General features: G+C 29.4%; 5 protein-coding genes across 11 annotated transcripts; 4 read left to right on the forward strand and 1 right to left on the reverse strand.

Annotated features, from left to right (window-relative positions):
* The first annotated feature begins 14501 nt into the window (after positions 1 to 14501).
* LOC107895738 (phosphoinositide phosphatase SAC2) lies at positions 14502 to 22735 on the forward strand. Of its 3 annotated transcripts, none has more exons than XM_016820970.2 (16): positions 14502 to 15078; positions 16118 to 16322; positions 16405 to 16570; positions 17227 to 17449; positions 17802 to 17878; positions 18147 to 18334; positions 18435 to 18532; positions 18636 to 18769; positions 18867 to 18992; positions 19343 to 19691; positions 19946 to 20067; positions 20251 to 20364; positions 20687 to 20842; positions 21080 to 21247; positions 21716 to 21812; positions 22084 to 22735. In XM_016820970.2, the coding sequence occupies exons 1-16, from the start codon at positions 14995 to 14997 to the stop codon at positions 22204 to 22206; spliced, it is 2430 nt and encodes an 809-aa protein (XP_016676459.2). In that variant the 5' UTR covers positions 14502 to 14994; the 3' UTR covers positions 22207 to 22735. The 3 variants fall into 3 exon arrangements, with proteins under 3 accessions (XP_016676459.2, XP_040935604.1, XP_040935605.1); XM_041079670.1 differs by having other exon boundaries at positions 14605 to 15078; positions 21722 to 21812; XM_041079671.1 differs by lacking the exons at positions 16118 to 16322; positions 16405 to 16570 and having other exon boundaries at positions 14611 to 15078.
* A 1627-nt stretch (positions 22736 to 24362) lies between these two features.
* On the reverse strand, positions 24363 to 26553 carry LOC107897454 (40S ribosomal protein SA). The gene is made up of 5 exons (XM_016822923.2): positions 26215 to 26553; positions 25347 to 25609; positions 25037 to 25234; positions 24742 to 24955; positions 24363 to 24648 (listed from the first exon to the last, which is right to left on the reverse strand). The coding sequence occupies exons 1-5, from the start codon at positions 26360 to 26362 to the stop codon at positions 24542 to 24544; spliced, it is 930 nt and encodes a 309-aa protein (XP_016678412.1). The 5' UTR covers positions 26363 to 26553; the 3' UTR covers positions 24363 to 24541.
* Positions 26554 to 27300: 747 nt separating this feature from the next.
* Positions 27301 to 35564, forward strand: LOC107897453 (CCAAT/enhancer-binding protein zeta). 2 transcript variants are annotated; one of them, XM_016822921.2, is made up of 16 exons: positions 27301 to 28124; positions 28593 to 28668; positions 29021 to 29140; positions 29785 to 29860; positions 30241 to 30309; positions 30425 to 30505; positions 30869 to 30940; positions 31416 to 31508; positions 31685 to 31837; positions 31933 to 32016; positions 32145 to 32288; positions 32588 to 32677; positions 33225 to 33307; positions 33400 to 33768; positions 34080 to 34302; positions 34475 to 35564. In XM_016822921.2, exons 1-16 carry the CDS (start codon positions 27440 to 27442, stop codon positions 35135 to 35137), a joined length of 3081 nt encoding a protein of 1026 aa, XP_016678410.1. In that variant the 5' UTR covers positions 27301 to 27439; the 3' UTR covers positions 35138 to 35564. The 2 variants fall into 2 exon arrangements, with proteins under 2 accessions (XP_016678410.1, XP_016678411.1); XM_016822922.2 differs by having other exon boundaries at positions 31416 to 31487.
* Positions 35565 to 39491: 3927 nt separating this feature from the next.
* LOC107896117 (auxin-responsive protein SAUR78) lies at positions 39492 to 40332 on the forward strand. The gene has a single exon (XM_016821252.2). The coding sequence runs from the start codon at positions 39663 to 39665 to the stop codon at positions 40020 to 40022; it is 360 nt and encodes a 119-aa protein (XP_016676741.1). The 5' UTR covers positions 39492 to 39662; the 3' UTR covers positions 40023 to 40332.
* Positions 40333 to 54732: 14400 nt separating this feature from the next.
* LOC107897452 (dnaJ homolog subfamily B member 6) lies at positions 54733 to 57926 on the forward strand. Of its 4 annotated transcripts, none has more exons than XM_016822920.2 (6): positions 54733 to 55867; positions 56177 to 56270; positions 56386 to 56453; positions 56548 to 56604; positions 57139 to 57381; positions 57518 to 57926. In XM_016822920.2, the coding sequence occupies exons 1-6, from the start codon at positions 55763 to 55765 to the stop codon at positions 57590 to 57592; spliced, it is 642 nt and encodes a 213-aa protein (XP_016678409.1). In that variant the 5' UTR covers positions 54733 to 55762; the 3' UTR covers positions 57593 to 57926. The 4 variants fall into 4 exon arrangements, with proteins under 4 accessions (XP_016678409.1, XP_016678408.1, XP_040935607.1 ...); XM_016822919.2 differs by having other exon boundaries at positions 55351 to 55867; positions 57522 to 57926; XM_041079673.1 differs by having other exon boundaries at positions 55353 to 55867; positions 56545 to 56604.
* Positions 57927 to 72089: the final 14163 nt, after the last annotated feature.

A 72089-nucleotide genomic window follows, 5' to 3' on the forward strand; every position in this document is an offset into this window, starting at 1 on the left:
GATTCATGCTTTAAATATGGAAGGTTTGTTTAACCTTGATAGAGGTTTTATTGTTACGACAAGTATGTAAGCAATGGCTCATGTAGTGCCAACGATAGTAGCCACTAAGGTTAACATGGCGATAGGCAACATAATTTGTTGTTTTTTGAGTTAGCAATAAGTTCAACAATATCATACGGGTAAACGACTTGTGGATGTGTGTTGGCTCATATTTGAATATTCTTATTGTGAAGTGACAATTTTTAAGAATGGATCAATCCAAATCAAGGCAAATTGAATCCATTGTTTTATAAAGATTAGCTTAATTGGTTTGAAAACTTATATAAAAAAATCTTTGATTTATTTTGGACTTTATGGGGATATTTATAAAGCATTTTTAATGGAATCTTGGTTGTAATTGATCTTTATCTTAATAGGGCTCAAACTCTTATGTCTTAAATGTCTTTGGAAGTTAAAATGGTGTAGTTTTTATAACACTTACTTGTTTATTGAAGAACATATATTTGAGAGTGTAAAGTAATAGGCCTCAAACTCTTATATCTTAGATGTCTTTGGAAGTTAAAATGGTGTAGTTTTTATAGCACTTACCTGTTCATTGAATAACATGTATTTGAGAGTGTAAAGTAAATTGATATCAACAACACATTTCTTAATGGGGATTTGGTGAAAGAAGTCTACATGCTTCAACTACCAATATTTGAACAATCAGGTGATAATGGTGAATGTTTAATTTGCAAGGTTCATAAGGCTTTTGATGGACTTATGCAAGCCCCTAGAGCTTGGTTTTGATGGAAAAAATCCAATTTCAAAAATGATATTCAGTCACAGTGGAAGTTTAATTTTTTTTAAAACCACGTCGATTTGTAATATTTATAGCAATTGACTTTTCTTGAAAAGTATTTGTGCTTTATTCGAGATTCTATCCTTTTCGGCTTTCAACCAAATTGTCTTCTTCGCTATTTTCATACCCCGAATTGCATCAAATATGGGCTCAAGCAACACGAACCAAACATAGAACTAGAAAGGATTTAAGTAATTCTCTCAAATAGAAACCAATAGAAATTGTAATTCCTAGAAAATATAATTTATTATTAGAAAAATAAATTCTCACTACTTTCTGGCAAAATAACAATATATGAAACTTGTTTGTTAAAAACTTATTTTAATAGCTCTACCATATCATCTATTTATAAGGAGAGATAAAATAATTTTGGTTGAATAAATATAACACAAATAATATTTATATAATTTTAATTATGTTCTAATCTAATAAGAAGAGGGGGTGACACATATTAAATAAAAACACTAGGATTGTCGCCCCACACATGTAAAATGAGGAGAATTGAGCCTCTCATATACTAGGTCTAATTATATGTGTTTATTGGAATTTAGACCCAACATATTATAATTTAATCCAACCCAATATTTATTTTTTATTCCCAAAATAAATATTAATTAATTAAATTAACTAAATTGATTTCCTAATTAAATAATTCTCTCAACTCAATTATAATTTCGTTAAAGTCGATACGACTTTACCGTAAAATAATCTATGAGAAAATATATTTAATTTCTATATTCAATAGATTTATAATGACTATTTAATTTAAATTTTCAAAATTCAATTATTTAATTACAATTAATAAAATAATAATTCAAAAGTCTTAAATTAATTCTCAAGTCATTTCAATTCTTAGCGAGAAAACACATTTATTTATGAATACAACTTATTTTTCTAACTTTATCTTTTCGATTTATTTTTATTTATTTTGTTCTACATGCAATTCATTTCTGGTTTCGATGAGTTAATGGAGGGACCGATTGAACATATGTAATTAGGGCTCAAATAATTTATAATTAAGTTGCAACTTTTTCCTCATAGTATCATGATCGAGCTATCTCTAATTACGTATTATTACAAAAGCTACTCAATTAGTGTCCATTCAATGATCTTATCATAAGTGTATTACCCTATAGGATATTATTAATCTCATTGAGATAAATTTGTTCTCCCAATATAATCTTATTTTATCTTATGATGACGATTACATATTCATTCATGAAGACTCCATTTTGTTTCACTGAAAATAGCTTCCGGAAAATGATTTGTGGGATGACTTATTTTTCTGGAAAAAAAACTAATATTTTTTGGTGTTTGGATGAATCTGTGTAAAATATTTTCGGTTATTTGACAGATTTTCTGAAAATACTTCATAAAAATTGTTTTTAATGAAACATACATTTGAGATTTTTTTTTATCTTTTCATTATTTAATTGAGTTTATTTTATATCTATAAATTTATATTTTACACTATTCTTTGTAAAACAAAAAACTGCATAAATATATTTGTTATAAAATATTATAGTGCAATTTCCTTTTTAACAATCAAAATTTATTTTATAATAATAAAATATTTTGTAATAATCAATGTCATATGTAAACTTAATAATAAATAATGCTTAATTAAAACTTAATTTAAATTACATATATGATAGTATATATCGGCACATTAGAGTTGTAAGGGATAAATGAATCTAAGCATTATTTAAAAAATAAGAAGAAGCATATTTATATAATTAAAATATTCATATTTTTATACTAGGTTAAAATATGTCATAAGTCCTTTTACTTTTCGTAAATTTGAAATTTAATCCATGTACTTTTATTTTTGGGTTAGTCTTACCTTTTAGATATCAAAATTCAGGTTCAACTGTTAGTATTATTAAAAAATATTTTGTTAAATTCATGTTCATTATAACATCATTATTTAGTTATATGAATACTAAATTTTTTTTATTTAAAACTAAATTTTTTTTATTTAAAAACGTAACATTAACAAAATTGACAAAAATTTAACAATATTAACAATTGGACTTATTTTCAAATCTGAAAAGTATACAGAGACTAAATTCTAAATTTGTGAAAAGTATATAGACTTATGACATATTTTAACATTTATACTACAAAATATTTTTATTAAAATATTAATATTGATTATTTTTCAATAATATATGAAGAATATTAAATTATTATTAAAATAAAATTGAATTATTAAATTATTATTAAAATAAAATTGAAATATTAAATATTTTTTAAAAAATAATAATTTATATTAATAATTTATTATATAATTAGATATAGATAATTAAATATGTGCGTTTAATAATATTGAAAATTATAATATTTTATTAATTCTAAATATTTTTTAAAAATAAAAAATTCTTGATATAATAATATTAAGCTTGACTTAAGTTAATTTTTATATAAAAAAAATCACCTATAAATGAGCTCTCTTTTCAAAATGGTAAGTCATTTTACAAGAAAATAAGGGCTTATTTTTCATTGTCTTGTAAGTCATTTTCCATTGACTAAGTTGTTTTCCATGAAACAAACACAGGAAAATGTAGAAAACATTTTTTAGAAGCCATTTTCAGTTAAATAAACGGAGTCAAAAAGTCAATTACTATCAAATAGTAATTAAGTCATTTATCACAAAGATAAACAACTCGTGGCCACGTTTACTTTTCATTTATAATATAATGAAAATGAGAGGATATCATTTACCAATTAGTTGAGCTATGAATTCCAATATAGTCAATAATGATACATACCGCAAAAGTCTTATGCCTGAAGTGTCAGCTTTCGGTTCATTATCTATTTGAACTCAGGTTTTTACTTACATCAAAGTATTCGATACACATATACATAGTTATCATCTACTCAAAATTAAAGTATGTCACACTATGAATGTCACAAGTGAATCAATCCATAAATGGATCTAAGGTCTATTCTACTTGGGTTTTATCTGATGTACTATTAGTCCAGTCAATCACATCTATGTCTCTATCTTTTAAAAGTCATTCGCTCCGATGCTCAAGATAAAACATCTCTCCGATCAGACTTGATAGACGACATATTATTCTTTCAATTGATCTGCTCATTTCTGATTAGGCTAAAGGCATATTTAAGTTTATCTACTAATACGAGCAGTTTTTCCGTATTACGATTCGATCACATAATACCTCATAATATTAGTTAAACATTAGATAACTAATTAGCCATTATTTGCTTCCATTTTGTTTTGCGTCTAAAAATATTGAGGACAATATACAAAGAGTATTAATGTAATTAATGGATGTTATTATTAAACCAATTTGTTCAAAAAAATACAAGTATGAAAAATAAATATACTATACTTAAGGCACCAGATCCAACATGGTTCACAAACTGAAGGAGTTTTTAGTCACTAAACTCAAGTTAACCACTTTAATTGCTAACAGATCGCTGTTTACAAATAGAACTAATACTTCGTGGATGATTTGCCTTGTACATGCTAATGACATAATACTCACTAGAGATACTCCTAATGACATTGACATGTTATTCAACAATTGAATCACAAGTTTTCTCTCCAGGATCTTGGTTAGTTGAAGTATTTCATTAGTGTTAAGATTCATCATTTTGATGGTATGATTCATTTGTCTCGAAAATAGTATATCATCGACTTGCTGCACAAAGCTGATATGTTAAGTTCCACTTATGTTCCCACACTTATGATTACATCTCCGTTATTATCAACTTCAGATGGAGATATTTTGACTGCAGATTATGATGTTAAGTATCGAAGTATTATTAGGGGGATTGTAGCACATTTTCTTAACTCGTATTGGCGTTTACCTTTTCTAGTTAATAATGTGGAATTGGATGTTCATTTTGTTCAGGAGAAAGTTGCAAAAGGTCAAGTACAAATCAATCATGTTTCAACCCAAGAACAAGTTGTCGAATTTCCACTAAGCCCTATATGAATTGTTCCTTATTTGTTTGAGATATAGTCTTGGAAGTGTTATTTATTTGTTTGAGATATAATCTTGGTATGTGTGCTATGGATGATAGTACATTTTGCGAGCAACAACAAAAGAAAATAGAAAGTATATTAGAGTATATTGATATGTGATATATATGTTTTCTAAGTTTGTCAACTGTTGATTTGTGTTAACAATATTCTGTTAAGTTGTTGTTAATAGTTGTTAAAGTTATTAGTAAATGCTACTCAGTTAATTAGTCATGTATATAAGTTGGTGTACATTGCTATTGGCGATTAAGCAAATGAATTTTATCTCTCTCATATATTCTTATTCTTCTTCTTTCTAATTTATCCATTTCATTCCATAGATTAGTTTTAAACCTTCTTCATTGTTTATTGATTTTCCAGCAAGCACCAAACGAATCGAATGTCAAAATATATGTTGGTGCTGCCTTCAATGTCAATGACTCGGATGTGGGTTTGAGCACAATAGCAAGGAATGGAGATGCCATGGTTTTGGGAGGCCAGGCATGTAGTGAGGTTTTGAATATAACATGCACTAAAGCTTGCATAGTGACAATGGACTTGGAGTTGGCACACAACATGAAGTCTTAGAAACATTGTGCTTGAGTTTTATAATGTTGCTGAAATTTCTAAGTTAAAACATGTTGCTTTAGTTTTATCTCTTTCATGCCCGTTTTACAATTTATATTTAAGGTTTGTTGTTGCTTTTTCAACGATGTCATCTCCAAAGGTTGAACCTAGGTTCTTCTCTTAGGAGTGCAATGTACCTTACCAATATACCTAACACTTGTGGGTGGAAACCTTTTTAATAAGACCTACAGGTTATTAGCTTGTTTTGATCATGTATTTAATTATGTATTGAGGGTAGCAATGGTGGATCTCATGACTAAGTTTTGGGGCCTAATTAAGATTCCTAAAATATTTAGGAGTTTATTGAGTTCTAATTAATTTTTTTAAAAATTTTATGAAATTGATAAATATTTTTAATATTTTAGGAAATTTTTATTTAAAAAAAATAAAGATATAATAAATATTTCAAAACATTTAAGAGCTCTAATTAAAATTTTAGAAAAAAAGATTTAGCACAATAAGTTATGAATGATAAAACTTTTTAATACTATAGGTGTATACAAATAGCGCAACACAATAATGATGAAATTTTGAGCTACATTGTTTGAAGTAACAATGGCAATACAGCTAAATGGACAGGAAGAGAGTTTATAAGGTGTTATGGGTTTAATTAAAAAACTCAACAAAAAGGGGTGATATTCTAATTTTGGATTAAGATATAATTAAAAGTAATTGACATAAAAAAGAAGTGATAACATAAATATTATTTAAGTACCACAATCTCTTTTTGGAAACAACAACTCACTCTTTAAGTTTACTAATTTGCTTGTTAATCAAAACCAAACCATACAATGTGTTAAGTTATATATCACATCACATCCATTCATACCAAACACACCACAAAAGTCATAAATAGCATATGATGTTTATTTAGAAATTTTCCTTGTTATGCTTTGAGAAATTAAATAAAAAATTTGAATATAGTATTTATATCGATATATGTTACAATTATTTAAGTTTCGGGTAAATAGATTTAGAACTAAAGAGAATGGATTGTATGAAATTGTGATTCCACATCATTCCTATCTATTTCTAATAGGAGAATGACAAATCAGATTTTTTCTCCTGAAAAAATTCAAATAAGAATGACGTAAAATCATAGTTTCATACCATCATTTCTATAGAACAAAATTTACATTATATAGACAAATCATTTCGCAAATAAAATTAATCGAAAATATATCATAAAAATAACATTAAATATTAATGATTTAACCCATATCATGAAAGTGATACGAAAAATAAAATATAGATATATTTAAGTGGTAAAAACATTTTTTTAGGTAAAATAAAAAAAATTATTTAAATAAATTAAAACAAAACGATAGTATAATGCAATATTAACATTGACAAAGCTACACATAAACGAAGGTAGTAAATTAAAATTTTAAAGAAAACTTGTGTTATTGTCTTTTTCTGGCAACAACATCAACATACTGATTATCCTCTCAAAAGATGTGAACAAGACGACTATGCTCAAATTGCGTTTGACGGGTTTACATAAACTATCACAATGCAAATCAAAGAATTTTTTCACTACGCCCCCAAAAATATTTAATTTACAAAAATGACCCCCAAGTATAAAATCATTCACAACGGTCATTTCATCGTCAGCACCACCCTCCATCATTCCCTAATCATGTCTTAATGATTGTCCCGTCAAATAAAAAATAATTTCTTTGTGTCGATACTATAATTGTCTATAAGTATTTTTTTGAAATACCTTTTAAAAATATGGGTACTCGATGACTTAAAAAAAAGAATTTTTTTTGTATTTTTAAAATACGACTATTTTTAAGGTGTATTTGAAAAAATAAACATTGATGTCGATGATTATAGTTTATACACTAAACAATAATCTGACAATCATTACAAGATGATGGAAGGTGATATTAACACTAATATATACTATAAATTTTAGAAATTTTCGAAATAAATTTTATACATAGACTATTTTTATAAATAATCAATTTCTTTTAGATCAGCTAAAAAATTTAAAATCAAAATAATCATACATTTATCTTGATACAGTGATTGTTTTTGTTTTTTGATAAAGCTTTTATATAATTAATTCAACATAAAAGGAAAACTTTCATACAATGATTAGGCGTGAAGGTAATGATTAAAGGGAAAAAAAATGTTGTTCTAGATTGCATTTTGTTTTTTTTAGTAAAATATAGATAAATTAATTATTATACGTTAGATTAAAGAGTAAATTAATTTTTTAGTTAAAAATTTATATCTTTGATCTATATTTTACTACAAAAAAACTAGTATGATTGATGGAATAACCGGGCCATTATACGTGACGTGTCACGTGTATCTCATTCTACCATAAAAAGATTAATTTTGTTTCTTTTACTAAAATATGAATAAATCAATCATTGCATATTAGACTAAAGAGTAAACTAATACTTTCAGTTAAAATTTTTTATTTATTTCTACTGTAAAAAGTTAGTATGACTGATAAAATAATCGAGTCATTATACATGATGTGTCACGTGTATTTCATTCTAGACTAATTTTTAGCACTAAAAATAAATAATTTTTTAATAGAATGATTAAATTATTCTTTGATCAAATATTTAAAAATTAATTTATTTTTTCAATAAAAAATAAGATAGAATTTAACTTCTACCAGTCATGGTACTTTAAAAAATATATAGCCATCTAAATAATCCAAATACATAAAATTGAAAGCATAATGGGACTAAAGCAATAAAAGCAAGAACGAGCTTTTGAGTGAGTCTTAGTAAATTATTGCTGCTTTGCAATGATTAGTCGGCTCATGGGAAAAACGAAGTCGCACCAATTTTTTCCACCACCACCACTAATCAGTTTTGTACACCTGTCTACTAATTATATTGTTACATCAAAGTATGAAATTTCGCCAACGTGTATTTAAAAGCTTTACGTAAGAATCCAATGTAATAACATGATAATTAAAGTGTTTATTGTTTTAGTTGTGATTTGAATTTGAGTTACATTAATTATTTAAGCTTTACATGTTATTATAGTTTACCAACAAAAAAAAAACTCGACATAAACAAAATAAAAATATTGTTTAAACATAAATCTTCAACATTTAACATTCCAATCATATCAAAATTAATTTGTTTTATTACATTATAATTTGTATTATATAGAAAAAAAAACTCTTTAGTCCCTCTTAATTTTGAAATTAAGTAAATTGATTTCTCTATAAAAATTAGAGTAATTTAATCATGTCAATTTAGAATGTGAACAACTAAGGACAATTGATTATAAATTTAATTTTTTGTGTCAATTGTACATAGTTTTGATTAATGTGATAACAAATTTAGCCCTCGATGTGTAATATTTAATTGGTAATATTTAGCCACTGAGGTAATGTGTGTGAGAAAATATAAGTTTAAGTACCAACAAATATTTTTGAACAAGTTCAGGGGTAAACTACATATTAACCTTTTGAAAAAAAAAGTCTTATTTTCTATAAGAATTATTACTAATCTTTATTATTTCGAGTTTAAATTTGTAGTAAATATTTTTTATTTTATATCTAACTGTCATAATAAATATGTGTTATGACATTTGTAGTCGAATGAGACATTAAAATTAAAAAACCAAAAAAAAATTAATCATTTTTAGTAAAAACAATAAAAACAACTCCTTGTTGTTTTCTAGTATCACATATTTTCATTTTTCGAAATTTGATAAAAACAATGTTTAAACTTGAAATATATATATATATATTGTAATTGAATATTATGATTTCACTTATGTTTTGTAATCTCTTAAAATAAACATTAAAAAAAAGGAAAAATAGAAGAAGCAATTTTCTCAATAATTGCTCTGACCTCCAGTTATGTCCAAATAACTACAAGTTTGTCTAATGCTAATTGCAAAGTCCAAAGTTAGTAAACCACTCAATTCCCCATCTTCTACATTCGTTTGTCAATGCTACTTTCACATCAACTTTTCTTTTATTTAATTTAATCTTCAAAAAACATGAGATTTTTGTTGGATATATATTTCATTAGTTTATATAGTTGTTTCAATCAACCTAAATTTAATTTCATTTAATCTGATTTATAATAAAATTTTAATAATTTAATTTAAATTATTCTATCTTAAATAACTCTAATTCAAAATCACTTCAATAAATACTCTAAAATGATTAAAATATAAAATAAATATTTCCCAAATACGAAATTGAATGTAATCAAAATACCTAGACACGTGGCGTCTTTGTTGGCTCATGAAAACAAAATCCTATTGCAAATTTGTAATTAATTCACACTATTAGAATAAAACTGAACATATTTCTTTAAGTGCCTGGTAAGTAGGATGAAACGCCCACGTTTTAACACGTCATCTTGTACACTGTCTCTAATTACGAAAAAATATTGTATGAAACAGTGTTATCACATCATCTGTATCCCTTTTTCAACAGATTAATGTCATATCAATATTTTTATCTTGAAAAAAATTAAATCTAAATAAAAATTGTGATATATCATTAAACTATTAAAAAAAAGATAATATCTATATTTCATACAATCATTTCTCTTCCAACTATAATAGAGATCTTTTGCCACGTTGAAATGATCATCCAATGTATTTTATTTTTATCTCATGCTTTTCTTTCTTTTCTTTTTTTCCCTCTCTCTATTGATGGTAAACTTAAATGTGAGAAAAGAGAATTGTGTTAACTCTAGTTAATATCCATCCAATATAACATGTTTAAAAAAACATGTAAATTAAATTATAAAAATATGTCTATTTATTGCATAAATAATTTTGATATGATATGTTTAAAAAAAATTTCCTAAAGTTTACTAACTTTTTTTAAACAGGTTCGATCGAAATTGACATTTAACATTTAATTGACGATTAAGTTAACAAAAAGATCTATTCGATATAATCCTATTACTTCGAGTACATGGTCATATTTGATAATTCGTTGGGTTTAAACCTATATTATTTGGGTGCAAGACGAGAGTCTTAATTATTATTCAACCAAGTCTCAACAATTTTTTAGTGATTAATTTTTTTAAACATGTTTGATAATTAATAAAAAAATATGAAAATTTTATTAAAAACGTGAAAAATTATAAATAATGAGCTACTTATCATTGAATATACAACTTATTCAATTATTTTAATTTTATCTTATTTTGTTAGATCCATAAAAATCATATATGATATAAACTTAAAACCATAAGTCAGGATCTGTCAATCAAATCATCAAAAACAAAATTAGATGTGGAAGCATACTGAATTCATGGATTTCTTGAAATCTTCTGATCATATGGTTTTGATCTTCCAAATTAGTATGCAAGTAATTTTGAGAAGATGGCTCTCTCTCCTAAAGATGGATATTAGAAAAGTTACGTATGTGTAATTTGAAGACCATAACCCTAATCTATAATATTTACACATTAACCTTAATTTCTAATCAGCCCAACATCAATTAGAAATTAGTTATTAGAGTATTTATACATATTTGACCCATACTTTATTTAATAACTAAAAATCAATAAACCTTAACTAAATTAAATCACTTTTAATTTGAGCTAACATTTTATGATAATAAATAATAACATATAATTACTCTTATTATATATGTGATGTTCATGTTTTCAAACATATTTATTTTAACATTATCCTTTAGATGTTTTTTTCTTTAAAATTTTAAATAATATACAAAAAGATTACATAACTTAAATTTAATACTTAATTTTATAACATATAAATTTTTAATTTATCAAACAATATTTTAATTAAAATATTTTAAAATTTATTGATGAATCTGGATTTTAAATTATAATTTAAGGATTATTGGTAAAATTAACGAAAAGAAAATTTATTAAAGATGCGGTGTTAGATGGGGGGACTGAAAATAACATTCGTGTTATGTGGGGAAAAAGAAGAAGAAAAATGAAAAGGTGTGGTTGGAAGAGTGGTGAAGGAGGGAACAGGTAACCCCGCATTATGGGGTCTTTTGTTTTCAGTTCATGCAAGATCACGAGCCATTTGCTTCTGCTCGGTGGGTGGCTTGTTGTTCATACATGTCATTTTCACATTCATTTTAATATTTTTTGGTTTTATACCATATATTTTTTAATCCTTCAAAATTATAAAAAAAAAACATGACTTATTATAATAAATAATACATTAATTGTAGTTCACTAAATTATAGTACGGAGTAATGACATTTTGTAAGGGTTACGATTATATTGATATGTTTAGGTCCATTCTAAGATTTATGTTTAAAGTTTGTGATTGTTTTTTTTAATAATATCGTATTTAATGTTTAAATTCATATATTTCTTCAGGAATATAATATAGATTATCATTACTCCAACTAATTATTTTATAGTTGAATTTAAACGGTAAAATACCAAATTTAACTATTTCTATTTTATATATTTAAGATATCCTCTATACTTCAAAATTTCCAGACAAAATTTAATATATTTACTTTTTAATGTCATTAATTATTCTAAATAGTTGATATAGATAATTATTATAGTTCAAATACTAATGTAAATTTTACTAATAAATATTGAGTGTAACGATAAAACACATTGTACTTCTTAAAAAAAATGTAAGTTCAAACATTTAAAATAATATTATTGAGAGCAAAAGTCACGATCCTGAATATGAATTATAAAATAAAATAAAACTGATATAATTTAAAAAAACTGAATCAAAATATATACTTTTAAGAAATATTTTAATAAAAAACAATTAACTAAATGAACTTATAGAAACAAAATAATTAAATTATAAATACCAAATTTACAAAAAAAAAAAGCAAATAGGAAAAAGAAGAAGAAAATAGAATGTGGAAATGTGTGGAAATTCCAATATTTGAAAAAAAGTATATTATATTATAGAAAATAAAGTATCAAGTTGATTAAGGAATGGTATATTAGTATATTCTAATTCACGATTATGATGCTATTTTTATTTATAATAAAACCATAATTGAAATTGGACCACTCAGTGAAAAACTTAAAATATAAGTAATTAAGTAAACCAATCCACCAAGAAATTATTTTGAAAAAGAAAGTTATCATTTCTAAACATCTGAGTTGATTCAGAACTAATTCGAGTCATTATTAACAAGGCCACAGGATGGGTTCACGTGGAATGATACACTACATTAAACCGCTATGTAATTAAACTGTTCCCTTCTGTATCTGAACCGTTAAAAACTAACAACTAAATTTCAAATTTTGATAATCAACAAAAGAATGAAATTCAATAAAATAAAATGGTTTTCATTTTTTATTAAATAATGAATAAATTTTTAATATTTATTTATTAAACCAACCGAACCCTCAATAAATTTTCTCTTGTATTTATTTTTTCCTCAATTTTTTAACTGCGAGACACAAAATAATTAAGGTGTACATTAGGAGATCTTAAAAATTAAAGTTTTTAGGCACCAATAAATTTTTTTCGTATCATCAAATTTTAAAGATATGAAATTATTGTTATACACTCATCCATAGATAAATTTTTTATGGATATTTCCCACCACATTATTTATTATCCCTTTCAAACTATTTAATAATATTTCAACAAAATTTTCCATGTCATTGACATATAATTTTGTTAAATTTTTTTTACCAAAAAACTTGAATCTAGAATCTCAGACCTTACACCCAAAATCTAATCTTAAACTCTAAACTCTTGAACCTAAACCCTGAACCTCAAGGTTTGAGATAGAGGTTTAAGGTTCAAGTTCAAGGTAAAAAAAAACTAAAATTATGTGTTAATGACATGGAAAAATTGCACAAAAATTACTAATTTTTCTTAAAAAATTGGTTGCACAAAAATAAAAAATATTAACATATGAAAAAAAACAAAATGATTAAAATCTGTAAAAGAAGAAAAGATGTTTTTTTATAATTTTAAAAATTAATTATTTTAATTACTTTAATTAAAGTTAAATTAAGTTGGAAAAGATATTAGATATAGATGAGTGTATAATAATACTTTGTTATCTTTAAAATTTAATGACATGACATTATTTTATTAGTGCCTATGCTTTTTAGGACCATTTAGGTGTTGTTTAATACAACTAAAAATCAAGTATTAAAATATATTAAGTATGTTACTTAATATTAAGTATTAAATAAAATTAAACTTTTCGATAAATATAAATTTAAATTATAACATTTTTATCCTTAATTTTAATTCATTCACTTAATTTTAAATCCAATTAAATTTTAAAAGACACATATGAAATATTTAGTGTCAAATTATAATATAATATTAAAGACATCGAAATTACTTATGTAGTTCGGAAAACATTTTACATTTGAAAAAATAAATTAGTGTCAAATTATAATATAATATTAAAGACATCAAAATTAATTACATAGTTCGAAAAAACATTCTACGTTTGAATAAATAATATAGTGTCAATTTATAATATAATATGTAAAATTAATAGCTGAATTATTTGTACTCAATTTATATTTGAAAAGATAAATTATTAAAAAAAACACGTCAATTTATTAATTTTTTTCTTAATGTTAATAGTATAAAATAATATTTTATGTTATTTTTCATAAGTTTTGGACTAAGGTTAAATATGATAATTTAAATATATATTTTTTAAAAAATAATTTATTTCAAATATAAATTTATTTTTAAAAGAAAATCAATTTAAGAATTTCAACATTAAGTACTAAAAAAACTAATCTAATCTAATCACCAAACATGTTTAAGAATAGATTTATAAGAAAAAGCTAATTTATTAATAAGATTAAATAACTAATTTAATTTTGTAATAAAAATAAAAAATAAACTACTTTTATCATGCTAATTTATTTTTAGAATAATTAAAAACCTGGTGATCTGAAGATCTTAACTTTGAATCAGTAGGCTGGCATACACCAGATTCATCCACGCGAGCGGTTCAACCGAGTCAAAACGACCATATGTCCGAGTCATATACATCCGAGTCAAACCAATCATTAGCGGAAAAAAAAAACAATATCACATTCAAAACGCAAGTTACTGTGGACGATTGCTATATTGAAAAAAATTAATTAGAAAGTTAAAACAGCACTTACCTCGAAATTTATATTTTTTTATATTTAGAAAAAAATATTTATTTAGAGTTGCACATTATATTATTATTTTTTGGTTTTATTTTTGTGGTCTCCCATTCTCCATTAGCTGTACGTTTCTCTTCTGCTTCTTCTTCTGCTCTATCTCTCCCTCCTCCTCTTCAACAAGACGCGCCGTTTTCTCGCAGATTCATACTATCTTTATTTCTTATTTATTTAGTTTTTTTTTCCATAGCTGTTTTTTTGTTGTTCAGGTTGGACTGTGAATTGTGAATTTGTGACGCTTATTTTTATTTATAATTTTCTACGCTTTTACCGGCATATATTATATATATAGATAGATTAATTTTTGTAAATCGAGAGAGGTTTTTTTTTTTTTTTTTCCCTTCCGTCGTTCTTCGGTGATCTGTATCTTGAGTGAACCCGAGCTTTGAGGCTCGGGGAACACGGGATCCGAAAAGCTAATGGCAGCCGAGAATTGCAGTGATGGTGGACAAGATCCGAATCCTTGTTATTTGCAGAAATTCAGACTCTACGAGACTCGCTCGGTATTTTTCCTCTGCCTGTCGTATATACATACTCGTTTTGCTTCATATATTCGTATGCTTGTGTATACGGGCTGTTGGTTTAAGGATTTGAATTTCATCATTGTAGTTGCTTATATGTTTATCACGCTATGATTTTTTTTTCTTTTGCTTTTTTTTCCCTGCGGCTGTTTAATCTTTTTGGCGATTTTTTAACTAAATCGTCATATATGTAATTTGAGTGTATTTGATTTTCAGCTTTAACTGGTAGCTGCTCTGTGATTTGCTCTGTTTTTCTCAATGGTTAGCTTGGTGTTGGGATGGTTGATTTTTTTTCTTTCTCTTTTTTTAAAGTTTGATTGTATTTATCTATGGGTTTTGATTGTATTTATCTATGGGTTTATTATTTCTTTTGTGAGTTTGGTTATAATTGCCGAGATCTTGATTTACTTGTTCTTTAAATTGTATTTGTTAGTTTGACTGAGATTTTTTTTTGGCTTTTGAATGCGTATTGAACTGGTAATTGGCAATAGGAAGTCTGATTGCGGTTTAGCTTCTGTTGTCAACCTCTTTTTTTGGCTTGTTATTCTAAGGAGCGATTTGGTTGAATTTGCATTTCAAAATTCTTTTTATATTCAACACGTATCACTCAAAGCTTTTAGTATTCTGAATTCAGCTTAGCAGGAGAAAGTCTTTACGTAATGAATAGGTTCATAATATTCTCTTTAAATGGATTCAACTCTGATGAAGTGTTACTGTTTCTTTTTTCTTGGTTTTAATCTCATAAAGCGGTTCATTACTCCTGAGATCATGGGCAGTGACTGTTTATGTGCTTGGAGCTACTTCTGTAGAAATAGTCCTTATGCTTGGAGCAAGTTCTACATTTATAAGATATATATTTTCCTGTTTCCCTCTATGATGCTGATAGGAGTGTTGTTGCTGCTGCTTTTGTTTTAAGTTTCTTTTCACTCTCCCGCCCCCAAATTCTTTGAGCTATTATTACGCGGTTTCCATCTCCATTACATAATATTAAAGGAACATTTGTATATTCCTGGTATAACAGAACTTCTATATGGTTGGAAGAGACAAGGGCGGAACTCTTTGTAGGATATTAAAGATTGATCGATTAGATCCTTCTGAACTAACTGTTCTTCAAGATTCCACCACATACCCAGAAATTGAATGCTATGATCTGTTAAGACGGATACATGAAGGAAACAGGTCCACAGGCGGACTTAAATTTGTTACAGCTTGTTATGGAATCATTGGTACGTAATATCACTCAGGTTCTCCACCTTCCCCTCTCTGTCATTTTCAGTATGACCTAATGATTTTCTCTCATTAATTTAGGGTTTGTAAAATTTTTGGGACCTCATTACATGCTGCTGATTACAAAACGAAGGAAGATTGGTGCAATTTGTGGCCATACCATCTATGCCATTTCCAAGACCCAGATGATAACGATTGGCAGTTCTCCTGTCCAGTCAAATATGGCTTATTCTAAGAATGAAAAAAGGTCTTTTGTCAATTCTGCGTCTATATGTAATCTGTCCTCAGTACTTATAAGGAAATATATGAGATTAGCGCCTCAAGTTTTCATTGTCCATTTGTATTTAAATGGAATTGTGTTATGTTGTGGTTATTTTATCTTCTCAATTATTTATGTTCTTTGGGACAACAATTTGATTTCTGTAATTATCTTTTAAAGTAGAAGAGTTCCATGGTTTGGAGGTAATCTCTGTGCCATTTTGGTGATACACCCTTCTTGTCTTATTATTGATGTGGCCCATGCAATTTGAACTTATTTAATCACTTCTCTGGTTCAATACCTTCTTTCTTTTATGCTTACTTTTCTTGGTTGAACCAATTAAGTCAGCTTGTACCAGTTTAATCTAGCATCTTAGTTAATACTATTTGTAGAGGCTATTGCCAGTTCATTTCCTGCATGCGTACAGGGGCTAACTTCATTGCCGTGTGATATTAGTATTACATGTTGACTGAGACAAGGTATCATCAGGGTTTCTGGGGGAAAATTACTATCTTTCTATTTAATTTCCTGGTTAAATTGTAGCTTATGCAGTGTTATCATTGTTAGTAATTCATCTAATAACTAAACATGTGTTAACGTGGATTGCCTTTTTCTTTCTTTCTTCTTTGCCATTGTTGAAATAGATACAAGAAGCTCCTGTGCTCAGTGGATCTTACAAAGGACTTCTTTTTCAGCTACTCATACAATGTCATGCATAGCCTTCAAAGAAATTTATGCAAGAACGAGACAGGACTATTAAACTATGAAACAATGTTTGTCTGGAATGAGTTCTTAACTCGAGGAATTCGGAATAATCTCAAGAATACTCTGTGGACTGTTGCACTGGTGTATGGCTTTTTCAAGCAGGTATAATGCACTAAAGGTTCTTCCTATTCATTAATCTGATATGTTAAGTTGAAGTAGCTACTTTATTTTGTTTCAGATTCTGTATTTCGTTTAGGCTTAAAACATGTTTTGCAACAATCTAGATAAGCTTGGATCTTTTTTAGCATTTTCAATAGTTGTGGAGCTTTTTGGTGTGGGACATTCAGATTCATAATTTCTTTGGTTCTATTTTATTGAGTGAAATTCTTTTGTCAATGATCTTGAGGATCATAAATAAGCAAAACTAACCCATAAGGCTTTTGCTAAATGTGTTAAACTGAAGTAACTAAAGCAGTTAAAGGTTTGATCTAACCCCTGTTCCCTTGCTTTCCAGGTCAAGCTTTCTGTATCTGGCAGGGATGTTAAGTTAACTCTCATTGCTAGGCGTTCTCGACATTATGCTGGAACAAGGTTTAGATACTTGACAAGCTATTGATTGAAATATCTGCTGCATTTGTTATAACTACCCTTAACCATTTTTATTTTGGTCCACAAGTCATTAGGAAAATCAGCTTCATGCTAATTTCCATTGTTAGATGCTTTGTGATTTGACCAATATTTTCAATTTCTGGTCTGTTTTGCTCTTATCATATTATGGATGAACTTTTCTTTCACCTACTTTTGTTGCTGATCTTGGTTCAGACATGTCTCATTTTCTGATTTTGTTTCTGCTGCATAGATATTTAAAACGTGGTGTGAATGAGAAAGGTAGAGTAGCAAATGATGTTGAGACGGAACAAATTGTGTTTGAAGATGTTCCCGAAGGATGCCCCACACAAATAAGTTCTGTCGTGCAGAATAGAGGCTCCATCCCACTTTTCTGGTCCCAAGAAACTTCTCGCTTGAATTTGAAACCTGACATCATATGTATGAATACTTTCTTATTGAATAACATAATGAGAGCCATAATCTTTAGTTTTACGTGGTAATTACTGTGCATTTTCTTAATTTCACCTCTTGTTTCCAGTATCAAAGAAGGATCCAACTTATGAGGCCACAAAACTACATTTTGAAAATCTTGCAAGGAGATATGGAAATCCAATAATCATATTGAATTTGATAAAGGTAGGCCTTGGCTGACTGTTCATAAGTTTCCATAAAGTTTGTGATGTTATTCTATTTGCAATGTTGCCTGATTCATTCTGCTTTCTCTTCTGGTGATTAACAGAGATGTGAGAAGAAACCTCGGGAAACTATTCTTCGTTCAGAGTTTGCTAATGCCATCAGATATATCAATAAAAGTTTAACCAAGGAGAACCGTCTGAGGTTTCTTCACTGGGACATAAACAGACACTCCAGAAAGTACTTCTTTGTCCCTACTTCACTTGCATATACAAAATTCTTGCTTATGAATCTTTTAAAAGATGGTTGACTTAATAGAGCTTTATCATTTTTGCAGAGCTACAAATGTGTTGGAACTTCTAGGCAGAGTAGCTGATTATGCATTAAACTTGACGGGTATCTTTTACTGTCAAGTAACACCAATTTGTAGACCGGAGGGGTTGTTGGATTTAACTTGCGTACTGTAAGTAATATAGGATTTGATCATATTTTTATGATGCTGTATTCTGTCTTTGTAATAAGTCTAATATAAACTTGTAAACTTCCTAATCTCTTTTTCTACTAGTTATTTGATGAAAGAATATCTTTTTGATCTGCCCACTCTTTCATGACTAATTATTGCTAGAATGCACATCATATTTGCACATGTAACTAATGATGCTATTTGTTTTCTCTTGCATTTACTTTTTCCTTGAACAATATAGCCGTTTGTTGATAAAATATTATCTGTTCTGGTTGATTTGTTTTACTGAAACTTTTTCCAATTATTTGCGTTTAACTACTTATACTACTTTGTTTGTAAATCTTTTGCAGGCAAAATGATGAGCACTTTGCTCAGATCCCTTGTGACAAAAGTGATGATGGTGAGAAGTTGGAAATAGATGTTGGTAGTGATAATCAGAGTTCTACTGAGAATGTAAAGCTCCCCATGTTCCAGACTGGAGTCCTTAGAACCAACTGCATCGACTGTCTAGATCGTACTAATGTTGCCCAATATGCCTATGGATTGATGGCTCTTGGGCGCCAGCTCCATGCTATGGGGTTCACAGAATCCCAAACTATTGACCAAAGTAGTCCTTTGGCCGAAGATTTAATGGGAGTTTATGAAAAAATGGGTGACACACTTGCTCTACAATATGGTGGCTCTGCAGCACACAACAAGGTAATCCTCTTGAGAGATTTAGGGAGCTTCAATAATTATCTCAAAAGAAATTAATGAAAATAATAATAATAAATTTCTTTATCAAATTTAATAAATGGCATAGTCAACCTTGAAACCTTGTGGTAGTAACATGGAGTTGCTTGCTCAGTATCATGACGAGAGAGCTTACTAGTATCTGCCCTTCCATGTACTAAAACCTTAAAGTATTAGGTCCCGAGTACATTTCATTAATCTGTATTGGTCATATCAAACAGATATTTTGTCAAAGAAGAGGTCAATGGCAAGCAGCAACTCAGTCGCAGGAGTTATTTAGAACTTTGCAACGTTACTATAGCAACGCATACATGGATGCAGAGAAGCAAAGTGCAATTAATTTGTAAGTTAAAAACAAGTTACTATAGCTTATGACAGGAAATGCTTGTAGTTTTGTGCAAATTGCAGTTGTCACATTTATGATAATGTGCTTGGTAGCAGGGAGGGTCCAGTGCAATGAGGACTCTCTCCCATGCCACTAACCCACCTTAATAACACTCCTAGAATTTGGCATTATCCTATTCAGGTTCTTGGGTCACTTTCAGCCACAACAGGGTAAACCAGCACTATGGGAGTTGGATTCAGACCAACACTACAGCGTTGGAAGGCATGGCCCTAATCTTCTTAACGAGGATGCAAGGTATATCGAGTGTCCAAATTGCTTATATATTTTATACCAAATTTCTAGTTCCATTGGTTTTTCTGAGACTACATATTGTCAAAGTTCAAGATATGATATGCATATGCTAAGCACTGTTTATGGTTGATTGTGAATGAACAAATTTTTTGGATTTTAACCAATCAGGAAGAGAAAGTTGTTCTTGAATAGCAATATCATACTCTCATTTCTTTGTTTTAGGATAGGTAATAAATTTTTTTGACCTGTTGTTTACTGATCCCATGTTAACATGGTAAATCAAACTTTTCTTGCAATAACCACAGTCACATTCAAATATCTGTAGGGCATCTATTAAAAGATCAATGTCTGATGGCAACATCCTTTGTGGAACTGACTCTCCCATGAGTGCTTCAAATGTTAGACAGGAGTCTGAAAATAGAGGCGAAGCTATTTCAGAGTCCACTCATGAAATGCCAGCTTATGGCATTTCTTATTCCAGGTGGGTACTAACTGTTTCTTGTTTTCCAAGTTTTCAAATTACTGTTGTGGGTATAGCCCCTTCTAGAGGTTTATAGCAAGGTTGGCTCTTAAAGATGCCAACATCTTAAGATTTTTAAATCTGTAAGTGTTTGTATTGTGGAGCTTTGATAACAGATCATTTTCATTTGAATTATTTAAAACTGATTCAGAGACTTCATCTGCTGACTCACATGCCTAAAATTTACTGGTTTTCTAGGTTTACTCCAAGAATGTCTTGTAGGCAACTTTTTGGAGAGATTGAGGACCAGTTTCTTGGAAGTAATCGCATATGTTACGAAAACGGAGGTGAATGTAATTGTACCAATTTTGATATGGACTGGCTTTCTTCATCAGGAAATTCATGTGATGATGATGTGTATGACAGGTAGCTAAAAGTCACCTTCAGTAAACTTTACTTTAAAAAGCACTCTGAAATCATTGATCCTTTTGCCACTAATAATTATGTTTCCTTTTTAAGTTCTCAGTTAGTACTGTCATCCCAAAAATTGATTTGATCACAGCCTTCTACTACTTGCGTCCCAGTTAGCATTGATATTGGTACAACTTTTTGAGATTAAAAGTTGTGTTAATTTGATTACAGCCTTCAACTACTTGCGTCACAGTTAGTATTGATTTTGGTACAACTTTTGAGATTAAAACAATGCTAAACGAGTAAAACAATTTAGCTTTTCAATGAAGATCCATACCAAAAGAGTTGGGATTTTAGTGTTTCTGGGGTTGAAAATTGACTTTGATATAAACGACTTTTCTTTTCACCACAACATTTGTTTCGCAGCAATGCTAGATTCTGAAAATTCTGAAATAACAATTTTCTCACCCAATTTGCTTGTAGCTGCAGGTCTGCCGCTGGCCTATCCTCTGAAAATATCGGTGCTGAACTAAAAACTGGCATGACCACATCTCCAAGTGAGTCTGGTTCAAACATAAAGGTTAGTACTTTGTTGTTGAAACAAATTATTGCACCCTATCAGTTATGTCTAAGAGGTTCATCATCCTTATATATATATTCCCAACTCCATCCTCCCCTCTGACCACCAAGAGATCATTCATTCCTTGAATTTGGCGCACACGTCCAGGCAGGCAGTAAATACAAATAGTTAACTAGGGTTAGAGTTGCTAATTTTTGAGTTTCTTTCATCCATTTTATTTTTCCCAAATCCTAATAGTCGAAAACAATTTTTTGTTTCTTGTTTTGCTTAGGTAGGAGAGCGAAGTGCGTCTGAAGTGACTTGTAATGGTCTTATGGATGAATATTCGGAGAGCTTTGTGAATTGGGTAACGCATGGAGATTTGCTTATTCCAGTAAAGTTTACTTGCCAGTAGTTGTAGTTCCATGAGTAGAATTTATTTAAACTGCAATTACAGCCAAATTGAATCCATCCGAAGGATGTGAGTTGATTTCAAAATCAAAATAAGTGGCTGAAGATTTACAAGAGGTAAGTGGGGGTACCTGATATCACACCGTATGGGAGGGGGAAAAAGCAATTAAATTTTAGCTGTTGTAAATGGGTACCAATACCGTAGCTGCTAATTCATTTTTGGAGCTCTCTGACGGCCTCAATCTACAAAGAAAAGGATTAAAAAAAGCACCCAATATAGGCTTCCAAGTTCTTAAGGTTGTATATATTTCAGAAATAGATAGAATGCCCGTCTGGTCTGATTGAGAGCTTCAACATTTTGTTATGCCTGTATTTCCTTATTACTCTTTTCAACTTTTTTTTCAAAGTACATGATGCACATTCACAAATGTATCTTCATTTTTTTTGACCTATTGGGAGACAATAGCTCGATTAGAATAATTTCAATTTCAGTTGTTAGGATCTGCTAGACTTCACTGGCAGCCTTTAATTGAGATCATTTTTGAGAGGATTAAAAATATAGTTTGCTAGTACATATTCTAATAATACAATGTACAATTAACCTTATATATAGCACGATAGATGAACAGAAAATAATCGGATAAAATTCTTACATAATACATGTATAAGATGGGACGAAGATCCACTTATCTTAATTATGCTTCAATTTCGAGTCTCAAGGACTCAAATCTTAATCAACAATTCAACACCTCATTTGTATATAACAATTCAAGACCAAAATAAATAAAATAAAAGTTATCCATTATTAAATTCGCTACATAATTTATAGTATAACAATACAATTAATTGAAGGTAGTTTCTGCAACCATACAAGTTACCGGATATCTCATTTGTTTCACTAAATATGACTTTTTAAAAATAATTTTTAGAAAATAATTAGCTTTTCAGGAAAAAAATTAATATTTTTTCGTGTTTAGAACTTTAGATGGATCAGTATAAAATATTTTCTATTATTTGGTAAATTTTTTGAAAATATTTTATAAAAGTTATTTTTAATGAAACAAACATACATTTGAGATTTATGATAAGTAGTGAATTGATTACAAAGTGACCTCAAGGAGAAATTATAGTTAATAATTAACTTTCATAATGTTAAGGATTAAATTGTAATTTTTTTGAAATTTATAATTTAAACAAGAGAAATGATATACATGAAAATTTGTGAAATAAAATATTATAAAAATATTTTATTAAAGTGCTTATATGGTAAAAAATAGATTACATGACAATAGGGACTAAATTGGAAAAAATACAAAAATTGTGAAAAAATTTAATATGTGAACAAGGAACTTATGATAAAAGTTTAATGAATGTGTTATCAGATATGAAATACGCATAAAGTGTTGTAAAAGTGAAATTATGGAAAAATATAAAATTTTTATGATAATGACTAAATTGTTAAACTTGAAAAAATATGTGAATGAAATACATAGAAATTTAATATGTGAATCAATATACTGAAATAAATTATATAATTAAAGTGTAACAAAAACGAAAATTAACTTAACATAATTAATTAGTGAATATTAAACTTGATATGAAAAAATTAAATTGAAAATTTATAAAAATTTATAAAAAATATTTAATAAATAAATAATGTAATAGAAAATAATTTAACCTGATGTTCACGTCAAGTATGCAAATATAACAGTGAACAGAAAAAACTAAATATTTAATAAGACATTTTACAAAAATAAAATAGTAAAAATACATTGAATCCAATTTTACATAGAAACAAACTGAATAGTTATCGTAAAAAATTAAATAAAATAACAAATTTCAGATGTTAGCCAATTTAGCTAGACATTTAAGCATAATTGAAAATTTGAGAAAAAATAACACTTTAAGAGGGAAAACTGATATTCAAGTTTGAACATAGCTGGGACTAATATTCAATTTCATTGGCTTTTATAATTGAAAGTACATAAACAATATTACAATAAACATTAAATACTTAAATTTAACTCTATTTGACCAAAATAATATACTTACGAAAACAGATAACTATAATTTTTTAAAAAATTCCCACGAGAAGACTAACTTATGCAGTAGGAAGAAACGCAAAGCATATTTCTGATATCAAGAAACCATTGCCGCATATAACAATAAATTCATCACTTTTGATTCCAAAACAAAAATAACAAAAATCCCTAAATAATGTCTATAAAAAAAAACTATTTAACTAAATCGTGCCAGAACACACAATTCCATTGTTCGACATAGCTCATATTTTAAAAGCAAACCAAAACATTTTTTGTCAAAATCATAATAAATCCCTCTCATTCCCAGCCAGTAGCAGCAGGGGCCGACACATCGATAGGAGCACCAGGGGTTTGTGCTGGAGGAGCTGCAGCATCCCACACATCGGAAGTAACGGCAACTGCAACTGCATTTGAAATTCCAAAGTTAATTAAGTAAAGGCAACAATCAACAACATGTAAATTAAATAATATGTACAAAGAATTCTTCAACAACTTGCCTTGATCACCCCAGTTACCAGCAGGGACACCAGAGATAGGTGCCTGAACCATATCAGCAGACCATTGATCACCTATTTGTGCGGGCCATTGGTCAGCTGCTAAAGCACCCATTCCATAATCAGCAGCAGGGAGTCCATAATCAGGAGCAGCGATTGCTTCCTCCTCTTCTTGCTGTTTAGCTTCCTCAGGCTCCCTGTAGAAGAATAGATCAACCTGCATACATGCAAATCACGCATAAGAATGTGCAAATCTCAGAAACATCAAAATCACAACATAATGGTGGTGCTCTTTTACCATGACATCCCATTTCTGTCCAGGAGCAATCGTTCCACGCATCTGAAGAACCATTCTAGCTAACAGCCAGAAAAGGCAACCAATGCTGTGCTTTCCCTTGTTATTGGCAGGGATACCAATGTCAACATATCGCATTGGTGAGTCAGTATCACAAAAAGCAATGGTTGGAATGTTTCCAAGAGCTGCTTCCTTGATGGGCTACAAGATAAATACACTCAAGTGTTAGCTAAATCCAAAACCATTTTCATTAACTTATTGTTTATTGGAACACCATAAAATTCAGCACAGTTCAACCATATAGTAAAATTACCTGGTGGTCAGTCCTGGGATCTGTGAGGATAAGAAGACGAGGTTCACTGAACGATGTCTGGAGCTGGTTAGTGAAGGTACCAGGAGTGTGCCTTCCAGCAATTGCATGACAACCAGTGTACTGTGCAAACTTCAGTACAGCTCTCTGACCATAGGGCCTTGCAGATTGGACAATGATGTCCTGAGGGTTCTCAATAGCAACAATAACACGAGCAGCAAGTTGAAGTTTCTCCCAGGTCTTGCCAAGGTTGATGATGTAGATTCCTATCAATGACAAAAACAGAGATAATTTACTCGTTAAAAACAGATTAAAACATACATAACTTTTAGCTTATAACCAAATAGATTAAGATAATTCATGGTGTTATTAAGATCCTTCTCTGAAGTCAATTAATCTGAACCATCGTGTCATCAATAGCAAAAATAAACTACTAGGAAAACCGGCATATAATGAACAAATTACTATTTATATAAGCAAAAAATAGTCTAAATACAAAAAAGCCAAATAAAAAGCTATGTTATCATCAATAACCTCGTGTTCCAATCAATTGTACATATTATTCTACGGAGTACGAAACGTGACAAGCTAAATTTCATCAGAAAAGCTAAATAAAGTTGCAGGTGTAAGATATATTCCGTAAACATACAAGATATTTTAACATATAAATTGAGAACATGAAAAAACTAAAAGCAACGCATTCAACAGATCTCAGATCTCTATAAATATACATACTATACTAATCAGATAAAACAAAGAACATCAAAACTCATAACACCAAATAAGAAAACAAATCAAATCCAAAAAGCAGGAAAAAAAACCCAACATTGAAACAGATAAAGGAAAAGGAAAAAAAAAGGGGAAAATTTACCGTCATTGCGACGCTTGAAGACGTAACGCTCCATTTGGAAGTCACAGTTTTTGGTACCGAGATGGACTTCGGCGGCCAACATCATTTGGATGTCGGCTTCTTTAGGAGAAAGCTGCCTTACGGCGGCGGGGACAGTGGCGGTCGCCATACTTTTGTTTTTCTCTTTTTAACTGCTAAACCCTAAAGGAGGGGGATGGGTTCTCCACAGAGGAAAATATGGAGAAGAAAGAGAAGAAAGCAAAAGAGGCAATGGTGAGAGGGCTGAATACCTGTTTTGAAGTTATTTATAAAGTAGAGTTTCGAAGTAACCCTAGTTATGTGCAATGACACTACTGTCCTAGTTGTTTCTTCCTATTTTTCCAATAAATAGGACTCAAAGCCCAATAATGCCGAAATGAAAAACTCGAAGAAAGGCCCAATTCAATTAAAATTCTATTTATAACTTAATTCAATTAAATATCAAATTCCACTCAATTAAAAGCTATTTTAATTGATTAATAAACCCAATTCTATTTATAACTTAATTCAATTCAATATCAAATCCCCACTCGTAAATATATATTATAATTTCAATTGATTAATAAACCCAATTCAATTAAAATTCTATTTATAACTTAATTCAATGAAATATCAAGTATCGAGTAATAGACCTATCTGTGGACTAAGTTACCCATTTCGTCATGAAGGCCTACTTGAAAAGTGAGAGTATTTGAGTAAAAATATAAGTTTTAAAAATAAATTTAGATAAAAAAAATAAGGCTCGTTTAAAAAATAGGCTAACACTTGAGTAAGTCTTTTTCGGTCCTAGCCAGGTCCAACCCTATTATGCAAAAAAATTACTATTTTTTTCTTTTATTTTTTCTTGTTGTTTTTTCACTATTTTACTACTAATTCACTATTATATTACTACTATTTTATTGTTATTATTTAAATATTATATATTTATTATTAATTTACAGATATTTATTTATTAAATTGTACCTATATTAAGTTGCACCATTTTTAGGGCTGAATCCAACACCTCTATAAAAATTCGTGACAAACTCGATAAATACATTGTTAGTGGCTGCATATTACTAATAATACAATTGCAATATTTCAACCCGCAACCCGACCCGCCCGAGAACAAGTCTTTAATTGATTTTCCATCTTCTCCATTGTTTTAAACCCTAAACCCCTGTATATCCTAGATTCTCTTTTCACTGTTAGAAGCCGTAAAGCAAAGATGTCGAACTCGAAAACCGCACAGGACGTAGAGCTACTGAAATCTGATATAGCCTCATTTGCTTCCTCTCTTGGCTTCTCCGCCGATTCTTCTCTCCCTTATTCCGGCTTCAACGATGTCGATTTTAGGAAAGCTGGTCCCCTTAAACCTCCAAAGCCCCCCAAAACCCCAAAACAGAACTCACAACTTGAAAAGAAACCTAGCAATAACCAGACCCCCAAAACTGATAAAAACACGAAAAACAACCAAAGACCAAAGCCCAACAAGCCTCCCGTTTTGTCACTTGATGACAGCAATAAGAGGAATAGGTTTTCTAGAGATCCTGATAAGTTTAAGAATTTTCCAGCTTTGCCATTGGTGAAAGCGAGTGCTTTAAGTTTATGGTACGAGGATGAGTCGGAGCTGGAGAAGAAATTGTTTGGAGAGGAGGGGAAGGGGAAAAAGGCTGTAAATGTTAGAAATGTGGAGGAATTGAAGAGATTGGTGGAGAAGAAGATGGAACTTGGGGAAAGATTGATGTGGCAGTACGCGAAAGATTACGAATTATCGAAAGGGAAGTCTGGGGATATGAAGATGGTGTTGGCTAGTCAGAGGTCAGGGACGGCTGCTGATAAAGTTTCTGCTTTTTCATTTGTGGTTGCGGATAATCCTGTTGCTAATTTGAAGTCACTTGATGGGCTATTGGGTATGATTATTTTCCTTTTTTTTTTCCTGTTGTTATTAAGTTTTTTAGTAGTTGGGAAACTATTGATTGTTGACTTTATGGTTCTAATGCGTTTAATTTATGTTTGTAGCCATTTCCGAATTTATGCTTATATAATGAAGTTTTGGTTGCGTTTGCTTGCAAAATGAGGAATGTTCTTAGGCTTTTGCTTGCTGTTGAAAGCTAAATATTGTACTACTTTTTGCACGAGCCTTTTTTTATGACTATGTTTGCTAATTCAGTTTTTCATTGAATTTGATTTGTGGCAATGGGTTTAGTTTTACATGTTGAATGTTGCAAGTTCAGAAATCTTTTGATTAGTTTGAGTAATGTACAATTTGCAAAATGTGTTGCTCTGCATAAATATTGTTACATGCATTTGATTCACCCTGGATAGTTCCCCCATTTTCTGAAATGCTATTGTTCAAATGGACTTCTTTGCTGTTGCAGGGTTAGTAACATCAAAAGTAGGAAAACGATATGCATTTACTGGATTTGAAGCTTTGAAAGAACTTTTTATTTCAAAGTGAGCATTCTCTATCCCCTCCCTGCCCATGCATGCCTAATCCTCTTTCTTTCTCCTTGAGTTTCTTTTCAATCATACATCCATGTAGTTCATGTGCTTTAGGATAGAGTGAATATTATCGGTAAGGAGGTATAAGAGCTTTTATGTGCTAAGTTGTGCCCAAGATTAGTGACCTCCTTCTGTGGTAGCTATTCTTTAATAGGCTTCCGAGATAATGACATTACAGACATGAATCATGGGTCATGCACTTGTGGAAGATGTGAAGATTTTAGGAGGTCACTGCAGATTTGATGGTTCTTGTAAATTTCATGTACTTTCCCAATTTACTCATTACTCACTTAAATTATTTCAGGTTATTGCCTGATCGAAAGCTGAAAACACTTATACAGCGTCCTGTTGATGAGCTTCCAGAGACAAAAGATGGCTATTCCCTTCTACTTTTCTGGTATTGGGAAGACTGCTTGAAGCAGAGGTATTTTAACTTTTTTTTTTAATACCTTGTTGCAGTTGTATGGTCCTTGAAACTGAGAATTCAATAAATTAATTTAGGCATATACATGGTTTATGATTCCTATCAGTAGGCTTCCAGTCTGGCCATGCAAGCATTAGTTGATTAAGGTTTATTTTTGTATGTGCACAGCTTGCCTGCACTTGTTAATAACAGAAGATGTGAGAAAAAACTTACTGCTCTTTCAGTCCAGAATGGTTAAAACTAACTCAAAACCCCAAAATTTGCTCAGCCCATTCTAAATTGAAACCTAATCTAATGTAATTTGACCATAATTAAGTTAACAACTTAAATTGTACCATGAATCCGAGTTAACTTGTCAAAATGATCCAAAATGAGCTATCCAAAGTCTACCTCAAAATTATTAACTAATTTGATTTTCTAACTCAACAAATTGTACTAATGACTGAGACAAACATAATAATTAGAGTGTGAAACCAAAAAGGCCTGACCTGAAATGGTCTGAACTCAAGATAATCCAAAGGTAAAACAACTCAAATTTTCTTCAAATCAGAATGATACAACCTGAAGTGACTTGATCTGCTTGATTGACACCTCTACTTTAGTCAAATAAATTCATCTCTTACACGTTTGAATAACTTTTTTAGGTATGAACGTTTTGTCGTTGCACTCGAAGAGGCATCAAGAGATATGTTACCGGCTCTGAAAGACAAGGCACTAAAGGTTTTTCTTATCTGCTAAATCTATGCATTTCTTGTGATCATAAGCAGATCTCTCTTTTTGTGGATGATTGACTAAAATGAGTTTTCCTGTGTAACTTGTGCAATCCTCGAAGCTTTTTGACCTTTTGTTGATTGCTTTTTGTTGGAATTCCTATTTTACATGGTAGTTTAAGTTGATCGGATGCATTTGAACTTCGTTGAATTGAAAATAGATCATAGATCAGTCTAGAGCATCTTGATTTGAGTTTTGCTTGGTCAAGGTTTTGCTTCAGGGAATGAAATCCAATATCCTAATATGAGTAGTTGGAAATGTTTATTCTCTTTGCATTCTTGTTTCCATCAGGTTAAAATACAAATGTCTCAACCTTTTTTTATTTGCAGACCATGTATGTACTGCTAAAGAGCAAACCAGAGCAAGAACGCAAGCTTCTATCTTCGTTAGTAAACAAAGTAAGTTGATACTAAATTACTTGAACACTAAAACTTTCCTTTATTGAAGCCTATACAGTGTACCAGCTTTTTAAGCGGTAATAATTTTGTTTCATCATGTTTTGGTTATCTACAGCTTGGAGATCCTCAAAATAACGGTGCATCAAATGCTGACTATTATTTATCAAACCTGCTATCAGATCACCCTAATATGAAGGTATAAGCTCTGTTAACTTTGTGTTTTTGGTCATCTGTACTGTATTTCATTGTTTCATTATCCATACCAAGTTATAGGTGAGAGTTTTGCTTTGAAGTGGGAGATATTTCAAAACTAGCTAATTTTTATCTTATCATTGATATTGCGGTCTATGAGAGCAATTGCCTTGCCTCTTGTCTAGAGAAGTAACGGCAGATGTAATTGTAGGACCAAAATTTTTGAACTTGTTGAAATGAAAGCACTGGAATTATCAATTGTGTTATTTCCTGTACAGGGATCTGAAGAAAATTTTAAGATATTCTTGCACATGTTAGTGTTGCATATAGCATTATACTTATGCTAAGAGTTTTTCTGTTTTGGCAGGCTGTGGTTATTCATGAAGTGGATACTTTTCTTTTTCGGCCTCATCTAGGACTACGTGCCAAGTACCATGCTGTATGTCCATCCAGTTCTTGCTAATAAAATATTATAAATATTGTACTATACATTCTTTTCTACCTGTGTAGCATCATATTTACTTATTCAGTATATTGAATCAAGAAATATTGCTAATTAGTGAATGGGGTTTTCATGTTACTTCAAATCATCCATTGAGGGAGAACATATCATCTCTTTTTTAAACCATAGTAGGTTCTTCAGAAAGTTTTTTTTAAAGCAAGTATTTTGTATTTTTTAAACAATTATTGGACATATTTCTTAGAGCAATATATTTTGCTTTGACTTGACTTGATATAAATGCCCTATTGCTGGCATTTTTTTTTGGAATTGCTTCTGATAATTAGAGCTTGATGTCTGTATCAGATGAATTGCTTGTCACTATTCTGAACTCCATTAATCAAAATTATTATGCAATTCATTTTTTCATTGGACTTAGCTGGGAACTTGCTAATATGTCCTTTTTCATGTACAGGTCAATTTTTTGAGCCAAATTCGTTTGAGCCACAAAGGAGACGGGCCAAGGGTAGCCAAACGTTTGATAGAGGTATACTTTGCACTTTTTAAGGTATGTGTGGGTTTCTATTTAATTACAGAATTTTGTTTGTATGGCTGCATTTCCTGTTTCTTACTCAAATTTAACTAATTACTTGGATATAGTTTTAATATTTTTTCCTAGACGTGTGTTTGTAGTCCAGTTAGTGATTTTGTGAAAATAATAGATTTTATATTTCACAATTGCAGGTATTGATTTCTGAGGCAGAAAAAGGTCAGCCAGTGGATGACAAAAGCAACAAAGCAGTAAAAAGTACACATAAGTCTAAGGAGAACAAAAGAAAAGGTAGTGGGGAATCACATGTTGAACTGGATTCAAGGCTTCTGTCTGCTCTTCTTATGGTCAGTATTGTCTGTGTGGAAGTTATTGTTCATGATTTGAAAAAGATTTGCAACTTTATCAAACTTCCTTGATTTCTCCTTTTGCATATCTGCAGGGAGTTAATAGAGCATTTCCTTATGTTTCAAGTAATGAAGCTGATGACATAGTTGATATAGAAACACCAATTCTCTTCCAACTGGTAGGCACAATATGACACTTATTTGTTATTATTATTCGGCTAGAACATGTGGATAGATGTTTTGTTGCTGCTTGTTGAAGTGATTTATCATAATCTTGATCTTGGATGTCAACATGGACAATTTTCAGGTTCATTCCAAGAACTTTAATGTTGGAGTTCAAGCGCTAATGCTTCTTGATAAAATCTCATCAAAGAATCAGGTTGTCAGTGACCGATTTTACCGGGCTTTATACTCAAAACTCTTACTTCCTGCTGCTATGAATTCATCCAAGGCAAGTGAAGTTGAGATTTGGTTAAATTTTGTTTAAATGCAATATGTTTGTGGTCTAATGCTTATTGGATTTTATGGCTCTAGAGAAGACATGTTTCTATATATAAGAATTTTGGAAATAGATGTTTCCGCAAAAGCATTTTGTAATTGTGTGGAACATGATTGTAAAGCTTGTTTTTGATTGTTACTCATTGAAACGGAATCACTATTTACTGAGTACTATATTACTGTACAGATGCTTTTGTGGATTCTATTAGTTGAAAAAAGGAATTCTTAAATTTACATGGCATATCTTTTCAGGCGGAAATGTTTATTGGACTTCTTCTGAGAGCCATGAAAAGCGATGTCAATTTGAAACGCGTGTCTGCCTTTTCAAAACGTATATTGCAGGTAAGCAATGCGTTGCACACTCTCTTCGCTTACTCCTTTGGTTAGTTGATGCTTTGAAGGAATGCATATAATGCCAACACTTAGAATTACTGTTCATTTCATAACCAACATTTTTTAGTGCATGAGCGGATGTTGTATGGGAATTCATGCTAGTATAATTATTATCTTTCTAGCCTTGTTGGCTACAATTGTCATAAATGATTTTCGTAATTTTCTGATATATTCCTGAATTGCCTGTGGTATTTGCTTGTTGACAAGAAGTGGGGCAGGATATTGATAGCTATAGAACAAGACAGTTCTTATTTTTGCTTAGCAGTTTTAATCTTTGTTCAGTTTCTTGTGATGTTATTTTTTGAGTTTGTATAGCATTTATTCTGTGAATGAACTAGATGTTGTCTGATTTCTAGAGATTTAAGTAGACATCTATCTACAAACTTTTAGCAATTTGAATTTATACTGGTTCTACAAATGAACCAGGTGTTGTCTGATTTCTATAGCTTTTGGGGTGTCTACCATCTTTGAAATTAACAATTTGAGCATCTCCTAGGTTGCACTTCAACAACCACCCCAATATGCTTGTGGCTGCCTTTTTCTTATATCAGAAGTTCTCAAAGCAAGGCCACAATTATGGTAAGGCTGGTTTCATTTAGATGGCCTTGCACCATATTTTGTCATGTTTAGAAGTTTTTTTCTCTTCTGACAAGATTGCTTTTTCTGTTCAGGAATATGATGCTCCAGAATGAGTCAGTTGATGAAGATCTGGAACATTTTGAAGATATTGTAGAGGAAACTGCCTCTGAACCTAGCTTGGCATCAAAGAAAGAAGAAAATAATCATGATATCTGTGGTGGTGAAGCTGCCAACTCTGATAGTTATTCTTCAGAAGATGAAGGTGTTTTGCCATCCTCTTATTCTGATGACGACATTTCTGAAGATGAGAAAGAGTTGTTTATAAGAGAGACTCCAAAGGATCAACATCACCAGGAGCCCAAAATAATATCCAATCAAAATGCATTAACATCTCCAAAATCCACTGCCAAGCCTTTCTTGCCCGGAGGATATGATCCCAGGCACAGGGAACCTTCGTATAGGTATCTTTTCTTTCATCTTTTTCCAGCTTGTGGTGTTTCATACAGTTACACTGCTTAAATCCTAGTATGCTTGACTGACCAAGTGATCTTTGTATAAATTGGCATCATTATCATTCTGATTCTTAAGAAAGTAAGAGTTTTCTGTGAATCAAGGGAGAAACCGTAGAACACTTAACATGGTTTATTGGCTTCTTTTTATTAATTTTCATTATATAAATTGCACCGGGATTTTATCATTGATTTTCTTCTTTATCTTGTTGGGTTTTCAATGATGATTTTGTGGGACTGCGTGTGTATGACTGTCTCAACAGCAATGCAGATCGTGCAAGCTGGTGGGAGCTGATGGTACTTTCAACCCATGTTCACCCTTCAGTTGCCACCATGGCTGCAACCCTTCTGTCTGGGGCCAATATTGTTTACAATGGAAACCCATTGAATGACCTATCACTTACCGCTTTTCTGGACAAGTTCATGGAAAAGAAACCTAAAGCAAGCTCATGGCATGGTGGATCCCAAATTGAGCCTGCTAAAAAGGTTAGCTTTATCTTCTCAAAGTCGTTTTGCTTTGATTTTGAGGTTTCAGTCGCTTTGAGGAACTTTCTAGTTTCTGTGCCATGCTATTGATTGATTGAAGTAGCTCTATGGTGGAAGTACCCTGCTGTGAATAATTTGAAATTTTTGCTGACATATTTTTCTGTTTCCTCAGCTTGATATGAACAACTATTTGATTGGACAAGAGATTCTGTCATTAGCTGAAACAGATGTTCCCCCAGAAGATCTTGTCTTCCACAAATTTTATATGAACAAAATGAATTCCTTGAAGAAACCAAAGAAGAAGAAGAAGAAAGCTGCAGAGGGAGAAGCTGCTGAAGAATTGTTTGATGTTGGTGGCAATGATGTGGATGATGATTATGTGGATGGTGGTGATGACAGTGATAACGAAGAGATTGAGAATATATTGGATTCGGCCAATCCCTCTCTTGATGCAGACGGGGACTATGATTATGATGATCTAGACAATGTTGCCAATGAAGATGATGATGACTTGATAGGTGATGCCAGTGATGCAGAGATGGACATACCCTCAGACGATACTGATGGAGAGGGCTTTGATGTTGATGCTGGCACTGATAGTATCAATGACGATGGTGATGATGCCATTGCTATTGGAGATGCAGATGATCTTAGTGATGGTGAGGATGAGTTTCATCAAAGAAAAAGGAAAAGAAAATCTGGTAAAAAGACTTCAGCTTCTCCCTTTGCAAGTCTTGAAGATTATGAGCATTTGCTAAACGAGGATAGCCCAACCGAGAAAGATTCCATAAAAATGAAAAAGTTCAAACCTCGGAAAAAGAAGTTATCTAAGTGATTCCTGCCTTACCTGGTTTATTCAGAATCTCATGGTATTGCATTCTGAATGTTTGTTTAATTATGTGCCGGAAGATCGATCCCTTGGAACCCATGCCTTTCATCAATAATGGATGAGGCATGCCTCACTCCGAATGAATGGATGAACAATTTTCCCACCTCCTTTTAGCATCAGAGTGAATCTAAAGCTGGTAAATGATGCCAGAAGCAAGACACCAAGGGAATTGAGGGTAGGAATTGACCGGGTAAGAAAATTTTGTTCATTGTCTTTTATATGTTATAATCTAAATGTTGTTTTTTACGTAATCATATTTTTATGGAAATCTTGTGGCAATTGGTAGCTTTTGTGATTGATAATTGAAATTTTCTTAAAACAGAACAAATTGGACAACTGCTTCTTTGAATAAAACTCTTTGGAGTTCACTTCACTCATTACATGCACGCATGCATGCATACAATGCATATATTTTTGTATGCACCACCCCTTGATCCTGTTTCCAATCTACCTATATGTGTTACTTTTAGCTGCTCATTGACATGATTCATATTTAACCATAAATGTACAGTTTTACCAATTAATACCTCTACAAACTAATTACAATACTAATACGTAATTAACATCCTATTCTTTTATACATGTGATTTTCCCTTGCTATAACTGTAAAAAAAAATCCATGTTCTTTAATCATGATCTTCAAATAATCATATGTTTTGTTTAATTTGTCATTAATAGCTGCTGAAATATTTTATGATTAGTAGTACAAAATGGAGCTAAACAATTATTAGTAGTTGACACCAGGGTAGGCACATGACATAAATCTACAACAAGATGTCCAAATGTTACTTCTAAGCCACATGTTCCAAATTTTGAGATATTGTTTCATGTTCACTTGCAGATTTCCTAGCCACCCTACTGCCTGCCTATGCACCATAGCCCTAGCAAACCCTTTATAAAATAATAGTTCAATCATTTGATAACCCTATATTTATCAACCCCTCTTTGACTTATTTAGCATGCGAGGGATTAAGTTGAAATTAAGCTTTAATTCACTCAATTTTTTTAAAAAGTTGGATTTCCTCGAGATTGGTTTCTAGTTATGATACTAACAACAGTTGGCTAGGGACCTTTTTGTACTAATTTATTATGTATCCCCTATGTTCAAGTGTATATTTATAATAATGAAACTTAAATATTTATACATACAGTTGTAAAACCTGGTGATTAATCTTGTTCTGATTGTAATGTATTCTTACATTAATTAAACTAAACATGTTTAAATGGAGGTAGGTAAATCATTAATCATGTACATACTATAATCAATATCTAACAAATGTACACGTTTTAATTTATTCACTCGAAAACGTACCGTTGGACCACTGGCAGGCACTTGGTTCCTCTCTAGCCTTAGCAATGCTACCAAGGGACCACTCAATCTCACTCACTTCACTCCAAAACCAACTAGAGTGATTATTATTGTTTTTTAAATTTATGTGTTCATTGGTAATTAGACTAAGGGTGAGTTTGGATGGGCGGTGCGTTTATCTGTGGTTAGTATAAAAACAACAGTGACGGTGAGATTAGATAATATAGTAATACTATAGCGTGAGATAAAAAGTAAGCTAAACGTATTATACCGCACCGCATTGTACCGCACCGTACCGCACCGCACCGCACCACCGCTCCAAACTCACCTTAACTTTCAATATTCATGAAGGACGAGATCATGTTTTGATAAATTAAAAGTTAAAATATGTTGGAAGCTCTTGCAATTTACAAAATTTCAGAATTTAGTTTTGTATTTTTATTCTCAAGAATTTAATCCTTTTACTTTCAGGTTTTGAAAACATTGTTTACAATCACATTTTCTTTTTAATTACATAGCTATGAAGTGAGTTTTTTTTATTTATTTATCAAAATACTACAACAAATCTAACAAATAAAATTAATAATGCTAACAGTTAGACCTGAATTATAAAATCTGAAAAGTAAAAGGACTAAATTCTTGATAATAAAAGCACAAGGACCAAATCTCAAATTTTCAAAAATTTCATGGGCTCATGATAAATTTTAACCTCAATTAAACTAAAAGAGCTAATTTGTCAAAAAGAATAAAAATTCAGAATTACATTATTATTTCTATAATTTGATGACTTTTTTTCCTTTTTATCCACCAAAAGTTATTTGCTAATTAATGATTAGATTTGTAAGAGTAAAAAGGTTTAATCCCAATTCCAAAACATTAAAACCTTAAACAATCATCAAAAGCTAAAAGCAAGATAAAAAGTTTTCGATACCCAAAATCATTAATGAAGTGATGCGAATTTCTCTAAATGAGGGTTCAACTTTTGATTCTCTTATATTTGAAATCCAGTCGGATAATACCTTTAAATGAAAAATAAATTCACTTAACCTTATTTTTTTCCTCCATAAAATTTATACTTAAAATCTAAAGAAAATTGAGTTGTTTCTATAATTTAACCTCGATAAAATTATAATTATTATTTCTCTAATTTAATGGGTTTTTTTTTTCTGATCTACCAAAAATTCTGTGCTAAACCTAAACAATTGATTCTATGAATAACAAGACTTGTAAGACTAAAAGTCAAAATAAAAACCCTTAAACAATTATAAAAAAAAAAGGTTAAAAGCTTAAGATAAAAGTTTCCCATACCCAGTATCATTAATGGATGGGGTTGGCAACTTTTTATTATATGAAGCGCTCCATAAATTTTGGCATAATATCATGCACCACCATAATTTAAAATTCATATAACCCTAAATTATTTTTTTTCCTAATCTTATCTATTCTTTTTGAGACAATATTTAAATTGAAATATAACTCTTCTTTAACTCATAAATAGAAGTTAGGTGCGAATACAGGGGTTGGTAGGGTCCCGCCCCCCTTAAAATAAATTTTTTTTCATTTAGACTCTTTAGAATTTTTAAAATTTTAAATTAGTAAAAATAAAATTACATTTTGACCCCCTAAAAATGATAAATTTTTAATTTAATACTTTAAAAATTATAAAGATATAAGCTATTAAAATGGTAAAATTATATTTTTACTATCGTAAAAATTATAATTTAACTTCCACCCCTTAAAAATATTTTTTTGCTTCGCTCCTAGCTTCAGAACACTCAAACTTACATATTCCTATATTGATGACAATACCTATACTAATCGAGTTAAGACTCAATCAACCTAAACTATTAATATATCAAATTTATTAATATATATATATATAAAGGTAGTTTGGTAACGCACATTATAAAATGCGTAAAAAGACGAAAATATGAAAAATTGTAACGCATATTGTGGGAGAAATGAGATACCCACCAGCTCAAAATACTTTGTTTTTTATACTACAAAATTTTGAAACAAAAAAAAAAGGGGGTATTTTAGTGTTTGGAAATGGTGACTGCTTACCAACCAACAGCTAGATTTTGTTGCTTTTAATCATGTACATGAACAAGAACAATGAAACCACCATTTTGCCCTACTCTCTCATTTCTTTCTTACATTATTGCCCTTTCATTCTTATTTTAAGTATGTTGTTTGGTGATCATTTTTCATCATTATGAGAAAATTTTTGGAGTCTTTTTCAAGATATGTAAAAACAGTAAATTCGCTATAAAGACCCACATTAAGGTTTTATGATTCTAGTGCGGAAGATGTGTGATTTAAGTTAATACCAAGTATTAATTAAAGTTAATAATAACATGAAAAAGTATTGACCTTATACATCTCAACTTGCTAATTTTTCATTTTTTTTTGGTGAATTACAATCATAGGGTAAAACTCGAACAACCAATGCAACTAACACGATTTAAATTCAAACCACATTTGAGGCGGTGAACACCGTTGACCAAAGTCTAACTATTCCTACTATAAAATGTTTGATTTAGCTATTGACCAAAAGCATAAATTTTATAAAACTTATCTAAATATATAATTTTTATTGTAAAAAGAAATAGAAATTATAAGTAAAACACACATGATTTACTCGAATATGAAATTTCAAAATTCTAAATATCCATTAACCTGACTTTGATAAAATCAAAGAAAAGATAATCATTTTATGTATTTATTTATTTCATCACCTTTTTCACCTACCTTCATCATAATAAGTTTGTCGATTTCAATTTTTCTGTATAAAAATTCTACTATATCTATCAATTAATATCATCTTAAATATTAATATAAGTTTGCTATAAAAAATCACATTAAAATGGAATAAATATAAAGAAAAGGTATTTATAAACAAAAAAAAAAAAGAATGTCCCCACCAAATGGTCAAACAGGGGGCAACTGGTTTTTTCATTTTCTGCAAAACCAAATATGTCATTTCTTAGCTGTAATGGTATTATATCAAACAGTGGGCCTTAAGCAGTAGCAATGGCCTCCCCCTTCTGTTCTTTTATATACTGACTTTCCTTCACTTTTCTCTGCAAATTCATCTCAAAACAACAATCCCCCTCTTCTCTTCTGCTTCAAAACCCAGTTAAGAGAACATAGATTATATATATGGCGAAAGTTGGGAAGCTAACGAAGCTCAAGTCTGCAATAAAAAGATGGCCTTCTTTAACGAAACTCACCCGTACAAGCAGCGCCATAGCGTCCGCTTCAGATTCTGAGGATCAGAAGAGAAATATTCCGACGGGTCTTCTCGCAGTTTACGTCGGGAAGTCACGGCGGAGATACCTGGTACGGTCGGAGATCATCTGTCATCCTTTGTTTCAAGAGTTGATCGATAGGTCGGGTAATGAAAGTGAAGTCATTGTGTCTTGTGAGGTTGTTTTGTTTGAACACTTGCTTTGGATGCTTGAGAACGACGGGGCGCAATTGGGTTCCATGGAAGAGTTGGTCGAGTTCTACACTTGCTAACAAAAGGAAAATGGTGATGACTAAACCATTGTTGAGTTTGTAAAAAACAGGGGAGGGCGTGAAAGGGAAATAATGAAAATCAATTTTTAGTGTAGGATGATATAAATTTAGTGTTTTGAATGTTCCATTGGGGACGATGAGGATTAACCCATAATTTGATTTTCAATCATGATCGATGTTGCTTATCAAACAACTTTTATAGGAAATTTGTTGTTCTGTTCTGTGTTCTTTTTAAATGTTCTGTAAGAACTGTTACAACCAAAACTGGTTGAGACTCGAAAAATGGAAATTAAATTTGGTTGTTTTTCAATCTTTTTTCTTAATTACAGACATTGATATTATCACGTTTATTTGTTTACATAAAACAATTATTTAATTATAATTTAAAAAACTTGTAGGATAAAACTTTCTGGATTTCGTAACAAGAATTATAAATAATTTTACAGTACAAAATTTTCAATTTATAATTAATTTATTGTTTTATCTAAAATAAAAGAAAATATATAAAAATAATTATATCTAATAATTCAAATCAAAATCCCTTTATTTACAGGCAGGTGAAATGAAGCCTAATTCTCATATCTTTGTGCCCACTGCCAGCAGAAGAAAAATGAAAATATATATATTTTTTAAATTGATAGTAAAGTTTTTTATTTTTATTTTTGGCCCTTAGGAGTCGGTTATTTTTTAAAAGCACTTTTAAAATAAAATTATCACTAAACAAATACTTTTGAGCTTTTTAAAACTACTTTTGACAAAAAATAAAAATATAAAATTTTAATTTTTTCTCGAAAGTACTTAGACCAAAAATATTTCTGAAAAGCAATGTTAAATTGGCCGATAAACCGATTTTAGTGAAGAACGAGAACTCCCTTCTAAAAATTTCAAATTATTACGTGAAAGATTATGAAAGTTTAAAATTTTAAAATTCAAATTAAATTTTTTTCCCTAATACAACATTGTTAAAGATCCAAAGTGTTGAAACGAAGGAGGAAGGGGCGAATGCAAGACGACAAGGGCTTTGGCTTTACTTCAAAATAGTAAAATTGATTTTAAGATCCCTTATAAATTATGAAATTATAAATTAATGTAATGATAAATTACTTTATAAACCTCTCAAAATTATAATTTAATTGTGATTACTTAAAAAAAATTCAGCCTTTCGACCTAAAAGAAGGGCCTAAGATTACTGTAATCTCACACAGATTAAAAAAAGAAGAAGATATAAACACAAAGTCGAAATAAATAATAATTAATTTCTTCACTAGCTGATACTTTTTTAAGAGATAAATAATTAACCATGAAATGTAGATAAGTGGGGGATCGACCCTCAACCACATTATCAAGGGATGAACTACATAGATAGTCATTTAACAATAAAAGATTTTTTATTTAGGCACTTAAAATAAAAAATTTATAATTTAGACACCCATGTTACATAATTTGTTCATTTCAGTCAAACCCATTGAAATCACAAAGAAGAAAAAAATAAATAACTATAAATTTAGTCTTTAATTTTTATATATTATATCAATTTAGTAATAATTTTAAAAAATTAACCTTCAAAATTTATAAATATTTTCAATTTGATCATGATTCTAAAACATTAAATAATTTATATAAAAAATATAAATATTTTCATAAAAAAACAATAAATGTAAAATAAATATTGGAACTTTAAAACAAGTTATAAAACTTCAGCTGTAGCTACTGATCGGTTATATGTTCGTCAACCAAACAACAACTCTATGTATCGGATAAAAGAAGCTCCGACGAGTGTGGAAAGAGCGGCAGAACGGGACCGATGGTGGTTGAATTGGAATGACTGAATGTTTGAGTTTCTGAAATCGGAGGAAGGGAGGGTTTCCATTTCTTTATTGTGCTGATGAACATGAGGAGGGGAGTTGGTCTTTTCTCTCTGTTTTTTAATGTTTGTTTGATAGTGATTTTATTGCCCGAGATGTAGTTATGACTCGTGGCAGCTTAAACGTTTTTATTGGTAGTTGTGGCGGTGAAATTTCAACTCCTCTCTTATTTCTCTTACGATTACAAAAACCCCGGAATAATATCGACGCTCTGGTCTGGTTTGGTCTGTGGACGATGAGGGGTGGGGCGACGGAGAGGGACGGGGGAGGGGGGATTTTTATTTTATTTAATATTAATATTAATATTAATATTTATTTAATATTATTTTGTTATTACGTTTTTAATATTTATTTATTTTTAGGGTAAATTATTAAAATAATCACTTTTATTTATTTCAAATTATATTTTAGTCACTTATGTTTAAAATGTTACGTTAGTTATTAAGTTATTAATTGTCATTAATGATATAACGGTGTGATGATGTGGGACGTTAAATCATCATTTTAAACAAAAATTTTAGGTTAAATTATACAATTGTTCTTTATAATTTATTTATTTTAAGCAATTCAATATTTTTCTTTTATGTTGTTTTATTTTTTATTTTTTATTCTCCTTTGCTTCTCTCTTTGCCTTCCTTTTTTTCTGTTTTTTTTAATATAATTTTTTTATATTTTCTATTTGTTAAAACTAGTTCCTATATTATATTTTTTTTTCAACTATTTAAATTTTCTTTTTATTTCTTTATTTCCTTTTTCTTCTTCCACTAGCATAAAACTCAGTTGAATTGGAACGGTAGCAAATGTGTCTGTAACATTATCGAGATAGTTTTATCCCCTAGGGTAGGTGTATAGGGCGATAACATATACGCATGAGGGTAGCATGAAGCTGGACTGATCCCGATGCTAGCAGGTGTAGGTGCACAGTCTTTTTCACCGCACTTAGTCAAATTTCAGTGTGAAAAACTAAGCAGTGATCGATGATGATGTTGATGGTGAGCAAGGGTGTTTTCATCTACTTCAGTTTTGGTCCCCTATTCTTTTGTCATAACTCCCTACAAAATTTAACGAAGATCTCATCTATATTTCTGAATTATGTCAACAACATCTCAGTATGTGTCATCATTATCTCATCCAAACCCTACAACACCACAGTTTTTCATTCTTTTTATGAACAACATTTCATAAATGGCTTAATATTTTGTATATTATACCTTCATAAATTAGCAAATCATATCAGGTGGAAGCATAAAATCCGAAACATTAAAATAAACGACAAAGTGTTTAGAGGGAAGCTTAAGATTAAAATTACATGACAAATTAGGAAGACCGAACGAGAGCGTTGGTATAATAATGGTTTCCTTCTTTGGAAACATGCAAGAGGCAAGAATTTCAAAATCAACCAATTAAAATTATTTAGCTTAATTAAGACAAAAATTCGGTTGGTTGGCATGTAAACACTATGTTGTTGCAAATTAATAAGGGATATTTCATGAGTTAGGTACAACACCAATCGCAATTAATCCAAGTGGGGGCAAGAGAGATTAAAGCATAGAAATATTGAATATAGATATTAAAAGAATTAGGTTAAGCTGTCAGAAATAGACAAAGTTTTAACTAATATAAAACATGTTGACGTAAATATGAGTAGCTTTTTAAGGTGCAAATGATTGAGTAGTTGGAGATGCTTTTTACACGTCCCAAATAGGAATGACTTCCACTCACCTTTTATCCATTGTGTTTACCCATCTGGATCATGGACCCCCGCAAGATGGAACCCGTTCGAGTATGGGTCTTACGACTGGTGCCTTTAGTTGTTTATCAGCAGCGGGATCATTTTCGGACGTCGATTCCAATAGCACCATGGTTATTAAGTGCCATGGAAAGGTGTATTTTCCTTTTCCGTCAACTTCCAGCCTTCCCAAGCGATCTTCTCCGACCATACCGGCTATGATGTTTAGATACTAGGTTTAGTAGTTGTGGTTGGGCGCCCACTATAAACCTTTAGGTTATTGTGTTGTATTTTTTGCCTTTGTGTGTGTGTTTCTTTCTTTAATGAAAGCAGATGATTATTAAACAAAAGAATTCTTCGGGCACATAAGTAAACCGGCTTCTCCTTTTGAAACTTGTGACTGAAATTTGCTTGTAAGTCACCTTGAGAACCGTAGACAATCATGAAACCCTTTTTTCCCCTTTTCGCATAACATTCACTTATTGTGAACACCCCTTTAATGCAATAGTTGAATCTCTTTTGTTGACACCCTAAAGATTAAGGTCCAAACTTTATAATTATATTTATTTAAAAAATAAAATCCAAGCATAACATCTTGGACATGTTTGGTTTGCCGGATTTTAAACTTTGTTCCGTAATAGGATTACAGATATGCAAGGTTACAGGTAAAATGAGAAATACTTTGCTTAGTTCATTTGAAGAGAATGTAAAATTCAAATGCTTGCTTAAGGAAAATGTAAGATTACCTAGAATCACATTTTACTCCGTTGTTCTTGTTATAAAATTTGTCTTTTTAACAAGTTTAGTTCTTCAATATTTTTTTACTCTTAATTTTCATAAAAGTATGATAAATTAATATTACAGTCCTCACTTTTTATTACAATTTATATATTAAGAAGTAAATATATGATACTGAAATAAATTTATAAACCATAATGTTAATAATTCATGAAAAGTTATTACAACACCAACTATAATTATAATCATAACCATAATTAATATATTATAAATAAAGTATAATAATTATAATTGCAATGTATGACACCTACTGGTTTACTGTTGAGAAAAAAATATTTTCTTGTTTTTAATTAGTCTTAAAATTATTTTAAAAAAGTCTAAATTGATTAAAACATTAAAAAAAGGGGCAAATTGACGTCTGGAATCTAAAATTTATTATAGGTTCCAGTCATATTTATATTCTTTTTGATACAATATTTAAAACTAGCTATAGCTCCTCCTCAACCCATAAATAAGAGTATAATGCATTTTGACACATTCAAACTCATATTCTCTTACATTGATAACAATACTCATATTAATCGAACTAAGACTCAATTGATTATGTTGCACTAATTTTAAATAATATATCTTTTATACTATTAAATTATTAATAATTAATAAATGAAGTTCAAATTTTAAAACTGTGTTTTATTTTAACATCTTGACTCAAATAAGATTAACTCTGTAAAACATATACACACGTGATTATAAAAAATAAATTATTGATAAATTGATATTCTTTATATGCATATATATATATAGCCACTAACAAGACAGCACTATACTTAATCCCAAAAATAGGAACAGCACTATAATTGGAGAGCGCCCGCCTATTAATGGATCGGTGTGCGCTTACAATGGGCTGCCTTATCGCTGCAAAGGTGTTAGGTCTTCCGAGGTAAATAATTACCCATCATATCATTTTTGTTTTTCAAAAGAGATGTCTTCACAAACATTCGTCCAAAAAATATTTCAACTATTGTAGTAATGTTCTTTATTTCTCGTTCTGGTCCAAAAATTCAGTAATATTATGATAATGTTTGAAAAGTTGTTTAATAATATGATTTGGGTGTAATTTTTTTGTAATTATATAAGGGTATATTTGAGTAATTATCGTAATTTATTGGTCCCATTGAATTTTGGTATAATTAAATCACTCCAATTACACTTTCTAATTCTTAGAGGAAAGTAAGAATTAAAATAATTACACTTGACTTCAATTTTTAAATATTATTTTTTATACAAGTTATATTTTTTTTATATTATAAACATTAACATGTAGAAGTGTTTTGGATGGTTATAATAAATATTTTATTATGTTATAAAATAATTTTTGTGTTATAACCAAGAAATATATTATTTAAATCCTAATTTTTTTAAAGTTATGGTCAAAAAATTTATTATAGAAAATAATTTATGTGTTATAAAAGTGTTAAGATATATTTATTTATAAAAAAGTTATAGTTGAGAAATATGGGCATAATTAAAATTTGTACTATCAAATATGACATAAAGAATTATAATGTAATTATATTTTATCTGACAAATATGTTGAAAATATAATTATTACCCTAATAATTATAATTTCATTCAATTAGGTTAAAACAAAACCTAATAAATAATTAAACCCTCAAACTGATAAGTTTAAAGCTTTTAAGCTTAGTTGGAGAAAAACACATGGATTTCATAAACAATCTTGTGTTAATGGTGGAGGCTTTGTTCCTACACATACTTTGGTTTCTGTATCATTTTGAGATTGACTTGTCTCATCATCGAATGGAAAAACCTTTGACCACTCGAAAACTCTCAAACCATATCCTATAATTTTTTCCCAAGTCCCAATCAGTCTGAGACCCATCCTAAGTATTTCTCAAAACACAATCATTTCTGCTCTTTTATTTAGAAAAACTAGGGTGCTTCTTGTCTATAACATCTTATTTCTTCATTTAAATGTTGGATTGAGACTGACATTATATTTGGGCTTTTTCCCACTCTGCCCCAAAGTTTGACCAACACTTGAACAGGTTGGTTTTACCCAAGAGAAACACCAATTTGCTGGGTGCAGCCTAACACAACTATCAGTGCCGTTGCAAGCCCTATGTGGAGGACGGATAAACCCACACTTACTAGACTTCCTTGTAGACTTATTGGTGCTTAGGGCTTACCCAACTCAACCCGATTAACTTGAATCCGAAACCTGTTCAATATACTTTGATTTGGAAAAAAAAGTTGATGAATAAAAGATCTCATATTCCTTCAACTTAAACTCGAAAAATCAGTGTCGAATTCAGTAACTCTTTTATGGGTTGGAATTGAATAATAAATTTTTGAGGAATCAAAACATAATTCTTAATTAGTTAATTTTTTTTTAATTTATAGAGAGCCAAATGTATTTTTACAGTAAAAATAATTTTTAATTTAATTAGGGATTTAAATAATAGTTTTTCATTTGAGGCCAAAACTTTTTGCTTACCCTCTTAAATTCTCTCCTATTAAAAATAATATAATCTTAAAATAATTTGAATTTAATTCGATTATCTCAAAACCTTAAATCATAAACTTAAAGAATTTTAACCCTAAAAGAAATGAACTTATAATTAATTTAAACTTGAAATAACCTCATATTAATCCAATCTAAATAATCAACCCTGTGTGTACAATTGAAAAAGTCTAATTTCATGGAGGTTAGTGTCAATTTCATTAAACAACAACATGCCCAAATCATATGTTTTATTAATTGATTATTCACAAATTTTGTTGGGTGTTTTTTTTTAATCTCCTTTAGTAGTGATATTTGTATATTGAAAAGGGATTGTATAAAATTGTAATCCCATATCATTTCTATCTTTTTTTCAATAAATGAAAAAGTATATATTTTACTGTTGATATTCAACTTTTTCCTCCTGGAAATATTTAAATTCAACTAAAAATACTAAAAATTAGGAGAAAAAAATCTGATTTATTATTCTCCTATTGGAAAAGAATAGAGATAATGTGGAATCACAGGTTCATACAATCATTCCTCTTGTATATTTATATGATATGGGTATTGTTCACTAACATGACATGATAGTTAGGCTTCATGCATATAAGCATATATCCTACTCTAGACTCACTACATGCTTATACAATCTTATGCACGTGTAACCTTGCAGGAGAATGAGCTCAACCTATAAGCTTAGCCCGCAAGCTCATTAGAATCTGGCCCAACCCCATTTAAATTTTAGACCGATGGTAATTATCCTAACAAAATTACTAACTATTCACACCATTTATATATTTATTTTTCTTTCTTTAGTTTTAAATCCACCTATAACAAATTAAATCATCTAAATGGTCTCGACTCTGTGGAAGTAGTCGATACACTACAGTTGATGATAGTGGGGCTGAAAAAAAAGTTTCCTCGTTGTGCAATTAATCTATCAGCATTCTTTCCTTATCCAACTAGCCCTCTTGTTTACAGTCATAGAAGGCCCAATTGTTCAACAGCCTCTGCTACAATGGACCTTGTGTTGTCTACATATTTTTTCCCTTTCCTCAGTGTGTTAAAGCAACAGCCAACATGGGTGTCTGGTGTTTAACAACTGTTTGACAGTTAGTTTATCACTGTCCACTTCCAACTTGCAAATGTATCTTCTTCTTTGCTTCCCCACCATTTCAAAAAAACAAAACTTCCTAAAAAGCTTTGAACAATTGATTGTAGGACCCTTTCACTAGCTGGATTCCAGAGTTTTCAGCTACCCACCCCTCTCGTCCGTACGACTGAAACCAAAAAAATCTTCCACAAGTACTGCTTTTTTGGATGAAGACATAGTAATATAGAGTCATTTCATTCTTCCTTTGTCAATCCCAGATGCTTTACATTACATAATATATAACAGATGATAATTGCAGTTAAAAAAATAGGAACATTTGGGTTTATACTATAATTTACATCAAAGTATTGGAATCTCTCATACTTATATAGACATCTGATTAGATGTATGTGACATGTCTTAGAAAGGGTATTTGTGGGTCAGACAGACCCAAATTTTTTTATTATTGTTGCAAGAGAAAAGGGAATGACGTGGAAAAATATCTTCCAAATGTAACACACATGCAAAGCAAGCTTGAGTCTTTCTGTCTCTATCTCATTCTCACCCCATTTTATCTTTCTTCTTATAATTTTCTGGAAGAGTAGAGTAGAGGAGCAATTAAATTATGTCGAGTGGACTGCTATCTTATCTTCAAAACACTGTTAGAAGAAAGCAGCACTTGGTCTTTCAATCATATCCCCCCCAAAATGTGAAATGGCTGTTGCATTGCAGGTCCCCCTACTTGCCTTATATTTTCCTTTCGATTTATCTGGCACCGTCACAAGTCTTTGTATTTTTTAAAAATTAACAATTTAATCTCTATTTTTCATATTTTAAAATTTAAGTCTGACCATTAATATTATTAACTTTTTTTTTGTTAAATTCAAGTTAATTATAAAGTCATTTTTTAAATTACAAGGCAACCAAGTGAGTTTTTTTATTTAAAAAATATCACAGCAATAAATTTAACATTGTTAACAGTTGGGTCCAAATTATAAAATTTGAAAAATAAAAAAACTAAATTCAATGAAATATAAATATAAGGACTAAATTCTTAATTTTCAAAAAATGTAGATACTTGTGACATATTTTAACCTAACCCTTTATCTTTTCCCTTTCCCCCTTTATTAATTTCAAACTTATTAACTAGAAAATCTTTATTAATTTCAAACTTTCACTTATATAGTTTAAGGATTATCAATAAATTTTACTATCGATTTATCTTGAATAAAATCAAAATATATTCTCAATTAAAACTGCCAACTATATACGATACAGTCGGACTATAAGTATAGTGTGATATATTTTACCACATCATGATACATTGCAACCTGTACACCTCCACCACCATTGAACTACCTTTGCCATCTCCTCTCCTTGTTTTTTTTTTTTACAACCTAGCTCCATCTGCATGGCTCCACCGCAAACATTGTGTAATAGGCCAATTGGCCTGGGCTCGAAAAAATAATAACCGAAGCTGAAGGATGCAATCGGTTTAAAACAAGCCAAAAAGGGTCAAATTGAAGATAATCATTAAATTATGGCTAAATCAAAAAGATGAAGAAAACCAATGGGTTATCAAATTTTGTTGACTTGGGGCTAAAAATAGAAAGATATTATTTTTATTTTATTTTGTTATTAAATTAGTTAGGCTATTTTTAGTAAACCTCATGTATATATATAAATAGGGGTATTTTGTTCTTTGAAAGGGAAAGAATTACTTTTAAAGAACTTTTGGTATTCCTACTTCAATTTGGAATTAGATTATCTCTCTTTTCCTATTTTCATTAGAATTGAATTATTTTCTTTTCTCTCTCAATTACGTGAGAATTTTGTCCATTTCATTTCAATTTCTTTGTTTTTTCTAAATTCGTCCGATTGCTTTTAGCCATTCTGTTTTTATTTGTTTTGCAATTAAGTTTTCATTATTCTTAATTTTGGCCCTAAAATTTGTTTTGACTACATTTTGATCTTCCTTGAAGCTGTGTGTTTTGGAGGGTGGGGATTATTTCCCTTTTGGTCCCTCCTTATTATTCGCACGTTCAAATTGGTCCATTTTCTTTTATTTATTTCTGATTTGCCCCAGAATTTTGCTTTAAGGTTCGATTTAATCCTTTTTTATTTTTGCTATTTTATTATCAAATTAACTAATTTAACATATTATTCCTATTATTTTTATGTTTCTATTTATATTTATTTTGTTATTCTAATACTATTTTTATTCATCTATTTATATTTCAACTATTATTATATTTCTATTTATTATATTTTTATTTCTATTTATATACTAATATTATTTTCATTATTACATTTTTTCTTATATATGTTTTTTACTCTTGTTATTAACATTCTATTTATTTATTTTACATTTTTTGTTATTATCTATTTTAACTTTTTATATAACGCTCATTTCAATTTTATACATTATTTACTTTAATATTTTCATATATTATGTATTTCAAACTTTTTTACACATTATATTTTTGAATTGTTTATATAATATTTTAAAAGAGTTTTATACATTATTTTATCTTGAATGGATACTAATTTTTTTTAAAATTATTTTATATACTTTAGATCGCTTTTATAACATACATTTTAAATCATTTTTATGTATTATTTTCTTAGAATTGTTTTATATTTTATTTTAGATTTTCTTACTTTGTATTTATTTGTTATTTGTGATTTATTATTATAACATTTTGTTTATGAATTATTACTTTGCGTTGTACATTATTATTCCATCGCATTTTATTCGCTTAAAGGGTAGTGTTTTAATAGCATTTAAGTTGTAAAATCATTTATTCAAAAGTTTTCAAAATAAGACAATACTCGGTATTTGGCATCTTCGAGAAGATTGTGCCCTAACTTATTGGGTTCCAATTTTCCTCGTTGAATCTAAGTAACCGGGTACCCTTTTTCAATCAAAACGTATAAGTTTCAAATAAAAGTTTATTCTCAGGAATTCGAGGTGTTGTGTCCTAACTCACTGGATATGACATTTTGTATCCCGAGATAAGGATTTCTAAAAACTAAGAAAATATTTCGTGTTTAGAAATTCGATAAATCGTGCCCAATCGTGCTGGGTTTTAATTTTTCGTTCAACTGAATAACTGAATATCCTTTTGAAATTTCATCTGTGTTCTCTTAAATTAAAATGAGGCAATATTTTGTGCTTGGGAATTCGAGAAATCGTGCCAATCGTGCTGGGTTTCGACTTACAGTTTGATCAGATAGCCAAATATCCTTTTGACATTCGAAATGCATGAGTTTTAGAAATTATAAGATGATCTTGTATCGAGGGTTTGAAATGTTGTGTCCTATCGTGCTGGATATGATATTTTATTCTTTCTAAGTTAGAGAATCTCAATATCCAATTCAAGTTATCCAAACGTTTTAAAGGAATTGTATTTTAAAATCTTTTTCAAATTTTCAACATTAGGACATTAATTGATCAATACGGTACTAATTTTAGGCATTGCGAGGGTGCTAATCCTTCCTCGCGCGTAACTGACTCTCGAATCCATTTTCTAGTTTTTCATAGACCAAAAATATTGTTTTAATAAACCGAAATGCTTTGTTAAAATGATCAATCACAAGGTGACCCGATCACACCTAAACAAAAAGGATTAGTGGCGCCTCCATTTTCGTTTTAAAGTCGACCTCCGTTTTTCAAAATAAAAATGGTTTCGATACATTGTATCACCAAGACTTGGGAATATGCAAATCAACCACTTATGACAAACAAACTATTTCAATAAAACAGTCATCACTTACCACCAACATACCTTATAACTTAAGCGATGTCATATTGCTCACCTAACAATGATATTAGAAGAAACGAAGGAGACAACCAAGAGAACAGCATGCCGTGTGTGATCAATTTATATAAATCCTCTCACTGCCTTATTTCTCGATCATTTCCTTTCTCTGATTTCCGCCTTTCTCCTTCTTCACTGATAGTACAGCTCTTTGCCCAAATAAAATGAGCCATCCATTCCAACAGTAATAAAAGAGGGATAGAGGTAACAATCTCTGAAAGAAAGACACCCAAATTCAATAGCAACATACAGAAATAATTATAGTTCAGCATGCCCTTTTTTTCTTCTCTTTGGGATCACAAAATTTGTTTGTGAATCTCATTAAAATTACTAAAACAAATCTTCTCATCTAACTACCGCATAATAAACCATAAAATTTGTGAAAACTATAAAGCTAAATTTGAAGGCAAATTGTGTTGAAAAACATATTTGTTGCATATACATATGAATAATTTTACTAGAAGTGTAAATGTGATAGTATTCACTTCATTATTTTTTAAAGTAGAGAAGTAGGCAAATGAAATAATATTCTTTTATTTTTATTTAGACTAATAAAACATATATAATTTTATTTTTTATTTTTAATGAATTCAGTGTTATATTTTTAACGCAACAAATGGAGGTGATCCAATTTGTTGATTCTACGATGTTATAAAACAAAGGCATGTGATTTCGAGCACCTTCCAATCCAAAAACTTTGTCGGTGTTTATATACACTAGAACCACTTACCAAATCCACAACTTTCTTCCTTTATTGCAATCTCACTTTTGCTAATTAATGTCCATTTAAATTGGATTTTAGGATTAAATAAAAACTAAAAATTAAATGCATTGTTTAAATTATGAGTAAAAAGATATTTAAATTCATAATTTCATTGAATTAATAATATTAAATTATTTATCATGATATTCTCTCTCTTTTTTTTTTGAGAATTAATAAAGAATTGACTAATGGCACCAACTTAATGAACAACATTATTAATATATACATAAGTTTTGGTCGAAGTGATAAAAGAAATTTTTTATCAAATGTTGGTGGTATGGGTTTAAATCTCAACATCTATAACATTTTTATTTTTTAAAAAGAGATAAAAGTACCCTTATAATCAAGGGTGAAGTTAGAAAATTTTTTGGTATGTCGAAATTAAATTGTAATTTTTACGATAGTAAAAATTCTAATTTTACCATTTTGATAACTTATATCTTTATAATTTTTAAATGATTAAATAACATTTTTATCATTTTTAGGAAGGTTAAAGTGTAATTTTACCTTTACTATTTTAAAATTTTAAAGGGCCTAAATAAATATATTTATATTTTCATAATAATAAAACTTATTTAAAATGAATAATCATCTATAGCCTCTCTCCAATCTATAAATAAGAGAATAGTGCGTTTCAACGCGCTCAAACCCACGTCCTCTTGTATTGGCAACAATGCTAATACCAATTAAGCTCAAATCTAATCAACATCATATATGTTTTTTTGATATCTATTATTACTCATTATTTTATTACTTAAAATCACATTTTCATTTATAATTTTTTTCTCATATTAAAATTATAACCTAAATGCATTAATATCAACTGTTAGATTTTCTGTCAAATACTAACTAAAAACTCATTAATAAAAGTTTGAACTTCATTATTATTTTCAGTCAAAGTTTAATTATGGGTTGAATTTTTTTATTGTTTTAATATTCTAATTATTAAAATAATTAATTATATTTAATAATTTAAATAATATTATTTACATTGATTATATAAAATTAAAAATTTAAAACTACTAAAAGTAAAAAAAAACAAAAAAGAAGAAAAAAATCTAATGAATATCCCAAAAATTTGGAATGTAAATTTTGGCTGTCTTGTAATAATCTAAGCTGTTAAAACAGTAACAAAAACAAAATGGATCCCAACATATTATTATTATTATTATTACTTCTTCTAAGATTTTTCTTAGATAATATATTTGATGGTGAGTTTAGATGAGTGATGGGGTGCGGTGTGTTTAGTTTAGTTTATTTTTTTCTTATTCTACAATATCGTTACAGTACTAATCTCACATCCTCCTCTGTTTTTATACTAATTGCAATTAAACATACCATCTATTCAAACCTACCTTAAATTGTTAATACCCGAATTCTATATCTACTTTTTATTATTTATTATAAAGCCTCTAAATCAATTAGTGTTACGGATTAATTGAGTATCAATTCAATTAAAAAAACGAGAATATTTTTTATTTTACAAAGTGAAATTATTGTTTTGAAAGTATTTGACAATAATAGGGTAATCTTTCGAATTTTATTGATAGACTTCAAAGGTATATATATCTATACAATAGTAGTTACGTAGGAATTAAATTGCTAAAAGATAATATCCTATAATATTATATTAGGAATTAAATTGTTAAGAGATAATATCCTATTATAATATTTTATAACATCCCATAATGAAATCAAATTGCTAAAAAATAAGATCACTTAATAATATATTTTATCATTTTATATAAAAAATTAGAAAAACAAACATACAAAATAAAATTTCACATTTATATTTTATTATTCAACCAAAATTTTATATATTATTTATATTTATTTATAAGCATATAATTTTATTTTTCATTCATATGGTATTGTGTAATATTAATTAAAAATTGAAATCAGAAAAAGAAAATATTTTTTTAATTATATGTTGTACTCCACAATTATATTTTTCAATAAATATTTGAATATAAAAAAATTTTGATTAATTAAAAAAATGCCGTCAACAAGGACCCTTTCCAAACTTCATGTCTTCCCTCATTTCACAGTAAACAAAAGAAGTTTCTGGAGACACAAATCTGCAAAATATCAACCCTTTTCATAAAATCCTCGCCGTCCATCAAACCCTTAGATATCGCCCGCCATTAAATAAATAAATAAACAAAAGTTGATCTCTTGTATTACTATTTCTTTCATTATTTTATTTTCGTTCACTTTTAAAAAATATTCTCATATAATCAAATTCTAAATTGATGCTTAAATTTTAGAGTATTTTAATTTAATTCTTAAAATATTTTTATATCAATTAAGTCCTTCTCTCATTTTAGTTATTAGGTTATACATTAAATAATCACTTAAAAAAATATATTTAAAAAATATATTTTTAATTGTGACGAATATTAAGATTAAATTTTAAAGAGTCTAATTAAAAATTTTAAAAAATTATGAAATAAATTAGAATTTTTAAAAGTTTTAGGAGGATTTAATTAAATATTTTTAAAAAAATAAAATATAAGAATTTTAAGAATTTTAGGGACTTCAACCACCATTACTATCCACCTTGTATATCAAAAATTATAAATAAGAATATTATAAACAAAATATTTTAATTATGTTTCCTACTATGTCTGATTTGAGATTTAATATTTAAATTTACAAATAAAACACGTAATCGATATAATATTAATACTTTTTGAGATTTAAAAGGAGAAATTAAGCATTTAAACAATAATTAGAAGATGTTGAATGCAATTAAACCACTATATAAATTTATAAAGCTAAAACCATTTTATATATAAATGACCGGTTTCTAGAGTGTTCCTGGGGTCTTTAGCTTTGTAGGAGAGTGAAAGGGAGAGACTCTTTCCTTCCCCTCTCTCTCTCTCTCTCTCTCTCTCTCTTGTTCCATAAAATTTTCTCTTAAAAGCTTTTCTTTCACGGAAACATAAGAATAAAAAGGGATTCCGTGTTGCAGTGTTTCCCACACAAAAGATGTAAATCCTAAGTCATGCTTTATAAAAATTCTAGTATTGATATGGATGTTCAATATCATAGGTGGGTTTAGCTTCGTTTCGATTTTTCTAGGTTTGTTAGCTTTAAGTTTTTCGTTATTTTTGGTACCATAATTAGTCGACAATACCAAGGACTGTTGGGTTTTGTTGGTTTTGAATTGGTTTTTTTTTGGGGGAGGGGATTATTTTTTGAAGAATGGCAAGTGGAGGAAAGAAAAACAATGATTTTTATGCAGTTTTGGGGTTGAATAAGGAATGCACTCCAACAGAGCTCAGGACTGCTTATAAGAAACTTGCGCTGGTTAGAGTTTTAGCCATCTTTTCTTTTTTAACCATCTCTCTTTTTAATTCTCCAATTTTCCAAATATTTCAATATTGTGAGGAAGGAAAAAAAAGAGGAAATTTGAATAATCATGCATTTTGAGCCTGAATACCATAATTCAGGCAAAGACATTGCTTTTGGTTCCTGGGTTTTTGTTGGGGCATTGAAATGAAAGAGGAAAATATGTGTTCAATATGAAGAGAAAAAGAAAAAAAAGTGGAACCGGGAATTATTTTCCGGGAAAATTTATGTTTAAATGCTTTGAAAATTTTGTGTTTGTTGGGACAGAGATGGCACCCTGATCGTTGCTCAGCCTCGGGTAATTCAAAGTTCGTGGAAGAAGCCAAGAAAAAATTCCAGACTATTCAACAAGCTTATTCCGGTTAATATTATTTTTTACTATTATTATTATTAATTTTGATTTTATTTTTAAAGTGGGAATTATTGACCTTCATTCACGAGATGCTGTCTGTCTGCCGTGGCTTTTGTCCCAACAGTTCTCTCTGACGCAAATAAGAGGTTTTTATACGACGTTGGAGCTTATGCAAGTGATGATGACGAAAATGTAGTGAAACTCCTTGTCTTAGTTTTAAGGTTTAATCGAAACCAAACCAATGCTTAAACACAAAATCATTACCTTTTCCGTTTGATTTTTGCAGGGAATGGGAGATTTTTTGAACGAAATGGCAGTGATGATGAGCCAGACTAAATCTAATGTAAGCTACTAAGCTTATGTATTTTGGATCCAATTTTACTCTCATTCTTTTTTATGTAAAAATGGATGAGGATTGCTTTTGGAAAATCCTAGGTATTAGCTGTCTTTCTTTTTTCTTTTTAATCTTTTTTTTTTCATGGCACTGCTCTGTTTTTAGAAGGCGAAAGGATCATATAAACAAAATTAATATTATAATAATATAATTTGGGGATTGATCAGATGATTGCTTATCTACTGAGAATCCCATGAAATCCGTTGTAGTTGGGCCCATAATAGGGATTGGCCAATGATCTCCCTGCCTTTTGGGAAGGACACTTGAAAGGCAGGCTTTTGTGGGTCCTTGGAAAGTGGATTTTTAGTATATTTGTGTCTGTTCATAGCATTCTATCAATCAATGGGGTTTAATTACTATTATTTCATCTTTAATGGTCTTTGAGATTTCAATGTTTAGTGTAGTAATCCTACAGTTTTTGTGACTTGTTACCAATTGTTGTGGACTGTTGATATTGTCTTTGAACATTTTTGGAACCTGTAGAAGAATGGAGAGGAGAGCTTTGAGGAATTACAGGAATTGTTTGAAGAAATGTTCCAAGTGGACATTGATTCGTTCGGGTCTAATGGTCAGCCAACCACGTCCTGTTCTTCTTCATCTTCGTTTGCATCGTACGGTGAAAGTTCTGGCTCCAACAAACGGAATTCCGCTGATATGAGCTCTGGTGAGACTATGCCGGAGAGTGGTTCTAGTTTCAATGTACAATTTCACGGCTTCTGCGTGGGAGTAAGTCCAATGCTACAACCAGATTCGTTGTGTTATGTCGTTATATTGAAACTGGATTAAGTCGTCTTCTACAAATTACATGCATAGTTAATTCACATGAATGCTATTTTATTTTTTTCTGATTGATGTTTTGAAGACAGGTGGAACACAAGACAGATATGAGGCAACAGAGAGGAGCCAAAGGAGGAATGGTAGGCGGAGCCGGCAGTAGTAGACGGAGAAATGGCAGGAAACAAAAGGTTTCATCCGGCCACGATATTTCTTCCAACGATTGCCGCATTTCCGGTTCATGATAAACACCATTTTTACTAATTGATGAATGTAAATTTATCCTTGACTCAAAAACCAGTAGTGGCTGAGATTTCTCTTCTTTTTGAGCGCCATGGAGAGTGCCAAAGCCGAAACTAGAGCAAGAAGATTAGTTTTGTACGAGAGAAGCGTGATAAAAAATCAAGGCACCATTCGAGTCTGTGACTTTGTCTTCACGGTTTACCATTGTAGCTGTGTGATAAATCATGGCAATGCATTTTCAGTTTATAGCTTTATTATACTCTTTGCTAAAGTACTCTATATTTGCTAATCAATAGATAATCAAACATTGGTCTTTAGTTCCTATTGATCTCTAATGGCATAATCAAATATTAAATTAAAAAAGAATCTTGGCAGTGCTGGGAAAATAAATAAATAAAATTCTTTTAAAAAAAAAAAGAAAAAGAGAGAAAATATTTGTCTGAAGATTTTGTCTGAAATTTTGATGTGGTGAATGTGGAAGTGGGTCCAAATTTCATGTGGGTTAAGGGACCCATAAAATGGTTGTAGAGTCAAATGCAGAGATTATATAGCAGACCAGACCAGTTCCCTTCCTTGGGTTTCTGGCTTTTGGTAATGATGGTGAGTGAGAGGTGGAGATTGTCCCCATCAAACCTTAAATATCAAGCACCACTTTTGATTTCATGAACGCAAAAAAGTCATGGCTTCTACTCCATTGAAACCCAACCTTGCAACTAGCACTAAATATTCAATGCCACCATGTGTCTACATTTTAGACCAAACGTTTCCTATGATAAAATGCGTTATGTTATAATTATATTTTAAATTTACTGTATAAATCTTGATAAATATTAAATTGGGTATTCTGTGAAATTTTTATTACTTTTCTCCACATTTCCATTGCTTTCCAAATTGCATACAAGTTGGGCAAGTTGCATGGTTTTGTGATAGCAACAAGTATATTAAAATTTCCAAACCAAATGCAAGGGGGACACTATTTGATTCGATTTTAATGTGGAAAACTGTGGGGGACAATAAGTCGAATGTTCATGAAGCCACTAAAATATCTGATTTTAAAGAATGGCTGGGATTTTTTTTTTGAGTATATGCTACTTTTTCTTTTTAATTATTCAATTCGTCTTTGAAATATTTTACCATCGATATTAAAATAAATTTGATATATTATAGTCGTTAGAGAAACATTATAAATATCTCTATTAATCAATAAAATATATACGTTCTCTTTGCTCCCATATTTCTTGTTCTTTTACTTTTTTTTTTGTTATTTATTCCATAACACCTTATTAGCCTAATAAAATTTGGGGAAAAAAAATCCATAACTTAGCAAAAGAGTTAAACCTGTGGCCCCTTATAACCCACCGACACCATTGCCACTCCTTTCATCAAACAATTTTGTTTTATGTGTGCAAATAAATTATAAAGCAATTGGCGCCAGATAGAAGAAATAGACAATCACTGGTAAAACAATTACAAAGTTTTTCCTCAAATTAGGATTTTTTTATAGTTATATTATGCATTATATTTGGATAAAAGAAATTGAAGATTAAATTTTTATTGTTAAATATGCTTGAAACTTAATTAAAATTGTAATAGAGAGTGTTATTAACATGTTGATTAAAGAGAAATTCAATAGGATCTAATTGATTTTTATTAACCTGCTATTGTTGAATAGTTGGATTTGATTTTATAACATATATGGTATTAAAATTTAGAACAATGTGTGTCTAATAGTAGAGTGATAACAATGATGTTAAAATTTTTAGGTATATTTTATTATGATTTTATTTTATTAGAGCATGTTTATTATAATTGGAGACTAATCATGGCAAAAATATGAATAGATAGATGTTGAATTGAATTGAAATTCATGCATGTTTGTGATGGTGGTAATGAAAAAAAAATAATGTTAGATTTTTATATTTGAGATGTGAACTTTTAACCATGCAAAATTTTAACTCGTGAAAGATATGTGTAACACCCCTTACCCGTATCCAACACCGGAATAGGGTACGAGACATTACCAAAACACATACACTTGTAAACGTATTTAACCGAGTTATAAAATTTCATCAAAATTAAAACTTTCAAAATAATTAACATGTTTCTATAACTTTTCACAATATATCCTCAAAATATTATAATCATAATAATTAGGGCCTGCGAGACCCGATACATACTCATGCAATTTAATGCTTCATTTCCATTTCATTCAATTCGCAATTTCTCATGCTCATAATTTAAATCATATCACTAGCAATTTCCATTTAATTCACGTACAATTCAATGACATCAAATTCAAAACTAATACGTATTTACCATTTAACTCAATGTTTATTGATTATACCATTCAATAACACATTTATGAAATTCTCAATTTAGCAATGAAAATATCACTTTAGTTTGAATAACAACATCGTCCTGATATAAATACACTACCACTTATCCATTTACTTTAATTCTTTTGGGCCCATTTGTCACTTACCATCCTTAATCAAATTAGGGAACGGTCACGGAAAATTGAGTACTTCACTTTTACTTTGCCATAGTATAACTATGGTCTTACGTATGATCAATTATCACTTGTCCCTGATCAGATAAGTGTAGCCACCTATCACTTTGTTTCTTGATCAGATAAGTGTAGCCACCTATCACTTTGTTTCTTGATCAGATAAGTGTAGCCACTTATCACTTTGTTTCTTGATCAGATAAGTGTAGCCACTTATCACTTTGTCTCTTGATCAGATAAGTGTAGCTAAAGCTATCACTTATCACTTTGTCTCTTGATCAGATAAGTATAGCCGAAGCTATCACTTATCACTTTTCACTTGTCACTTGATCAGATAAGTGTAGCCGAAGCTATCACTTATCACTTTGTCACTTGATCAGATAAGTATAGCCGAAGCTATTACTTATCACTTTCCACTTGTCACTTGATCAGATAAGTGTAGCTAAAGCTACCACTTATCACTTTGTCACTTGATCAGAAGTACTCAAATCCGGCGTTCCGCTCAATTTGATCATTTATTCATATATCAGGCTTACCAACATGTGTTAATTCATAAACCATTCATGGTATTATTTCATGCCAAATCATATACTGAATATACCATACACACATACTATGAAACTTTATTTTCACACATGAGCTTAAACCATGATCAATAATGCACAAAAATAAGCATCATTCATATTTCATCGTTTATGAGTTATAATCAAACATATGACCATTTATACACGAATCATTCATATATTTCCCAATTTTCCTTCTCCTCCTCTCCATTCCACATCCTTAATGTGTATAACACACTTAAACAACATTAACCATAATTTCAATATTCACTAACATGTATATTCAAAGCTGTTTATCCGAGTCAGAGTCACTAAATTATTTTTATCCGGAGCTACAGAGCTCCAAATTAAGATCCGTTAATTTTCCCTGAAACTAGACTCACATATCTTCATACCATAAAATTTTCATAATTTTTGGTTCAGCCAAATAGTACAGTTTATTCTTTAAAGTTTCCCCTGTTTTGCTGTCTGACAGTTCCGACCACTCTTCACTAAAAATTAATTATCTCATTGTACAGAATTCGGATGATGTTTTAGCTTATTTCTTCTAAAAATAGACTCATTAAGGATTCTAACCATATAAAGTATAACTCATAATCATTTTTGTACAATTTTTAATGATTTTCCAAAGTCAGAACAGGGGAACCCGAATTCATTCTGACCTTGTCTCACAAAATCTATTATATCTCATGATTTACAATTCCATTGCTCACATCATTTCTTTTATAAGAAACTAGACTCAATAAGCTTTAGTTTCATATTTTATTCATCCTCTAATTCAATCTATACAATTTTTGGTGATTTTTCAAAGTTACACTACTGCTGCTGTCCAAAACTGCTTTAGTGCAAAATGTTAATTTCCATTTTGCCCCAAATTTCACATTTATACAATTCGGTCCTTTCTCAATTAACCCCTCAATTAATCTAATTTTCTCAATTAGTACTTTACTAGACATTATAAGTTGTTACACAACTATTGAAATTCAGAATTTCCACATATAACTCTATCTTCAAACTCTTTTACTATTAGGTCCCAAACATTCACTTTCTATTCAATTCTTTCAATAAAATCAGCATATGAACAATTTAAAGCTCTAATTTCATGCTAAATCATCATATACTTCCAGCACATATTCATATCAACTTTTAACTTCTTTCATAAAATCAAAAACTAATGGATTTAACAAGTGGGCCTAGTTGTAAAAGTCATAAAAATACAAAAATTTCAAGAGATAGTCAAGAATTGAACTTACTTGTATTAAAAATATGAAGAACCAGCTTGAAGAAGCCCTTCCATGGTGTTTTAGCTGATGAGAATTCAGAAAAATGAAGAGAAATCTAGATAATTCCACTTGGGTCCTAACTTTATTAAGCAAATTTTGCAATTTTCCAATTTTGCCCTTAATTCTCCTTACTTTCTTGCTGATTTCATGCCTCTGCCGTCCAGCCCAAATAGACCTTGGGTCTATTTGCCTTTTAAGCCCTATTCCTTTTATCATTTAAGCTATTTAATCATTTCCCAAAATTTTGCATTTGTTACAATTTAGTCCTTTTAGTTCAATTAATTATCGGAACTTTAAAATTTCTTAACGAAACTTTAATACTAACTTTTTAACACTCCATAAATATTTATAAAAATATTTATGGCTCAGTTTAAAATCCCCGAGGTCTTGATACCTCATTTCGATTCTAATTATTTTAATATTTATTTCTAGTGCACTATTCACTATTTCAAAAATTTTCCTAACTTCATATTTAACTTATACTTACTAAATTAATAATATTTTCTACCCATTTGTCGAATTTAGTGATCTCGAATCACCGTTCCGACACCTCTGAAAATTCAAGCCATTACATTTTTTTTTCCCGTTGGATTTGTGGTCCCGAAACCACTGTTCCGACTAAGCCTAAATCGGGCTATTACAATATGACCATCAAAATATGATAAATTTATGCACCTAAAGTTGCAAAATATCTTATCTAAAGCTCGTTATCATCAGATGCACCTAAAGTTGTAAGATTTTAAAATTATGAGTGAATACAACTTTCCTGTAATTAGGATAAGTTCTTAATTAATATTATATGAGAGAATATTATTGATGTTAACTTGTTAGAGAAAACTTTTCAACTTTTCATGTTTCAAATATGCCACTGTAGTAGCAATATTGTGAAAAATATTTTAAGAAATATTCTGAATTAATATCACGTTTACTTGTGATTGAACAAAATAACGAGCTTTTAATGAAAATCACGAATCCCATCTTATTGGATTTGCTCCATTCCATGAAATAAATGCATACATAATGAATTTAAAAGATGTAATTGTGGTCGTGGTAGGTTGAACTATAATAATCATCAAAGAGATTGTAACACCCCTCACCTGACTTGGTTACTGGACTTGAGCTATGGAAATGCTATTACTATTACCAGAGAAAATCACATTAAAATTTTTAATAATAAATCATTCAATCATAAATGCATGCACAATGCAACATATAATTAAAATCGAAACTCAATCAAGCTTGCGAAAGCTTTCAAGTTAACCCGAGCATGATTAAGGATCAAATTGCAAACCTTTCAAAGTATGAGCATCGGTATTGATACCTAGGTCAAGTACCGATACTATCATTGGCTTCGATATTTCAAAAAATCAAGTTAAAATTCAAAAGTACCGATACTAGAAATAAGTTATCGATACCCTAATTAGGTTGTATCGATACCAAATTAAGTATCGATATTGTTTAAGCATTCTACCATTTTCAAAATTTTAGTCACAAGTCAAAATTTGACATGCATGTAATCCTTGTTATCATAGACTTTTATATAAATCATTATATAGTGAAAGTTTATATTAAAATCCTTTAAGGGTATAGAAATTTCCAAAAAAATTGTTCAATATGCTTGCACAAATATTTATATGAATTGAAATCGGAATATATATGTTAAATTTGACTCAATGAACAATAATTGAAGGAAGATTATAAAATGATTCAAAATATTCATATGTATTTTTATAGAATGATCATGATCAGAGTTTTCTATGATTATTATTGGAACTCCTAAAGAGATTAAAATATATTTCCCCTAAGTTTTTCCTCACTCATTGACTTTGAAAAGGATGGTGATATAAATGCTTAGTAAATATGTTCAAGTGATCATTTGAAAAGCTAGCATTCAAAATTGAATATGTAGAATTTGAGATATCATATGATGTTGTCATTAGGGGAGTAAATACGACGTTGTACTCTTTTTCCCTTAATCGAGGTTTTGTCCTACTGGATTTTCTCGGTAAGGTAGCATGTTATGTGTATTATGATAAGATACTCTTTTTCCTTCACTAGAATTTTTTTTCAAGGGGGAGTGTTATAAATATTTTATTATTAAGCGAATATCTATCAAGATCAAGATAAATTTGATGTACATTAGAACTCTAATAGTTATTTGAGGTAGAATTTTATTTCATTTATATACTTCTTATATCTATAATATAGACTTTGAAAAAGAGAAGTATTTATGAATAAATTTTATAAGTTCTCTTTGCTCCTTCATTTTTTATTCTTTTACTTTCTTTGTTATTTATTTCAAAGCAATTGACTTTTTTTTAATTAAACTTTATCTATCAATTAAACCATAAACGTGATTTTAAAAAATATATGAAAAATAAGTATCGATGTGCCTTTAAATTGTATTTAATTAAATAAAAATTATATAAGATATATAACAGATAATAATTCACATATGAATTTATATATTTTAATCGTCCGTTATATATCTATTCTATTGTAAAGTTTTCATTTGATTCAAAAACACAAACTCGATATAATTTTTACTATATAAGAAATTACACATTATTCATTTTTGTAACATTAATTTCATTATAGGTTTTTATTATATCTGTTTTTTTTATTGAATGCTTAAAACTATTCATAGCTCTTCTCCATAATCCTTAAATAGGAGTATAATGCGCTTCAGAGCACTCGAGTTCACATCCTCCTGCAATGACAATAATACTAATACTAATCGAGTTAAGACTCAATCGATTATTCATCTAATTTTTTTACCTATACTAATAAACAACTATAATTAAAAATAACCATACACTAAAAAAGCACTCTTTATTTTTAAAATTTTAAATTTTTTTTCTTTCAAAGTATTTATCTATAACAAATATTATATAAAAAATTGTTTTTCAGATGTAATGTATTCTACACACAAAATTATTTTGTTTCTAGAACATGTGGAATGTCTATTCATGCATCTTTTAGTATGATATTATCGAGACACCCCTTCACACACATTTCACTTAACCCAAACTAGATTTTTGCTTTGCTATTACTTGTTTGACAAAAAATTCTCAATGATTGTATCTTGGTGTTTGTAGCTTGTACACTGCATCAAGTATAACTTTTGTATTGCTATTTTCTATTATTATCTTTTTAAAAAATACAATAAAGAGTATTTATACCAAAAAAAAAAACGTTTCTATATATATAATTCACATCTTAAACTCTTCAACCTAATTTGATAAAAATATCGTAAAGATCTTTGTAATAAAAATTAGATTTGTATCTTATTATTTTTACTCAAAAATAAGTGAATTAGTCTATAGATTAATTATTTTGTTAAAAATTGCATCCATTTTTACTAACCGGTCGTTATACACTTGCATGATGTACATATGACAACCCAAATGTTATTGTCTGATTATTTTGTCGAGCATGTCACCTTTTAACAGTACAAACAAATAGAATTTTTAACAGAAACGACTAATTTACTGTTTAATCTAATGTATAATTATTATTTTATTTTTATTTTTTTAATAATAGAGACAAAATGTGATTTTACTTCTTATGGAGGGAACTCTATCATATATAGTGCTTGTCTGGTATATGTATATATATATTTGCCAAATTAAGTTCCTCCACCAAGTGGTTAAAATGGTATAGCATTGGGCCTTGGGATAAAGTTATGATAATGAAAAGGATCTAGACAAGTAGCTGTTGTAAGAATATATGGCAAAGTGGACAAGTTGAGGAATACAACAATCACTTAAACAAAAAGTACAAGTTGATGTTAAAGTTTGATTTATTCATATGATGTCAACCTTTTTGTACTATTGGGGCTAGCAAGCTTACCATTAAATTTAATTTGGGTTTCCATTTATGAATAATTCTACTTATACCTCTTCAAAAACAGGTTTTGAATTCAAGCCCACCCACTTCAACATTCTTTCTAATGAATCAGCCAGTGACCATTCCAGCCCATAAAACAGCTTGTTCAGCCCTATTTTTCGAGAGGCAATGCCTAGCCAAAGTTGATGTAACCATTAGATGTAATGATTGACCGTTAAACCCTAACTACCATGTTGACGTAATGTACCACGTGTTAACGTAATGGTTTTTATATTTTATTTTCTGTTAACATGACATGTAATATAAAATAGTATTATATCAATAAATTTGTACATGTAGGATTCCATATCAAAAACGGTTTATTCTTCAATTGTTAATGACCACATTAGCAATGCCGTTAAATTTAATAGTCAAAGGATTTAATTGATCAATTTGTTTAGATTAAAAAATTTAATTAAATGTAAAAAAAAAAGGTAGGGTTTAGTTGGTTTTTCCAAAATAATTCAAAGCTTACAATACTATTAAGCAAAATATATATATTATATTGTATTTATTAATTTTTATTTTGTGCGCACAGATTTAGTTATATATATATCAATTAAAATATAATACATTTGTTTATTAAAAATTTTAAATTTTAGAATCTTAATAGTTTTGTATTTGATATTAATTTTATTCGAATTTCTTTTAATTTTTTTATTTTTAAATTATCAAATATATGAAATTATATTTGATATTAGTTGAATATGTTTGAGAAAAGAACTATGCCAACAAATTATAATTTTCATTTTTGTGACCTAACATTATTTTAGTGTATATATATATTTTAGATGCCCAACTTTGATCTCTTAACTTCAACTTAAGTATTTGTCGTATTAATTTATGTTTTGATGTATATAATTAATTAATGAATTAAATAATGATGCCTCACTTAAAATAAAATTTAATAATTTTATTTTTAAAATTTTAAATATCGTATTATTATTTAAATTAATAACAACATATAAAATTATACCACTAACATATCAAATATCAATCATATATATTCTACATCATGTTCCATCCATTTTTAAAAGCATGGCACATCCATTGTAGGAAATAAAGATATAGATAAATTAGTTTATTTTTCAATAAATTATCATCAGTCATTAAATTATAGGTAAAGTTTTGTTTTGATCACTTAAGTAAAAAATTATAATTTGGTCGTTAAATTATTCTGAAGTTATCATTTAAGTAATGGGGCTATTAAAATTAATGTCATATGACTTTCTCTGTTCACATTGCATGCACTAATCGAAAGTTATCTTTTTATTTCTTTTGTACAGTTCAGTATTTTCTTTTTCATGAAACAGCTTTAGATGTTACAAATCTACAAACTAAAATTCAAATAGTTTTTTCTTTTGATTTCTAACACTAACCATCAGATCGACTGGGATCTAAGTTATGTTCTTCTACTCGCTAATGGGTACTGATCTACTGTGCCAATCATAGAATTGTCGCTTGGAGCTTACTAGCGAAACTTAACAACTTAAATAAAATTTTTGAATAGTTCAGTGACTTAAACGAAAACTAGTTACCAAATTATAATATTTTTAGTTAAGTAACAAAAATAGAAATTTACCCATAATTTAGTGATTAATGGTGTAGTTTATTGTTTTATTTTTTATAAAAAGCTGGTTTTATTTTTATTTTATATTGAAAAAAATTGAAAGATATAGTAACACCAAAAAAGAAAGAAGTATCTTATCATTTGTAGATTTATAAAGAGAAAAACAAAAATTTAAATATTTAGTGGGTGACATCAAACTAAGGGTTTTTATGTGTAAATGGACCTCCTAACTATATATCTCTCATTTAACTAACAATTTGGTAAACCAAATCTTTAAGAAAAGTAGGTTCCATTGTTAGCCTATCAGTGAAATTAATTCTAGTGATATTGGAACCTACGGTGATAGAAAAATATTTAATTTCTTCCATAAATTATTGGGTAAAAGTATTATGAAAATTTTTGTTTTAAAAATTAGATTGTATTTTATTTTATTTAAAATTTGAGTAAATTAGTCCTTGTTCGTTATATTAAAGAGCAAATTGATATTTTTGTTAAAAATTTTATTCATTTATACTGTTAAAATATGGTCTATGTACACCGACCTGAATTTCTACAACGTCAGAAAATTTAATTTTTGGATCGAATTTATTAAATCGAGTTAATCGAAAATTAGAATTGAATGATTGTGTATCAAGTATAGAAGTATAGAGTCGAATTAATAAATGAAATGAAATTAGATTGATTTTTAATAATAGTACAATGACTAAATTGTAGAGTGAAAAGAATAGGATAATTTTATTAAAATAATTTAAAAGGGATTTAAGGTGTGAATTTCACTAAGGACCTTAGGATAAATATACCATTTAAAATGGCTATTAATGTTGAACAAAATAGCATCAACCCATTCCCACTATCTATTACCATCAAAGTGTGGTTAATTATAAAATTAATAAGTTAATTAAGTAAATTAAACTAAACATTTTGCTAATTATATATATAATAGTTAGTGGGAGAAAAGAGAAATGTTTATCATCTCTTCTCCTTTTGTCGGCTAAGACAAACTAAACAAGGAGAAAGAAAATTTCCTAAAGGTAATCACCATTGCCGTAGCTTGCTCAAGGAAATTTAATAAGTGTTCTTTGTGATTTTGGTTGAATTTTTAATAAGCAATGATAGATATAATGGCCCAATTATTAGATTTGTGCATTAATAAGTTTTTATTGGATTTACCATTGCAAAATGCTTAAAGAAAAATTTAGATGTTAAAAGCTAAAATTCATGTATGAGTGGGATAAATTAATTTATAAAATTACATTATAAAAATATTTGAATTGATTATAACACCCTATATTCGACTCGATTGACGGGTTTGATTACTAAATGTCATGTTATCTCCGAAATAAATTATAAACAATTTACAATTAAATTGTACGACTAACATGACTAAAACAACCAAATATGCATTTTTCTTCTTTTTTTGATAAGTAAGGAAAGCATTCAAGAGCCTTAAGGTCTAATATTTCTTACATGGAAGTCCCCCATTTGATCTTGTAAAAGAAGTTGCCTAACATCAAAAATAGGGAAATCAATAATTTCTAAATCATATTTGTTCCTAGAACAAGACTTAGCTGTGCAATCAGTCACTTTATTCACTTCATAGAAGACGTGTTGAAATTTGACATGTAACATCCCCACTTTTAACAAAAAAAAAGAGAAGAATAATATTTATGGTAGAAGTCCTATAATAAGTGATCTATAAATAAATAGCAATATAAGAAATTGTGATTGTTTTTAGAGAAAACTGTCAGACATGAAAACATGGAGGATTATTAGTAGGAGTATGTGGTTAAGTTAAAAATTTTATATCGAGTTCAGAGATTAAATTGAATAAGTTTGAAAAGTATAGAGATTAAAGTGCAATTATCCTATTTTATTTTGATAAGAAGGATTTAATAGCAATTTTTCTATTACTTAAAAAAATCAATAGTTTCATAATCGCTTTTAAATGATTTTTTTATTAAGTAATAGTATTTTAATAATTAATATTAATAATATTATATATATATGTAAGAGAAAAAATGAGAGAAAGATAACATCTTTCTTATCTTCTTTCTTTTTCATGTCAAACAAAGGGGGGGGGGAAAGAAAAAAAAATTCTTCCATCTTTTTCTTTCAAATTCAAGTTTAAGGTATGATTTTTCTTCAATTTCTTTTTATAGATTTTGAATCTTTGAAGCTTGCTTTATATATATACCAATAGTTTTTATTTTATCAAGTATTTTAAAAGTTGTCATTAAAGGACATTGATGGAAGCTTAGAAAACTTAAGTGAAATAGATATATTTTTAGATAAGAAATTATTAGAAAATGAGTTCTAGCTTGTTAGAAGTGTGAAAAATAAACAAAAATGGATGCAAAGTTTATTTGGTATATTTGCCCATATTAAAGGGGAAGTAGAGAATATTGGCCACTTTGTGTAATATTGGTGCTAAATGATAGCTTGTGAAGAAGTGAGTACTCTGGTAAAGACGGAATTGAAAACGGGTAATCGAGTCGAAAGATATGCAAATTTCAGACTAGAAAACTTAAGTTGTCAATATGAGCAATCATGCATATTTAAGTTTGTTTTTATTAGTTTTAGTTTTAGAATGGAAACATGATGTTGTTTCATATTGAATTGCTCCTATTGTAGCTAAAAACGAAGCGAACATCTTGAAGGAGAAAGGCGAAGAAAAGGAGCAAAGCAATTAAAATTTTGGTTTGTGCTAATATCTTATTTTCATTACATAAAGCTTTAGAATATTTAATTTAATATGACTAGTTATATTTATTTTCTTTTATTTTATTTTTATGAGTTTTGGATGAGTTTGACTGATTTAGTTAATGTTTATAAAATTATGTTCCGAGATGAATACTATATTTTTCATAAGATTAAATTAGCAAATTTATGGTTATAATTTGGATTTGAGTATTATGATTTTAGATAATTGAGCAAGAAAATATTTAATATGTTTCAAATTGGAAGCCTATTTTACATTAAGGGATATGTGATTTGAACATGAAACAGAATTGAAATGAGAATTATATGAAAATGGAATTGAAATAGATCATGAAATTTGGTTTTTACCCCGTTTCACTAGGTAGACTAAATCAGATATAGTTGGCATGCCATAGAGTCTTTATGTTAGAGAATTTAGATCTCCCCAATTCCCAGAAAGTCAATGGAGAAAAGGCCAAGTTGGTCAGTTGTTATTGTTAGCCCCAATTCCCAGAGGGTTGTAGGCAGTCCCAATTCCCAGAGGGTTGTGGACTACTCTGATAGCCATCGTTGCCGAACAACTCGAGGTGGCAAATTCTTGTATCTGGTTATGAGCCTAAACTTTAGTACAGGGTCTAAATTGAAAAAAACAAAAACAAAACTTGAATTTATTTGAATTTCTATATTGTGCAAATTAAATTAATTACACGATTTTCAATTTAATTAAAAAGCTTATTTTCTTTATTTGATTTGTCAATATCAAAATATTAAAGTTTATTAATATTAGAATTTTTTTTATTGTGATGTTATTAATGATATTTATGATCATGTTTTAGTTTATTTCTATTAATTAATTTGTGTCCAATACTTATGTAATGATTTATATGATATTAGACCATTGAGCATAAAAATTGCTCAGCGTACGATTTGATTATTTTTTCGTACGCAGGTAGTTAGATTCGTTAGATCGTTTCAGCAACATCCGAAGAACCGAAGCTCAGTTTAAATAATGTTAGTGAAGAGTTTACTTTATAGTTGATGTAAATGGCATGTACCTAGACTTATAAATATATAATATTATGTCGTAAACTGAATTTAAATATTTTCATTATGTTTTCTTAGCTAGTATTTTATAACTAATGTTTTGATAAAATAGTAAAGCATAGAAATCTAGTTTATTGATATATTTTAAGAAATTGTAGTGCTAAGAATTAATTTGGGAGATAATTTGAATGTGGATATTTTGTAAAAACCTAAATTTTGCAGGGGTTTTATGTAAAATAGGCAGAAATGTTGCCGAAATTTATATAAAATAATTTTACCACTACGTTTCCTTTTTAAAAAAATGGAAAAGTGAGTTGGTTCGGTAACGAAATGTGACATTTTATATTTGAATCTAACGACTAGATCGGGTATAAGGTGTCACATGACAGTTCAATTGCGCTTGCATTCCTCCTTTATTCTTCGAACTAAGGTTGTTGATAATGACCTTAGTCAATCATCTGTTAGCATATCCACTGCACTTTTATTGCCAGATTCAATTATCACCTTGGTGTATCCCTTCCTCCAATCTAGTTCAAGACCATGGATATAACAGGTCAATTTCGGTAAAATCGGAACAGTAGTCTCAAGACCATAAATTCGAGCCTAAAAATATAATTTATTTTTATTTTATTATATGATCTATATTATACTAGAAATGTCATGTGAAAATTTTGATAAGAAAATTTTATCGATTAAGTGTCTAATTACAAGAAGGACTAAATCGCATAAAATACGAAAATTGAATTCTAGTAGCTATAAGGATTAAATAGCTATGGAATTCAAAAGTTAAGGTCCTTATATGGTAATTAGACCATTAATAAAAAGTATGTAAATATTTTTTGGATGATTCATCCAAGGAAAATAAG

The sequence above is a fragment of the Gossypium hirsutum genome, chromosome A10 (assembly GCF_007990345.1).
Source record: "Gossypium hirsutum isolate 1008001.06 chromosome A10, Gossypium_hirsutum_v2.1, whole genome shotgun sequence".
NCBI classification, from domain to species: domain Eukaryota; kingdom Viridiplantae; phylum Streptophyta; class Magnoliopsida; order Malvales; family Malvaceae; genus Gossypium; species Gossypium hirsutum.

What these genes read in the sequence shown, in the direction of transcription:
- LOC107895738 (XM_016820970.2), top strand. Translation starts at nt 14,995, where the DNA reads ATGGCAGCCGAGAATTGCAGTGATGGTGGACAAGATCCGAATCCTTGT. An exon ending in TATTCTAAGAATGAAAAAAG is followed by an intron (nt 16,571 to 17,226) that starts GTCTTTTGTCAA and finishes TTGTTGAAATAG; the next exon opens with ATACAAGAAGCTCCTGTGCT. An exon ending in GCTCTGCAGCACACAACAAG is followed by an intron (nt 19,692 to 19,945) that starts GTAATCCTCTTG and finishes CATATCAAACAG; the next exon opens with ATATTTTGTCAAAGAAGAGG.
- LOC107897454 (XM_016822923.2), bottom strand. Translation starts at nt 26,362, where the DNA reads ATGGCGACCGCCACTGTCCCCGCCGCCGTAAGGCAGCTTTCTCCTAAA. An exon ending in CTTCAAGCGTCGCAATGACG is followed by an intron (nt 25,610 to 26,214) that starts GTAAATTTTCCC and finishes TGTCATTGATAG; the next exon opens with GAATCTACATCATCAACCTT. An exon ending in GACAGAAATGGGATGTCATG is followed by an intron (nt 24,956 to 25,036) that starts GTAAAAGAGCAC and finishes GCATGTATGCAG; the next exon opens with GTTGATCTATTCTTCTACAG.
- LOC107897453 (XM_016822921.2), top strand. Translation starts at nt 27,440, where the DNA reads ATGTCGAACTCGAAAACCGCACAGGACGTAGAGCTACTGAAATCTGAT. An exon ending in TGAAAGACAAGGCACTAAAG is followed by an intron (nt 29,861 to 30,240) that starts GTTTTTCTTATC and finishes TTTTATTTGCAG; the next exon opens with ACCATGTATGTACTGCTAAA. An exon ending in CTGCTATGAATTCATCCAAG is followed by an intron (nt 32,289 to 32,587) that starts GCAAGTGAAGTT and finishes ATATCTTTTCAG; the next exon opens with GCGGAAATGTTTATTGGACT.
- LOC107896117 (XM_016821252.2), top strand. Translation starts at nt 39,663, where the DNA reads ATGGCGAAAGTTGGGAAGCTAACGAAGCTCAAGTCTGCAATAAAAAGA.
- LOC107897452 (XM_041079672.1), top strand. Translation starts at nt 55,763, where the DNA reads ATGGCAAGTGGAGGAAAGAAAAACAATGATTTTTATGCAGTTTTGGGG. An exon ending in TATTCAACAAGCTTATTCCG is followed by an intron (nt 56,271 to 56,385) that starts GTTAATATTATT and finishes TTGTCCCAACAG; the next exon opens with TTCTCTCTGACGCAAATAAG. An exon ending in TTCACGGCTTCTGCGTGGGA is followed by an intron (nt 57,382 to 57,521) that starts GTAAGTCCAATG and finishes TTTTGAAGACAG; the next exon opens with GTGGAACACAAGACAGATAT.